Source organism: Poecile atricapillus, chromosome 3 (assembly GCF_030490865.1).
Source record: "Poecile atricapillus isolate bPoeAtr1 chromosome 3, bPoeAtr1.hap1, whole genome shotgun sequence".
NCBI classification, from domain to species: domain Eukaryota; kingdom Metazoa; phylum Chordata; class Aves; order Passeriformes; family Paridae; genus Poecile; species Poecile atricapillus.
Window position 1 is genome coordinate 34,206,656 of NC_081251.1, and position 72,089 is coordinate 34,278,744.

The 72,089-nt window shown below is 38.2% G+C and overlaps 1 protein-coding gene across 2 annotated transcripts; it reads right to left on the reverse strand.

The window, feature by feature from the left end:
• Positions 1–462: 462 nt before the first annotated feature.
• Positions 463–56,031, reverse strand: IBTK (inhibitor of Bruton tyrosine kinase). Of its 2 annotated transcripts, none has more exons than XM_058835261.1 (29): positions 55,832–56,031; positions 47,675–48,342; positions 44,311–44,407; positions 43,847–43,971; positions 42,873–42,983; positions 41,557–41,727; positions 40,336–40,453; positions 38,385–38,565; positions 37,060–37,183; positions 32,962–33,139; positions 32,104–32,278; positions 30,697–31,290; positions 29,261–29,347; positions 28,262–28,344; positions 28,122–28,159; positions 26,311–26,404; positions 25,824–25,925; positions 24,956–25,073; positions 23,286–23,346; positions 22,454–22,581; positions 20,867–20,979; positions 20,072–20,220; positions 19,711–19,874; positions 18,472–18,564; positions 17,199–17,354; positions 12,086–12,238; positions 5,492–5,560; positions 5,260–5,392; positions 463–1,849 (listed from the first exon to the last, which is right to left on the reverse strand). In XM_058835261.1, the coding sequence occupies exons 2-29, from the start codon at positions 47,996–47,998 to the stop codon at positions 1,724–1,726; spliced, it is 4,065 nt and encodes a 1,354-aa protein (XP_058691244.1). In that variant the 5' UTR covers positions 47,999–48,342; positions 55,832–56,031; the 3' UTR covers positions 463–1,723. The 2 variants fall into 2 exon arrangements, with proteins under 2 accessions (XP_058691244.1, XP_058691243.1); XM_058835260.1 differs by having other exon boundaries at positions 17,199–17,357.
• Positions 56,032–72,089: the final 16,058 nt, after the last annotated feature.

Here is a 72,089-nt window from a genome sequence, read left to right on the forward strand (position 1 = left end):
AAATCACAACTCGAAAGCAGTCAAGCTCCTTGGCATCATCAATCAATGATGGAAACATCAATCCTCTTAAAATTTCAGAATGAGATTTTCAATAGCATATCTTGGAAATAAAAGGAGAATTAGCAAATTTACAATAACTTAACATTTGATAACAAATTAGGTTCCCACCTGGAAAGGCCTGCTGCTTCTATAGTTATTTCTCACATTACATAAGCTTTCTTTTAAACCAGACAGTTTCAGCAGGTCCCAATAAAATAAAGCCCTTAATGCAAGTATTATCATTTTAGTGAATGAATTACCAGAAAAATTTAAAGCAGAATTAAACCTACATCTTTCCTTGCCTGTGTCGCTTTAACATGTCCACAGTTCTTGTTTCCAACACAAAAGGTATACTTACCAATTACTCTAGTTACCTAAATCATTGATTATATATAGACAGCACATAAAAGTATATTAACTTCATATAAATCAAGATTTTATGGTTTATTGTGGTTTTTTACAATTTTTGTGGGGGATTTTTTTGGTGTAGCTTGACCTGAAATCAATAAGACATATCTACATCACTTTTTTCAAGATTTTTTTATCACACAGTGATCAATTCTTTACATTCATTTTCTGTAGATCTCTCCATTCCAGTTTTCCAGAGTTCATGAGTACTGACATTGCTTAGAAGTACAAGTTCAAACACACCTATACAAACAAGAAAAACTAGACAAAATATTGCAGATAAGGCTACCTTTTTTCTTTTTTTTTCTTTTTTTTTTTTTTTATATATATCTATAAATTTGTTTCAACCAGGCACAGAGAACTTTGGAACACAATATTGAAAGCCATCTATAATAATCTTTGCAGCTAAAATGTTTGCAAATTTCCCAGTCAAGTACTCGCCCTTATAGCTTTAACAACATACACACAGATCTTTTATTTCCTCAGCACTTCAAGTGAATCATCCCCAAACACAGCAGTTCTAAAACTGTACCACGTTTAGCAGAATAAACTATAGATGGGCTGATTATGTGGCACCACATTCTCTTGAGCTGTGTGATTTACTTCAAGACAGCGCAGGCTGCTCCAAGGCTGGGCTCACTCACAGCAGTGACAAACATGCCCAGCTGAGCTGAGCACAGGCAATGGCTGGGCATGGAGGCACAGCCTGGGGCACAACAGGGAAACGTGCTGGCCACAGCAACCACAGAACCAGGACTTGCACAAGTAACTTAAGAAAAACTGCAAACTGTACTTCTACAGGAAGTTCAAGCACAAACTTTTCCCCAATATTCCAAATTTTCAAGAAAGGTTTGAAGGACACACCACCCCCCAAACTTTTAAGGTGTTTAATTCTGCACATTCAATTCCACATTTAATCACAAAATAAACACTTGCTTTTCACCTGTTAATTTAACAAAAAACCCTTACAATTTAAGATTAGCAAATACATTCCCAATCTACAGCCTCATGTAACATTACTAATTGTATGTGTCATTAAAGAAATGCTCTCAAAACATACATACAATAGATACTGTGGGTAAAGGAGACAGTGAACACATTATTTCATTCTCTCTAACAAATACCTAGTGATTATGGGCAGTGTTTTAATGCTGATGTTAGAAATTACATGATTTTTATTCTTCCAGTCCTGTTTTACTTGTAAGAAGAATTACAATTTCAAAAGTGCACATACAACTGTGAGAACTGTGGAAGGGAGGACTGTGAAAAGTACGAATTAGTGCTTGTTCCACATAGGTGCTGCTATAGGTCCCTGTGGAGCCCTTTCAACGGTCACAAATTCTTCAGGGTTGTCAAAAGCTTCGTAGTGGACTAATAAGTCTTGAATAGCACACTCCTCAATCTGGAAGGAAAAAAAGAGTATGTATGTCAATGTCAGGTCTACGTTTACACCATGGGCATGGTTATGAACTGGTTTTACTGGTCCTGAATGCATCAGACCTCCTAATCAGGAAGGACTAGTAGATGATGCATTCTTCAGACAACTTGAAGAAACCTCATGTTTTCAGGCCCTGCTCCTCATGGGAAACTTGAGGCACTTTGGTATCTGCTGGAAAGGCAAGAGAGCTGGACACAAACACTCTAAGACATCTCCCTACTGGTAAAAAATTCTTAACACAGATGATCAAGGGAGACATTCTGACAGATCTTATGCTTACAAAAAAAAACAACTGGTCAGGGATGTGAAAGCTGAGGGCAGCCTTGGCTGCAATGACAATGAGATGCTGGAGCTCAGGATCCTGAAAGTTGGGAACATGAGAAATAGCAAACAACTTGGGAGTTCTAAGAAGACTATGAAGGCATCTGCTTGGAGAAATTAACGAAATTTGGCCCCAGAAAGAAGAAAGGTCCAGGACAGCTGGATGATTTTAAAGATCACCTCCACCAAGCTCAAGAACAGACCATGGCAGTGGTCTTCTTCCTAGCCAAGTAAGAATGACAGGAGGACTGCACAGACAAAAAAAAAAGAGCTCCAGACAAAGCTTAAACAAAAAGCATACAAGATGTGGAAGCAGAGAAAAGTGACATAGAAGGAAAACGCATACACTGTGTGACCACACAGGAAAATAAATAAAAAAGTCAAAACACATCTGTGGTAGAATCTGGTAAGAAACATGAAAGGCAACAAAACAGGCCTCTACAGCAGCAATAAAAGACAACATGGATCCACTACTGAAGGAAAAAGACATGGAAAAGGCTGGAGGCCTTCATCTTGGTCTTAACTGTAAAGATCAACCTCCAGCAATGGCAGGCCCTGGAGATCAGAGCCAGCCAAAATGACTACAAGACCACTCTCTAAAAACACCTTTGAAAAATTATTGCAATAAGGGTTGATTCCTAAGAAGTAGAAGGAATCAAATGTCATTCCTACCTTCAGGAAGGGCAAGAGGATCTGAGTGACCACTAGGTGATCCCCGGGGAAGTGGTACAGCTGAGTTTGAGTGGACAAGCTTAAGAACAGATCTCAAAAATGCAACCTGAGACAGACTGAAAACTGGCTGAACTCGTGATCTCAAAGGGCTGTGACCAGTGGCACGAAGTCCAGCTGGAGGCCAGTCACTAGCACCAACACTGAGACTAGGGTCAGTACTGTTTAACATCTTCATCAATTTCTCACAGGAAGAGACACAGTGCACCCTCAGCCAAGTTAGGAGCAGTGTAGAACTGGAAGGAGGGGCTGATATACCAGATGGTTGTACTGCTGCTCAGAGAGACCCAGACAATGCTGGAAAAATGGGCTACAGGGAATCTCATGAAGTTCAAGAAAGGGAAACACAAAGCTCCTGGGAAGAAAAACCCCAGACCAGTACGCACTGGGAGTTGACAAGCTGGAAAGTGGCCTGTCATAAAAGGAGCTGGGGTCTTGGTGGACAATTTAGCCTTTTAGCCAGCAGTGCACTCATGTGGCAAAGAAAGGTGACAGCCTCCTGTACTCTATGAGGGACAGCACTGCCAGAAAAATGAGATAGATGACACTTGTCCTCTAACTCAGCACTGGTGAGACACACTTGAAGTGCTGGGTCCATTACTTGACCTTCCAGTACATGAGAAACATGGGTATAATGAATACTCCAGTGACATGGTAAAAACACGTAAGAGCCCAGCACATCTGACACCGAGGAGACGCTGAGCACACTCCACTTGTTTAGCCTGGATAAAAGCAGGTTTAGGATGATCTTACCAAAGTGTATAAATACCTGTGTTGGGGGTTGGGTTTCTTTCTTTTGTACTTATGGAATCTTTTCCCTTAAGTTGCTAGGAAACTAACTATTGGGTACTTATGGGTACTTGAGAAAAACAAGAGTGGCCAAATTCAGGAGTGGGGAGGAGGGGAGGGGAATACCTGGAGATTTGGACAGGCAAAAAGACAGGGGCTGGAGAGTGGAGAGCTGCTAGGCCTCTCACTCTGGGTTTTGGAGGAGGACAGGTAGGCTGCTCCTTGCTGCAAGGGGGATTCACTGTCACCGCTGGAGCCCAGTCCTGTACTGCTTCGTCCTTTGTGTAGGTGAGCCTTTAGTCGTAGGAGCAGGATTTGGACTGAGACCTCATTAACACCTGCCTCACAAAACGAGAGACCTATCCCTGTCTGCTCAGGTGCCCGGGATCTTGGGCTCACCCCTCTCTGCCCTGCTGGGAGCTGGACTGCCGCCATCCCATCCCCGTTGTTTCTTCGGCACCGCTCTGACTTCCGCTGCGCTGCGGCCCCACACCTCCTGCCTGCTGACATCCTGCAGTTCCAGCCACACCTCTGGAGCTTTTGATACACCTTGCTACCACCCCGGGATTTTTGCTCATTCCTGCCGGCCCAGCTTGCTGTTTTTGTAAGTCCTGCTGAGCACCGGGCCCAGCTGCCCCTCCGGGGTTTGTGAAGCGAAGCCTCTCTCTCCCATCCCTCCCCGCCTGGGCCGAGCCACCATCACCTCGCGTTCCCCGCGCCACAGCGCCCCCTGCGGCCGCGGGGAATCCCCGGCCCGCCCCGTCCCCCGGGAGCAGCAGCGCCCCTGCCGGCCGAGCCCGGAACTGCACCGAAGGCCTGAGAAGGCGTCACTGGGTCCTGTTCTGTTTGGTGTTAACGCCAGAGCTGTTGTTTGTCTGATTTATTATACATACTAGTAAAGAACCGTTGTTCCTACCCCCATATCTTTGCCTGAGAGCCCCTTAATTTCAAAATTATAATTATTTGGAGGGAGGGGGTTTACATTTTTCATTCCAAGAAAGCCTCCTGCCTTCCCTAGCAGACTAGGTCTTCCAAACCGAGGCAACCTGCTAGGAGACAATAAAGACAACTGACCCATGCTCTTCTCAGTGGTACCCAAAGACAGGAGAAAAGGCAATGGGCACAGACTGAAAAACAGAAAATTGTATTTAAAAATCTTTTTTGGTGTGAGAGTGGTCCCTGGAACAGGTTTTCTAGAGATACCATTAGTCTTCATCCTTGCAGATAATCAAACACTGACTGGCTTTGAGAAACCTGCTCTAAACTGACCCTACTCTGAGCAGGGGTTTGGAATTTCCAGAGGTTCCTTCCAAACTCAACCATTCTTTGATGCTGCAAATGCATTTATCATGGACTCAGCCACTTTGATTTTAATAGAGACCTACCTTATCAAACACCAGTGTGACATTATTATTAAATTGTATTTAATATCATTATGTAAATGACATGTACTAATAATTAATACTAATAACTGATCTCTGAAGAGCCATTAGAAGCTCATGTTACTTTAGAGCAGCAGTAACTTAACACTTTACCTGGATCAATGCCAAAGGTTTTTCTCTGCTCCTAATAAGAGCAGCTTCTTGCTGGAGCTCTTCCTCTATAATAGCTGAGAACATGACAGGTGCTATCACAGGAGAGCTGGCTGGTGATGCTGCTGACCAAGGACTGCAAAATACAAAAACCAAACGACATTATGAGGCAACATCAAGGTCAGCACAACATGCAGTAAAAAAGTTCCAGATCCTAAGCCACTATCAAACTTACTTATGACTTTCCAGCTGTGGAGAATCCAGAACATTATCTTCCAGACCTGGGTTACTTCTAGTGTTGCACCTGGAGAGAGGTAGGAAAGGAAAGTAGAAGTCAATGGTAGAACATTCTCCTACATCACATTGCGAAATACAAAACTGCAGTAGAAAATTACAACAAATGTGTAGGGTTTTTACACAGGAAAGGCATTAGGATGTAATACGGAATTTGTTTTTAAGTGTGATACTGTGACTGAAAAAGACACTGATTCTCATTTCCAACTGCCAGACCCCAATGGAATTTCATCTTGGGCATAAATTCTGACATTTCCTAACATTTGAGGATTTGAAAAAGAGTTTCATTTCTGGTTGTTTATTTAAAAAACAAACCAAAAAAAGGGGCTTTTTTTATTTTTTACATGTAAATTGATGCATTTATGCATTTAAGCTGAGCTATGCACTAACAGCACTACCTATAAAAGTTTGTAATTAACATGAAATAGAAAATAATAAAGATAAAAAGAAAAATATTCAAGATAAAAAATTAAACTGTCTGGCATTCAAATTAAGTGTTTCATGCCAGAGAGCCAGTGTTACAATGTCAGTAGAGTAAATTCTTTGAGTGTAAACCCAGAAATTATGGACTTTCAGTACATATCCTGTAACCACCTCCCACATTCACAGGAACAGCATAAAACTAAAATTAACAGACTAAAAAAAAAAAACAAACTTCAAATATTTACATAGTTCCCAACAGGAAGATATTTCATTCAGTTGCAAAATGTTAACCTCTCAACAAAAAGAAGTTGACATTTGTTACACTGTATTCATTAAGAGACAAGTATACTTGTCAGAAAAATCCTACATCCGTAGGGAGAGAGGGCCCTATTCTCATGATTTAATACCTATCTTTGACAGGATGGTTTTGCAATTTCCAGAACCTTAAAAAAGTGTTACAGCATACTGTGACATGCAGGCAAACATTTTTTGAATTATTCTATGGTACTGCAAACAACTCTAAGGGCGTTGCTGTTTCAATATATCACTCTCAATTTGCTTTAATGCTTTGGTAATCCTTTGTAAGCGACCACAAGCTCTTGGATAAAACAGAAGAAAATCTATAGAAAGTTAAGAGAATTCCAGTAAGAACCAAGTTCTCTGTCTGAAATATTTTCCCCAGAACACAATTCCAAGGATAACAAAAAACATTATTCCTATCACCGAGTTGTAAGGGCAATTCTCAAAAAATCTGAAATCTAACATCCATCATTAAAAACGGATTTAAATTAAGTGTGTAGAGCTTTTTGTCACAAAACAGAATTTTTCCCACAAAACAAACAATGCACATTGCCAGGTTATGCATCCCTGTACTCAGTCTGAAAAATATGGACTGATTCTTGATGTATGTGACTGATGAGATGGGTGGAAAATGTTCTGGAAATGGATTAGCTGTACAAAGTCCAACTGGAAACCAAGTACTAGTGGGGGTCCTCAGGGACTGATACACTGGAACCAATCCTGTTGAGCATGTTTGGTAGAACAGAAAAGAACAGAACAGACTCTCAGCAGGCCACTGGCTGTGGAGAGGTTGGGGACGGTGCACGTTCTGGATGCCAGGCTGCCTTTCAGAAGCCCTCAAGAGGCTGGAGAAATGGGAAACTGCGAACCCGTGAATTTCAAAGACAAGTGCAAAGTCCTGTATGTGAAAGAGAACAGCCCCAGGAGGCACTACAGGCTGGGACTGACTGGCTAGAAAGCAGCAGAGAGAAAGAAGAATCTGCAGAGTCCTGGCTGGCAACAAGTGGAAGATGCTAGCAGCCAGTGCCTCTGCAGCAGAGACGGCCAACTGTGTGCTGGGCTGTGCTAGCAATACTGCAGCAAGGCAGGCAGAGGAAGTGATCCCTCCCTTTTATGTTGCATTTCTTCGTCTACATAGAGTATCATTCTCAATTTGGGCTCCTCAATACAAGAAGGACCTTGTCATATTGGAACAAATCCAGGATTACGAAGAACGTTTTTGTGTGAACCCGAAAGGAAGGCAGCAAAGGCAAGATCCCATTGCTGTCTTCAACCACTTAACTGCAGGATAGAAAAATGATGAAGCAAGAATCTTCTCAGAAGTGACAGATTAGAGGCAACATATACAAAAGGCAAAACAGTAAATCCCAGATAGATAAAAGGAAAAATAAAAATACCATATGGAGATGATTATCCACTGAAACATGTTGCCCAAATAGTCTGGGGTATCTTCACACTTGGAAGCAGTCACAACTGAACCAGACCAGGTCCTGAGAAACATCTAGTTTTACTTAATTGAGCAGGAGGCTAAACTACAGAATCAAAATTATTCTGTGATTTCAAAGCAGGACACTATGTTTTAGCTGCATCCGGCTCTGGGGTCCTCAGTACAAAAAAATCATGGACCTTACTGCAGGTCCAGAAGAGGCCACCAAGATGATGAGAAGTATGGAGCACTTCTCCATCCAGGAAATAGCTGAGAGAATTGTGTTTGTTCAGCCTGCAAAAGAGCAGGCCTTTAAATCAGAGTGATTTAACTGCTGCCTTCCAACACGAAGGGACCCTACAAGAAAGGTGGAGAGGGACTTTTTACAAGCACATGTAATGACAGGACAAGGCTTCAAACTGAAAGAGTGCAGATTTAGATTAGATATCAGGAAGAACATTTTCACTGTGAAGGTGGTGAGGCACCGGAACAGGTTCCCCAGGGAAGCTGTGGATGCCCCATCCCTGCAAGTGCTCAAGGCCAGGCTGGATGGAGCTCTGAGTAATGTGGTTTAGTGAGAGATGTCCCTGGCAAGGGCATTGGAACTGGGTGATCTTTAAGGCCCCTTCTAATCCAAACCATTCTATGGTAAGTTACCTTCCAGCTTTTACTACACTTAAAAGATAACAACACTGAAAAGCAGAAAAGAACCAAAGAAGACAAGGAGACAAACGCAGCCTTCTGTGCTCTTATACCGATGTTCTCTCTCAATTTTATCTGTTTTTCCACCCGCTTTAATAATATTCACCTTCCAGCACATTTGACAATAACTTATCTGACAGCTACACTTTTCTTTCAATTACCAATCCAAAGAACTCACAGCACCACTATAAATTAACCCAACTCTTACACTTCAAAAACTTGATGGCTTCTATACAAACAAGCCAAAAAACCTAAACAACAACCAAAAAAGTCACCTCAGCAGGAATTTTCCAAAACTAGAATTAATAGTTCCAGCATCACAGCATACTCTAGCAATCAATTAAAAGATAAACCAATGGGGCTTGAAAATGTAGGAAGAAATCCAGGTATTTTGCAGCTCTTTGTACATACGTACATCTGTGTTTCTTGCTAACAAGACACTCAGCCCAGATACTAAATCAATTGCAGATATTTCAACATGCTAAATTAATTCCTCAGCTGGCATCAAAATGACTAGGAGGAATGGAATACACAGGAAATGTGAAGCTAGCATATACTGAAAAAATGGAAAAAAAGCCTCAATAATATAGAACTTGGAAATCTGGATGTCTTAGAAGTTAAGATGCAGACACATAAATGGTTCTGCATGGAAATAAACCAACCAAATATCATCAGTACTGAACCAACCTGATTAACTGTTGGCTGAACTTGCCATGACGCTTATGCAGCCACCAAAATGTCCCAGCCCTCAGCTCCCTAGTGCTTCTTGAGTATTTGTTCATGAGACGCCAGGTCAGGTTTGGTGCCTCCCTGATCTAATAACTGCTCACAGAAAAAGAACACAAAGCCTGGTCTCCAGCAGAACCTCCTGGGTTTTGCTATACCATTTGAATCATGTGCTACATATTAGCTCATTATTAGCCATGACAGAACTAGGCCATTCCCACACGAAGATGCAAATACTTGTTTCTACTAAGACTCTTCACTGCTCCCTGGAGTAACACAGCAAAGACAACTCAGGCTGCCACAACTAAATCATGTCAGGCCTATGTTTTTATCTTGGACTATGAGCTACACACGCACAGCTTAACTCCCAAGGCTGAGGTGCCCCTGGAAATAACACAGCCATACCCACGTACCCCAGCTGTTGGGATGATCTGCCTCTGGATTAAATGTAGTTCAAATCACTACAATTCATGACATCCTTTACCTAAAAAAAAAATTATGTACTGCAAAAATTGGAAGGTGACAGTACATAGAAGAATGCTTATGTCACCATCCAAAATACCCTCATCCAGAGATCTAATAAAAATGTCTGTTTCATTAGTGCACAGTTTATCCAAAGGAGAAAGACAAAGCAGGAACATTAAGTCATGCAAGTATCTTCAGTGTCCCATCACCAAGTCTGACATCTACAGGTGAGGACTGCTTATGCTCTACATTTACATAATTTCTTTCCCCTAAAAAGTAAGGGGTAAGGGTGTGGATAACTAATCTTCAGAGAAATAGCCCTTAAATGCCACAGGTAAAAATCAGAGACTACTGTGACAAAACTGTACCATCAAAAAAATCAAATTACCTCAAACTAGAGACTTCACTCCTAAGTTTCAAGATGGAGGAACTAGTCACCTAGGCTCTTTACACGTAATAGAAAGAAATAAGCATCTTCAGAGAAAACTAAAAACCACAAAACCTGAAATAGCTTTGGAGGTGCTTTGTTTTCGAAGTGATGATAGTCAATTTAGCTTCTACAAGTTTAATATATCATCTTCAGACATTTAATGTATTAGACCTGGATTCAGCTCAAATAGTCCGCTTAGACAGCATGCAGGATGGCCAGATTGCGTGGAAGAGACAGGCCAATGCAAAAGGAAAATAAATGACTTTGTCATTTAAAAAAGATTACAGAGCTGTTGTGACAAAGCTAATAATAACATCCAGTGCAAATTCTCTTATCAGCAGACCTTGGCATCTCCCATACAACGAAAAGTTTTATTATTGTGCTAGCAGCAAAATGAACAATTCCTGTTCTGAAGATCTGTGTTTCATGTTTCCATACCTCCACTCACCACAGTAACTTCAGCTATATCACTCTGTTCCTGAGGAATGCCTCCCCATCACACACACTCCAAATGCCTCCTATCTCACTCCTCAGACATTATCCCACACACAGTGTTCCTACATTTCTACTCTCATTTTATTCTTTATATAGCAGTAAAACATGTAATACTTCTGTCCTAGGGAAACACCAGTTTTTATACAAGCTGAAAAACCAAAAGTGAGGACAAGTAAAACTTTCTTTTCCCCACAGAGGAGTCAGTTATTGAAGGACAATGGAACAGGAGTTATAAGAACAGCCTGATAATGACACAGCTCCTTGTGCACCAATAACTCCGCAAACTTCTCCCTCAGTGCAGCTGTGTAAATTTGAGTCAGGCTGTTCTGAAGTTGTGTTGTAAGAAGAGCTGTGTGAAGGATTACAGAAGTTCCCCCTCTTTACTCAAGAGCTGTGTTTAGGCTCAGCCCCTCAGGCCTTCCTTGAACTATGCCTGCAGCTATGGCCAATCCCAGCTTTGCTGTTCCTCAGCCTGATTTGATTTGCAGGTTTGACGTCACCCTCACCTGATACCAATGCACCTGTCTGTGCTCACTGTGGCTCATCCTGGTTTCTGTCACAGAGCCTGCCCAGCTCACCTCTGTTTGGCACACTGGGACTCTGCCTTTGCCAGGGAAGGTACCAGTCAGCCAGTTGTGCTGTCACACTTGGATCACCCTACCACTGTGGGTCAGCTGGCCTGCAGTGCTTCCAGATAGTAGGTGGTAAAGACTAAGGTTTTCAGGCTCTCTGTTCTGTAAATATATTTGGAATGCCTACCATTCAAAGTTACTCATGATAGGGGGAAGAGATGCAGGTGAGTGGGCAGTTCAATCATACAGACCTTCAAGAATAAGGCTGAGATTGTTTCCTCAGCTTAGGCAGCTATTTTAACCCAGAACAGTGATTCTCCTGGAGGTAGCAAGAAGATGCATGACTAAAACGTTTCAACCAAAGAGCAATATTGTCTAATAACTAGAGATGTAATTCATACGTGCCTTATTTTTGTCCTTAGAACTGGGGCCCCATGGTAATTATAATACACAGACACAACCAGTGCATCAATGTTTCTGTAAGCCTGCTTAAACACTTAAACAATGAAGTCATCTTATAAGAAAAGTCAGATTAGGAAATACCAGAACTTTGTTTGAATAAATTGGTTTTATCCATTCAGTGGTTACACAGAAATACTCCTTAGCAAAATGTTTCATGAATGCCATATCTCAGTGCTCATGAATACCTAATTTCTACAGAGGTTAGAAAATACATGTTTATCATTTTATACACATATACATATGCAAACAAACATACACAGACGTATTTTGTTTGGAGCATGAAGCTTTTATATATATATATAGAACAGAAACACTTTGAACCTGAAACACAGTATTAGCAGTGGCATTAAATTGTTTAAGTCTTTAAATTTTCTATTATTAAGAGTATTTCATTCATAAAATCTTATTAACAGAATCATCAGAAGAATGCTTTTTTTAATTGACAATTTTATTATTTCATTTTTCAGCAGAATTTAACACGTTATTGTGCTTCTTGTATAATGGTTGACCAATTAGAAAAAAATGCATCCTTACCTTACAGTGTTTTGGACTGATGAATCCTCAGATCCTTTATATCCGCATCTTTTAATACCAGTACCAGGTGAATTATTCACACTCATACATTTTTCTTCTTCCAGCACAAGATCACGGAATGACTTTGGCAAGGCAGAATGTAATGAAGATGACCTATTTAAAAACAACAACGAAACAAAACCAATGCACTTCATACTTGCACTTTCCAAGACTCCACATTATTCCATGATTCAGATAGCAAAGAGGCCTTTCTACTTACTAAAATTACATTATTATTTAGGCTTTGTATACCATCATTATCCTGCTAGATCCTATTTGATAAAGAAGTCATTTTGGGTCATATAGATAAAGAATAGGAAATAAATATCTACGAGAAAAAAGGAAGTCAATAGTTTTGAAATTTTATTAGAATTAAAAAAAAAAACCAACCAAACCCTACCCCTCCACCTATTTCCTCCATCTCATCCTCTTATTAAGCAATTTTTTTTTCATAGATGGCGTGTATTAGACAAGCTGTACCTTTTCTAGATGTGCTAGTCCTTGAAAAGTATTTTCATAAATCACAGTGCTCAAGATACTGTCGATCTAGCACAGGCTGTTTGCCACCATGAAAGTCAAGTGTTGCTGATCTTTTCTTCCCAAGGTACTGAATGAGTTACTTGTACCTGCTGGAGGCTCTATAAATCACTTAATACACAATGAATTCCAATAAAACTGATAGCCTTCATTTTCTATTACTTGTCCAAGCATAAGTTACTGAATTAGAGCCTGCATATTATCTTTCAAAAATAAATCATTATGAAAATATAGCAATTTAGCATCTTAGATATTATGAACACTTTCCAAACACAAAGCCTTTTCGTTTACAGAATTCTAGGCAGTTACCACTAGTCCTTGTCTTATCTATCAAGACTTTGGAATTAATTCTTCATAAATTTGCTTACATTTAACTTTACTAAACATAGCAGTCCTACTTATTGCAAAATACACAAAATATATCCTGAAAGAGCAGCTCTACTCACTATGTACTCAAAGAAACAAGAGATTGCTTGTAAACACTAATGAAGTAAAACAAGTAAAAAAAAGAAATATAAAATGCCAGTTGTTTGTGCAACCACCATAAGAGCAGCACCTCAAGTCAAAGACTTTCAAACTACATCTAGGTGGGACACAATTTAAGGTAACAAATATGAAGGAATTTTAAAAGTGAAATGTTATATCTGAAATGTTACAACAAAAGCATCTGAACTCTATGTATGATGTCTAATGTTAGACCACCCTGGCTTAAGTTTGGTTTGGTTTATTTTTTTTTTTAAATTTAAATATTGGATAAGCAGCGCACAAGACATAAAAAGAAGAATGGAAATCTCCAGATACAGGAGCTCAGAGTCATTGTGCACATCCTCTATTCCTACCACCAGCTAACACACAGAAGGTCAGACAAGTGTTTGACCAGACCTCTCCCAAACCTATTATACTGAGTAGGCATATTGTCCATGGGATCTGCTGTCACAGAAGCTGCTCCTGCTAATAACACTTTAAGTAGCCTACTTTGATTCGATTTACCTATTTCCATGAAAATTCTGTACTGCAATCAGATCTACTTGCAAAAGATAGCCAAAAAGAAAACCGACAAACAACATCTCCCAAAAAATCAGCTGTATCATTCTCAGTTTGCTAACCTATCCAAAACAATTATTTGTGGCTTAAAATATTTGTCTGAAAAGTGGTACCAAATTTTCTTAACATGTAACAACTCTACATTTCATCTATTCCTGTCTGATACATTGTCATTTTTATGTAATTTGCAAAATTAAAAAAAAAATAATTTATACATTTTTTAAAAAAAGAGTGGAATATTACGAAGCTTCTCTAAGCTGTAACTGCAAACCATCAAAACATGGAGTTCCAAAACAGCTGTTGATGTTAAATATAAGCTGGAATACTGTCAAACCAACAATCTAGACATCAGGATACACAATTGTTAATTCTCAAGAGAGATTTCAAATTTCTTTGTGTCTCTGGTCTTGAAAAGCTGTAGACTCTCCTGAACTTAAAAAAATCCCAAAACAATTAAGCAACACTCCCACTCCCTTGATCAAAGTAGGTTTAGAGAACTAATAAAGTCAACATGCAGTTAACTTTAAACTTTTTTTCAAAGTATTATTAGAGTGGTATTTTATTTTTCCCTTCTAATTCTCACTTTTCTTCAAAGGAGGAAACATAGGTTCAGTTTTCCCAAAAACTATGAAATTTGAGGTTTCTCTTGGTGGAAAAGGCATAGTGTATGACAGACTTTCAGTCAACCAAAAAAAGCCAGAAGGTCCCACACCCTTCTGGCAAGTGTGCTTCTCTGCATTCAACATCCAAGTTGAATATCTGATTTCACTGGAGCACAAGTTCTATGGCTTTGACTATACTGCATGTGTGGAAAGCTCAATCAGCTGCCAAATGCACTTAATAGTCCACTGTGAATTTACAGACTAACTCTGCAAATATAATATTAGAGTAGATGAGTAACACAACCACTCTACCTTACACGCAAAAATAGTTTGAACAACTAGCAGGGGCAATCAAATAATTGATCGCTTGCCTAAAGCAGCTTGAAGTTTATTCAATAAATGTTTTCTTCCAGCAGTGAGGCCTAATTTTAAAAATTCATATAGCTCCCACTGGTTCTGTGCTTGAACTCTTGAGCTACCGGTATTTTCCAGATTGGCAGCCAGAGGAACGCAGGAGGAACGCGTGGAATCACACACAGTGACCACATGAGCATTAGATTGGATTCCATCCTCCTGAAATACACCCTAGCCTTTCCACCTAAGATGGTTTGTGTAACACAGTAGGCCCAGCTCTTTCCAAAAACTGTTTAATAAGAACCTTAAGAGCACAATATACTTTTTGGAGACATTTATCTAGGGATATTCAAAAATCAGTTTTTATTTGCTTTTTAAAAGCAAGGAGCAATTCAAAGGCAGTTTTCAGTTTAAATAACACCCAATAAGTAAAGAATTATCTATCAGAGAGTAGATGAATAGTATGAATAAGTCAAACTATTTGGGCAGGACCTGCCTTTCTTAAACCTATGCTAGACCTTACCAGCATGCTGTCCTGCACATGCCATGGTAAGGCACTAAGGATGATCTTCCCCATGAGCCTCCCTGGAGCTGAGGTCAGGCTGACAGGCCTGTAGTTCCCACATTCTCCTTCTGATCCTTCTTTAAATGGGTGTCATATTGAGTCACCTCCAGTCACCTGGGCTCTCTCAAGTTGACCAGGGCTGCTGGTAAATGATTTAAAGTGGCTCAGTGGTCACCTTCAGCAGCTCCCTCAATACCCTTGGGTTGGTCACATCCAGCCCCATGGACCTGTGTGTGTCTAAGAGGTGTAGCAAATCACTGAGCAGTTCCCCTTGGATTATGGGGGTTTCATTCCAGCCCATGAGGGTGGGTACCTGCAGAATGACTGATCTTACTGTTAAAGACTGAGACATCAGGTGCCTCAGGATTTCCTTTATACTTTGTCACTGCACCTGATAAAAGGATGGAGATTATACTACACCTTCATTTTATTTCTATAAAGAATTTTGTATTTATTTTTTAGAATTTTTATATTGCACTGTCCTTATGGAAAATTACAACATTAGTAATAAGATTACAAATAGTGAATGGAGTATTGTTTTTTTAATATAATAAACGATAGAACTCAGTGTTTGCTGTGCTTATCAAGATCTGATTCAACCATCAGTTTCTCCTAGCAAATTTTAAGCCTCAGAGTTATAACAGCCCTGTGACACCTCCATTAGCTAAGGCAAAAAATTAACCTGCAGCTTGACCTGCAGAATCACCTGTGTCATGCACGTAGCATGTTCTTCAAAGCATTTGAGAGAACCAGTTTTAAGGACACAAATTCATCCACTCACTAGGCATCAGAAAATGAATCTTGCAAACCTTGTTTCTCCTTTTGTCAAGGTCTCAATTACTGTTCAGAGACCAGGAAGAGCCTGAATCCTTAAGTGCAAACCAACTAACTCACTGTCTCCTCTTTAAAATAAAATGGTGGGCTTTGTCCAATATTATATCAGAATAAATTTAAGGGATTGGGGGAGTAAATGAGACCCTAAATTTTAGTATTAGGTGTACATGGATGAAAATCAATTGAGAAGATAGAAAGCTTAAGAGTGATTGTGATGGGCCTGCTAAAACCTTTGCTCCCACTGAGGTACAACCAAGTAAACTACAGAAAGTTCTTCTAGGGTAACAGTACAAAAGTAATCTAAAGTAAAAGTCTAGACCTTCCTGAACAGGAAAAACTGGAGAAATGGACACATTTACTTAAATGAACTTCAAACAAACTTGTACTTCATGCTTAGAGCATGCAAATAGGTATTTATCCTGCAATAATTAAACCCATTAAATTTACATAGTTTGAAACTTCTACATTTTTATTTATGCTTTTATCCAATACCAACAGTAAAAATGAGGAACAAAGCATGACTTTGGCTAGCACCTCATTACATTTATTATAAACTTAGTTCAGTGAACAGATGATAAACTATTTTCTGTATTCAATACTATGGTATTAACTCAAACCCTTAAATTGTATGTGATCAGCATTCAATGTCATTTTAAATCCCCTATGCATCTTCCACCATAACAACTTTTAGAAGCATCCAATATTCCCTCCAGCTCTGAGACACCTAGATAAAACTTTGTTATCCCAATTTGTGTCAAATTTGCTCTAGTCCAAAGTCATTCCAGACCTCCCCCCAGGAAGGGGGACATTTTTCTTTATGTTTTTGACAGAAAAAAAATATCACTCTTAATGGTTTTCAATAACCCCTTCCTAACTAAGTTTCAGAGCTTGTCCTCAATCTTCTTCTATGATTTGCTTGGACACCATCTGCAAATACAACATCGTACACAAGAGAGCACCAGATGGGATGCAGTCTTCTGACTCAGAGCAAAATTTCAAATAAACTGCAACCACTGCATTTCCCTACCCCCTTTGAATTTCTAGATTACTTCCAAATGTAGATACAAATAGTTCAGTCTGCCTATTCAATGTAATAACTCTGCAAAGAAAAATAATTGATATTTGATTTATAACATACCACGCATTCCCTAGTTTTGCAACTTTCGTGGGTGGAGGTGGTGCAGTTACTAGAGTGGTAGGCTCTGGGCTGCTAGCTACTGATCCATTATCTTTTGCTGCCAGGGCAATCATTTTCCTTTGCTTCTGGGAAAGCTTGATTCCATGAGACACCATTCTGCTGTGAAAGGACATTGCAAAGAAAGAAGATGTAAAGATCAGTGTCCTGTGAGATGGCTCACCTTTCATCCTGCAAATTAAACTGAGAAATAACTCATTTCCTAAACAAAAATTACTTTGCTTAGAGTGCCAAAAGGCAAGGTGGGGCAAGACCTCAGATGGCTGGGAAGCAAAACGAAAAAAAAGGGTCAATTAGTATCAAGAGTGACAGAAAGAAAAGCATCATAGAAGTATTCTTCACATAGATGCTCATAAAAGAAAACATGCAGACTAGGAATCAAGTCACCACAAAAGGACTACAACCAGATGAAGACTATTTTTTAATATTGTGATTTTTTAGAGACTGTCAAGCTTAGCTCCCTTAAACCAAAAATATTCATATATTAAAAAAAATTATTTAACAGCATAGAGCCATTTTTTCTGTCTGTAATGATTTCCCTTTCTAAGCTATTTGGATGCTTCAGTCTTGGCTGTTTTGTTTGCAGCTTCTGAGTCTATCTAGCAAGCAAGCCTTTACAAGGCCACTGTCCTAACTACTTTAAAAGAAAGCCACATCTCAAAGGTCATGAGTCACCGCCTGTTCTCTTCCATATGTTGCCACTTAAACAACAATAGGTTTAATACACTGCCTTGTAAAAAAGCACATTTATCTTCCTGTGTCTTTTGGGATGCTTCTACAAGAAGAATTGTAGAAGCACTTGCTTCTGTCTAAAGAATCATCAACATCAAGACATGGTTTCTGGGAGAGGTCAGAGAATGCAAGACAAGAAATGAACTTCTCAAATCTAGAACTTATGCACAAGTAATCTCCAAAATCCTAGGGACAAGAATTCATTCTTTTTGGTCAGAAACTTAAAGGCTCAGCAGGACAGGCCACTTATTTAAGATACTAGCTCACTTGCTCTTTTGCAGTAGTTGACAAGACTAGAGGAAAATAAAGGGATACATTTGGTATGCTCAAAGAAAAACAACATAATGAAGTAAACAAAGCTGTTCAAAACCAAATAGGACAACTTCTCTCCTGCTTTTTTTAAACTGAATGGCCTAAACCACTAAGTAAATTCATAACAACCTAGCCTATCACACTTTTTTATAGATTTTGGTTTTTTACCAACCTTGAATTTGCCTTTGGCATGGTTCCACATTTCTGCATACTTTCTTCAATTTCCATTATGGTTCTTAGATCCATAGCAGGAGGGCTGGCAGGGCTAAATGAAAAATAAAAAGTTACCTTACAAGGCACTGATTTTTACTTACATTCCACAGTTCTAGCCTTCACTGAAATCCTCTAAATCATACATAGGATTGGTAACTGGTTGTATAATTTATGTCTGTTTCCTCAATTATGGCAAACCTCAAATAAAATGTTTTTGACAAAACTTTTATAAATATATACATTTTTAAGAGCAAACTATAAAAATACTTTCAAGACTCATTATACTATGAAACAAAAAGATGTGAACTATGATTACTTCAAAAAAATTAGATCCCTAAAAAAATTAGATACCTTAAACTATGATTACTTCAAAAAAATTAGATAGCTAAATAAGGATACTTATTTAGTAGTAAAATGTTCATGCTAAGTTATAGAGAGGCACTGCTCACAGCTCTGTCCCAAAGGCTGAATTAGACCTCTCTTTGAAGTACAGGATTAAAATTATTTCACATGATAAACAAAACAGTTTTTATAGTCAGACTGCTACACAACAGGTATCGATCTCTTTTTCATACATGACTGAATTACAAACTTCCACAGAAATGAGCATGAATTAAATTCAAAGCTTTACAAAAAACTATAAATTAAAATATGTGTACTTAAAGCCATCTGTAAACTAATCTGCATTATAACTCAATTCAAGGACAGGCTTTGAAATAAAACATAAGCTGCACTTCCTCCATCTCTCCTTACAGATAGAAAAGTAATACTCATTTTTTTTTATTATTGTACCAGTTAAACCTGTGGTCTTTATTTTTACATCCCATTTAAGTCTAAAGGCCTAAAAAATCTCTAAGTACAGTGGAGCTTCTAAAGGCTTCAAGCATGCTATGATTCTACAAAAAACTCTCAAGTATTTTACAGAGTATTAACCAAGGAGGTGTTATAAAAACAGGTAATAGAAGCATAGACTGGAGGCAATTAAAAAAAAAAAATATATATTGCATAATTTTTCTCAATGAAAATGTACTCCTTTTATTAAATTACCAAAATTTTGAGTTTTAAATTACCAAAATTTTGAGTTCACATCTCAAGTAATGCAGAACCATTTGGAAGAGCAGACAGCTTTTTAGTCTGAATAGAACATTATTAGCTTTCCCTACTAAGTGTAAAACAGTGACTGTAAGTATTACTGCACCTGAAACTGGCTGCTACCCAATTGGGAGAGCTTGCAGAGTTGTGTCTGGCACTGGGAATGGACTGTGGAACAGACTGTGTCAATGCTGATGCCCCCTTGTATGACTTCATCTCCTTGTTAGGGTGAGAGGGTTTCACACCCTGACCGCATACTTTGTCCTTCATCTAAAAATCAGGCAGAAAATTGCTGAATAAACACTACAAATACTAAATTTTATTTTCTTAATCAAATAAACAATAATTCCACAAAGTTGTCTACTCCATTGTAAGCACAATAGCATCACAGAAAGACTCTAAAATACAAATTCTGCTTTTGATGGGCTAGATAAACACAAAAAAAAATCGGTAAGAGGAAATCTAACCTCAGTCCTCTCTGGATGAAATACTTTTGTGAAGTCAGGGGACTGCAAGTCTCTGGGACTACCCACTCCTGCGTAACTACCTTCGGAGTCAGATGTTAAGAGTTCTGGAAGTGATTCTACTGAGTTAGCTTTATCCAGTTTTACTGAACCTAGAAATAAGAAAAGATAGTAGAACTATTAAATCATGAACTATTAATATAATAGAACATATATTAGATATATATTCCATATAATAAAATATAAATTATTAACATTAGCAATGATTAACAAACAAAAAAAATTATTCACTCCATATGATGAATATAAAACAAGCAAGTTTACCTAGTCCAGAATACTAGCCAGTGCTAAGTATAAGCAAATTTTTGGCTAGCCTAAGTATTTTTTCAGAATAACATTACTCCAAGTTTTTTCTTTGTCTCACATAAACAAATAACAACAACACTTTTCTTTTGAATTCTTCTACCATCTTTTCAATAAAAGTGGCTAATTTATTATGTTTCAGAAATAAAATCCCACAACGCATTAACAGAAATGTTCCACATACTAAAACCACGTGAGAAAATGTGCATTATCTTTATCTGATTAAATAAACGCTTTTATCTGAACTTTGAGCACAAACTTCATATGAAAAACACCCTTTCAAAAAATCCTTAATCTTAAGAATTCACTATTGAAATTCAACTATAGAAAAGAAATAATCTTTCTAAGATTTCCTTCTTGAAATACAGAAATTGCATTGCATATTACACCTTATGTTCTGTTTTTATACCTGAAAGGAATCTCTTTCCCACTGACCTGTAGAGGCTGGACTCTGAATAATATCTGATAGATTATATCCTCCAGAGCTGTCAGACCGTTTTCGTGGCTTCTTTTTTGCCTTAGTTTTTGCTTTTTTGAAAAGGGCTTCCCTAATAGGAAAAAAAACAAACAAAAAAACCACAAAATGCATTAAACCAAAGAAACTGAGCTTCAGAACTGCCCACATCATTGTTGTGTTTTTCAGCCAGCAGCAGCAGTTGTACTTCAAGCAGTAGTACCTGATCTCAGCAGCTGGCACTAGCTGCTTACTTTTGCTCTGCTTATGCACTGGCACAACCATTTAATAAACGTTTTTTGGGGAAAAAAAGAATCCAGGAGGAAAAGAAAAAACTCTTTCCAATCTAGATCTAGCCTCTGGACTATTATACTGCACACAGACTTCTGCTGAGACAGTGGAAGGTACAGCTGCTGCACAGGCTGGCACTGCCACCTAGGTCAGATTAAACCTGCTACACATCACAGCAACTGACATAAAGCAAATTACAGACAACTCTCCACTCTTTTCTCTCTTGCCTTCTCCTAAATTACCGAAGTTCAATAAACACCACTGTTCGTCTCATTTTTCCCCACCATAAACACTGCTATCATGATAATACTAATTTTACAATAAAGCAGATACAGGGTGATGTTACCTAAATGTCATGTGTTCCTATATATGCTATTAGGAAGAGTGAAATCAAATAAAAGGCATCCTTCATTTTCAGAAAACTACTCGATATTCAGAATTATATTAATTGCAACTACAGTGCACTATTTCAAAGCTTCTTTAAACAGCTTTTTGTTAACTAACTATTTAACTACTTAATCATTCCTGCAGTACAACCTTACAGTACTTGGGGTGTCTATTTTTTAATCTTTGGACTACCCAATTCCCTAGAATTGGGAATTCCTTACCACTCGGCCTTGAAAAACACTGAAAGGCTAGAGTATAAAATAGCCTCTCAACTTCCTTGATCTACTAGTTCTTAGCTGCACTATCAGGTAAGTTCATTTAGTGGAAACTAGTTCATTTAGCACAGTTTTTCCTGACACAAGTGCTCAGTACACAATACTGCAGGTGAGTTTTCTTTGCACGCTGACATTGTATCCCACTATTTGGAAGCCTGTTACTAAGCCATCCTATCATACTACAAAGCTCTGTATTTCACTTGACAATTCTGTTAATATCAAGAAATTTAGATTACCACAATTTTTCAAGCAGATCTATAGAGCATTCAAGTCTGTATTTTCTCTTGATTTCTCCTAATTCAGTGAAGTACAATGAACTGCACAGCTGGTCTCACACATATACAGATACTCACATCACATGCACAACCCCCAGACATCGCTGTGAATGCTCATTTTGCAACCTTTACTCACATGCTACTTATAAATTGAAAGTGCTGTGCTGTGGTTTTGCAACATTTTAAAGGACTTAAGAAAACTGAGAACAGTATTTGAAATCTCCATTTTTAATATTTCAATTCTGAATTTAAATGCAGTCAGGCACCAACATAATTGGGGATTAATACCATAATAAACAGTTCATCTAGTTAAAAATATTGATGAAAAACAGATACTTACTGAGAATTTTGTTCTGTATTCATTTCTTCCCTTAAAAAGACAAAGTTCTCTCCATCTTCAGGCTCAAAAGAACTTATGTCAGGTCCATCTGGATATGGAGTAATTACTCTCCTGACCATAGCTGGAATCTGTAGTTGTAAAAGCCATTACATTAAGTTTCACTTAAGTTGTATGCTAGCCAATTTATATAAGAAGACCAAAACCGATCGTCATTTAAAAACACTTTCACAGATCAGATAATTAATTACATAGCAAGCTTCTAAACTTAATTTGTATCTTTAAGCAAAATTGGAGAAACATCTTAAGTGATAGACTCAAAATGCCTGTTTCATCTATTGTTAACTTCTGGAGAAAAATGCTTCAAGATTTTGCAAACATTTATCTTTTACCCTTACAGGATACTGGATCATAATGTGTCTTGGCTTTCACCATTGCATTACAGTTCAATTTTCCCATTATTGTTCTTACTGATTTTAACATCTATACGATCACCCTGAACTTTTCAGCTTTCTTCTCCTTTCTTCTAAGTAAGGGACGCTGTTTTCCCTATGTTTTGCTTACATTGTTCCATGCAACATTTGTTAATTACAGAACATTAATATGTTTAATGTGAATAACTAATAAATTTAAAAGACACAACACTGTTGCAACAGTAGCTAGTGAATAATGAAATATGAACTCCTTGAGAGTGATAATAACAGCAGACAATTTTATCTTTTGAGTCAGATCTTCCACTTCAGCCTGATGCCTACAGACTCTGCAGGTATGTATTTATCATTCATCTATTCTCAGTTTACACATAATCAGCTTACAGTCAACTTGTACAACTTACCATTTTCCTGTAATAAATAGAAAGATCCTTCACAACTTCATCACTTAAGACATCCAGAGTCCTAAAAAAAAAAAATTATCTTTATTCATTTTAACCGCTCATAAAAAAATCACATCAATGGAAAATCAAATTAACATTTTAGATTAATCTCAAGTACAGGTATTATCACCTATTCCTGGTGGTTAGAGTCTAAAGGAAGACACTGAACACAAAATAAAAACGAATCAATACCTTTGTATTGGGGCAAGGTTAAATACACAACCTTCCCACCTACCTTTACCTAAGGTGACAGCCAAAACAGATCTATATACAAGAAGTGGTCATTGTTTTAGCTATTTCTGCATACACTCTTCCTGACATGTATCCAAACACTCCAAACCTATGTAAATTCTCCATAAAACTAACACAACTCAGACGTTTATGCCAAAAAATAATATTACAGCAACAAACTTGATTCAAAAGGACTGTCTTGTTCATGTAGGCAGTTGTACTTGCAAAAAGCTATCAGGACTTAGTTCTGTCTCAGGTTTCTCAAATTAAAAGTCTTTCTACCCAATACTATCATTTTCAGATTTTCATTAAAATGCAGATACGGTCTTAATCATAGTAAGAAAACCACATGCTCTTTCTAGGCTTAAGATGGAACAAATCTGAATTCCAAGTAATATTTAAGGCAATGTTACTAGTTTTTCACTCTTCTCTCCAAAATCAAAGGTCAGAATGTTTATATTTTATAAAGAGGTGAAGAGGGAAATTACTAATATGAATGAACTTCTGTATCTGGGATGCAAGTGAAGCCACTGTGTGATGTGGCAATGAAATGCTGGCATTCTGAACTGTTTCAGATCTCTAGGAACTTCTACAAGTTAAAAGAAGCCTGACTAAAAGAACAGAGAAGACTAACAGTAGAGATTTTTTTTTTTTGGCTGAGTTTTTTTAGTGTTTTTTTTAAGATTTTGCTAGAAAATAACTTCAATCAGTGCTGGTGAGGTTTGCTCTGAGAAGATAATATGTACTTAGGAAGCAACTTGAAGGCCTGTCCAAAAGCATCAAGAGAAGGAAGGCCAGAGCACACCCACAGCTTCTCTGAACTTTAGAAGAACCACTGTGGAAAACAAGGATAATAAATTAATTTATTCAGCTCTTACTGCAGACATTAAAGCAAAAAGACTACCAGATGGCAGTCCCATCCTTTTTGGAAAATGAAGCAGCTATATAATACACCTACTTAAAATAAATCAAATATGTATTGTAACAACCATGTTTAAAAAAAACCCACCCAAACAATTCTAAAAGAAACAAAAAATCCCCACAATAATTCCCATCTCCCCAGAAAACAACCTCCAAATGGACAGAAAAGCCCCACAGCAGTTCGATGCACCTTCAAAAACACTTTTACTACCTCAAAAAAGACTAGACCTAATGTTAAAGCCGACTGAATTCAAGAGAGACTTTTCATGCCACATATGAGCAACATATGAGTTTGTACTATAGAACTGATACAGTCTGTACAGAGCTTCTCTCTCCCTAACTGGCAAAAATGAGCCTACCTTTAAACTAGCAGCATTCAGCTGCATTTTAACATTCAACTGTCCATATTCCAATCCTTTTACCTTTTTGGGATATTTAAATTTTACAACTAAAACATAAACATGTGCATTCCTGCTTACCTTGCTTCAAGCAAAGCTGCCATATTGAGGCCTATGAACTGCAAGCAGGACAATTTTAGCTGCTCAGCATTATACATTGCTGAGAACTCCAACAGCTCAGCAGCATTCTTTAAGGTAACTGCAGAAACAAAACAAATTAATTAGATAGTTGGCCGTAGTATCAAGCATCCATTTTAAGACTTATTGTGCAACATTATCTAGTTATTGAAACCTATCATATACTACCCATTCCTAGAAAAAATGCTAATACTCAAAGGGCCACAAACTCTATTGAGCTCCATGTAACTTTGTAGCAGCTGGTATACAAGGGCTGCTTCAAAGAACTAAAAAGCCCCACCTATAAGGAGATCATCTTCAAAATATTGAAACCCAGCAGTCCCAAACAAAAAGAAAAAAGAAAGTTAAAAATAGGAAGTTTACAGCTAATAGTAAGTATACAGCATAAACAGTTGTTAAACAACCAAATGTTCCAATTTAGTACAGAGAAAGAAAAAATAAAGAGAGTGAAAGAGAGAGAGGGAACACTAAACACAAGGACAGAAACAGAGTTCATTTTATCATATTTTAAAGAAAAAATTTCACTTCAATGAAATGAAGGTTTTATTGGGGTTTGGAGGCAGTTAGCTTTTTTCTTTTTTTTTTACTTTTTTTTATTAAAGAGCATGAAACGAAGATGATGCATAAGGAATGGAAGATTATGCTAACCTAAAATATTGCTTCAACTAAAGAAGCAATTATTAGCAGACATGCAATGAACATCAAAATATAATAACCTGAAAGGAAGATACACAAATTCTGTGCTGCAAAAGGCAATAACATCTAAAAATACAATTTTTTATTCTCCAACCCATTATGTGGATGGACTCACGTTTTTCTGCAAGGGCTACTTCACAGATTTCTTTGAGTCTGGATATAAGAAGCTGGTCTGCTACCACAAGAACATTACATATGAATTCCACATTTTGAGAATCTGGAAAACAAAGCATCATGTAAACACTGGGGCAAATCAAAAGCAACTATAAAACATAGAGCTTCAATGAGATTTTGCCAAAGCACAAATATAATGGCTTTGCAAATTCTGATGGGGTTTTCACAGCACAATGAATAGCTTAGAAGAGCACCAACAGTCCACTTTTTGAAGCAACAGCAGAGAAAAGGAAAACTGCACTTTAACAAACAAAAGAAAAGGTAAAACAAGGCCTGGGGTACTGCTATCCCCTCAAACTCTAAAGAAAGAATCAAGAATTTTGATTTTTTTTTTAATATAACTCCAACACAGGCATATTCATTTTTGAACTTCTGTTTTAAAATTACAAAAATTGCAAGAGTTACAGTTGAAAATGTATTAATGGCACCTTTTACGGCAAGAGCTTCATCTGTATACAAGTAATCCACAATTATCTGTAGGATGTCAGAATGGATGGGCATTTCCAGAGCTGAACAGGTAGCCTAAAAGGCAGAAATATTTAAAGGAAAAAAAAAAAAAAAAAAAAAGAAGAAATAGAAAGAGAAGCTGACTACTAGGAATAAAATACAAAATCAAGTCAGTAACTGTATTAAGAATATAACTCAGATCGAGGGTCACGTTTTTGAAGGTAAACAATCACTTAAGCATTTGTATAAAATCTGTCCAAATTTTTCAGTCAAGAATTACTTGTAGCAAAGCAATTAAAATCTATTCAAACTTCTGAATAAATACCCATGAAACAGTTTCAAGTTTGATCACTTTGATCATCTACTCTTACAATCCTACAATTGCCTAAAAGTTGAACTTCAGGAAGCCTCCATGCAAGTACTGAACTATTTTCCTGTCAAGGTCAAAAGATTTAATGAAATCACAAGTTCCAAAATAACAATAATACTGAAGTAGTCACCACTGTTAATGCCTCTGAAAATAAGGTCCTCATCAAGTCCTCCATGTGAAAAGCCATCCTAACGAGTAAAGTAAAGCTTTCATAAGAGCAAACATTTGCCACTAAACCATGTAACTGTCACCCATTTGTGTTTATCCAATATCACTGCTTAACAACTTTGGCTTACTTCAGGTGGTACTCAAGTAAAGCTTCAAACTAAAATACTTACTCTGCCTTAGAACATGCTACTGAAATATTTTCCTTCTAAAGTTTAAAAAACCCTTACAGACATTAAGATTTTTATATAACATCTACAGCCCTTGCTTCACAAAATATTTACTTATTAATTTAGGTTGATTTAGATTTACTTACAAAATAATAGGCAACTTATGAACTACACACTACTGATGCACAAAACCATGACACAAATGGACACTCAACACTTAAAAAAAACCCAAACCTTAAATCAATCATTTGTCTCACGGTGTTTCAAGTATGTTTTCTCACGGATGACTTAGGAAAAGGCAGCACAGTAATCTGGAGAAAAGGTGAAGTTCTGTTTCACAGAAGAACAGAACTGCCAGTACTTCACCAGGCTCTTAATGTATTGCTGGAAACTAAGAAATTTGAGAAACCCCTGTGCACTGCTTTAGTTTTCAGTCTCAGAAAAATGCTTCTCCACCTAGACCATTCCTATCTTTCCATAAACATTATCAATGGTGCTCAGGTAGTTAAACAGAGGTATTTAGTGAAATACCAATGTTCAGGAACAACCAGGCTATTGACACACAGCTGGCAAATAGGAACCAAGACAAATTAAAGATCTACACCTTTTGAAACAGCAGTTGCTGACTAAACAGAATAGTCCCTGATGTTCTCTATGTCATTTAACAGTAGAAGTCAGGTGGAGTTCTATACACTGACCCTTGATCCTGTTCTCTCTTGCACTCAGTACATACGACATATTCCAAACTGCATACCATGTAAATTGTATCCCATAAGAACAGTCCAGTCAGTGTTTTTATAAATGCATGAACTAGTTCAATCTAAACCCTTAAAACAAAAGCAGTAATTTTATTCAATATACAGTATTATGTTTATTACTCTCATTTAATACACAATCTCAATAGTACAAATTCAGAGTAAACAAAAATGTGGCTTCTGGGTTTTTTTTTTCTTGCAAACAGAAATATAGAATCCAACCCTTCCATTTCCCTAGTATTTAGGATATGTTATTATAGGAAAAACTGAAAAGCTGTCACTTATTTGATGCAAAAAAACCATACCATCACACATGATTTTGGCAAACTTACCTCAATCCATGAGCTGTTTAACATGCTGTGAAAATAATCTGTAAAGAAAGGCATTTCAGTTCAAGATACAATAAAATGTCACTTAAAAAAGACAATATAACTTATGTTATATAAATATATATAAAAATACACACACATACCAAGTCTTGCACAAAGTACACACTTATGACACGGGAATTCCTTTCCATCTAAAGATTTCAGGGTCACATCGCAGAGGTATGAACTAGAAGATATTTAATAGCATCAGAGCTGTGACTATTCAGAAGAGCTACAAGTTGTAAACTCTACAAATAAATGCTAACTTTAGCAAGTTAGGATTTATCCTTTGAAATGTAACACACCTGGTCTTTAAAAATAGCACAGAATATGAACCCAAAAGAACAGGCACAATACTTTCCAGGGAGAATTTTTTTTTGTCCAAAGTTAAGCTTTAAAAATTCCATCTGAAATATTTCCTTCAGAACACAGTCAATTACTGTTACAGAAATGCTATGACTAATTAAATTAATTATGGCTAATTTTAGTCAATTTTAAATGGTCTATGCCAAGTTACCTATTTCTTCAGTATCAGGTGGTACCATGGGCCTTGACGATACATTTTAAGAATGAACCTGAATTCTGTTAAAAGGCTACTTTCATGCAATGTTGCTTTTCGTATATAAATAGATTGTTCAGGACTCCAGGTATAAATACTCGATCACATCAGTGGAATTAAAAAACAAACATCACTCTTCTAAAAGCAATTAGAAAACATACTATACATGTGCTTATTTCCAATCCATGTAGTCTTATTGTCACAGAAAGCAGATTTACAGAAGTCAAATTGCTTTTGAATGGATTACCCCTAATATTTCTCCTGACATTAGCATTCTACAACACAGTTAATCCACAGAACATAAAGGTACAGTAAAAAGAAACAAAAATATATCACACATAACCTAATCCAAATGACTAATTTACAGATCAGTCTATAACCATCTGTGAAGACCTTCTGAGTTACTATGATAAGGACAATTGCAGAAGTTAAAACGGACACCAGAAGTTAAAACGGATCAACCTTAGCCCATACTTAACAGGTAAAGAGATGACATAAGAGGAAGATGGTGGGAGTAGGAGAAACTCGATTTTAAAAAAATTACCATTTCTTCTGATTTAACTTTGGTTTGTTCCCATTCTTCTTGTTGACAACATTAATTTTTCCATTTTCTAATCTGACTCCATCCAGCCTGAAAATCATTAACATTAGTAATAAGCAATACAATTAGTATACAGTTCAAACCACTAAGAACAGTTTCACAAAGTAACAGTACTTCAGTGGGCTCATATCGTGAATATAAAAATGAATCATCATACAAAAATAGAAAGGGCTTTTGATACTTGAAAAGTCTTCAAGGCAGATGTAAAATTAACAGACATTCTTTCCACATCTATGTGATGGACCTTAGATGATACCTATACAGTATAGTTAAGGCCAAAGTTTAATACTATAGGGTCAAAAATCTAGAAGCTCATTATCGCTACCAGTCAGTAAACTAAGCAAAGACAGTGGCTGGGAAGAGATGCAAGTTTCAGCACAGGCTTTTTTTAGCATCCTAATGAATCAAGGAGGCTTGTGAAGCGGATGGTGAAGACATAGGAGTGCTACTGGTGAATTACAAAGTAATACACCTTTAAAGGCAAAGTACCACGGGAAAGTCACTCAGGAACTGTTTTAGAAGCAGCTTCATATCTTGGCTATGCATGCAAGACATACAATAAAAAAAACTAGCCTGAAAAAGTTCATCCCCCTCTTTTGAAAGGATAAATGCAGAAAGAAAACCCCAAACTAACTAATGCAGTTCTACAGAGACGTTTGATCCCAACTGCATTTGTTTCATTATGTACCATAAAAATTACATCAGTTAAACAAGAATTTAACTTTGTTTTGTGCTGCTTTATAATAAACACGTTTGCTGTCTGTGAAAAAACTGTTAGACTATAGACCACAGTATAAAAATTATACAGTCCCAAACTCAATTAGATCAGCTGTCTCTAACATAACAAGTATTGATGTTTTATGACAGTCTTTCTGGAAAGACAGATGATTTATAGCAGATAGCAAATCCCACAGAGCTCATGCCTTAGAGGATACTGTCATGGTTTAACTTGTCTGGCTAAAGACCACATAGTCACTCACTCACTCACTCTGCCCTCACCACCCACCAGTGGAATGGGGGAGAGAACTGGGGAAAAAATAGTAAAATTCGTGGGTTGAGACAGACAGTTTTAATAGGGCAGAAAAAGAATGGAAAATAATAATAATGCTAACAGAATGAGCAGATACAAAAGTGTAATCTACAAGTGATGCCCAAACAGTGATGGAATACTTACTACCCTCCAACCTGAAACTCCAGTATGTACTGGAAATAGGCCCAGGCAGTCTCCAAGTAGCATCCCCTTATCATCTCCCTCTAGCTTCTATTCTAAATTCAGGGTCTTAATTTCCACTACTGTCATATCAACTTAAGTTAGATCAGCTTACATGAAAAAACTCCATGGAGAGCTCATCAAAATATATGCATTTCCTTTCACCTACCTTCCACTTAAATTGCTGAGCCCAAACTTCTTTGCTGCACTTTGCAACATTTTAATGAGGTTAGCTTCATCACCAGCTTTGCCTTTTTTAGATTTGCTCTTCTGTTTTTCATTTATAACTTTCACTTGATTATTTCTATAAATCTCAAATGCAGACCTTCCACTGACATTTTCATCAAAACTCATTTTGCTCAGATTAGAAATTAAAGTATCTTGATATTCGTCTGATTTTTCTTTATAGCAGATTTTTGGCTTATAACCATGAGTCAGAAGATCACAAGTATCTGTGTATATGAACTGCAGAAGGTATGCAAACAGATCTGGATGGACCTTCTCAATTACATAGAGATCACATCCAACAGCATCTTCATCTTTACGGTAGATGTCTGGAGTGTCTAGTTGGCTGTCACTGGAAACAAAGAGCTTCTTGAAGAAGTCGGAGCGTACGGCCAAGATATATTTGTGCACAGGGTACATTCTTGTGCCAATCTGAAAAGTCACATCATGGATGCTGTCCATTTCATCTGTTTCATCTAACAGTTTGCCAAAATCCATTCCAAAACTTGACAGTGACACACTTGGAATTTCATAGAGACTAGAACAAAATTAAATCCATAATCAAACACTATTTACAACCTTCATCACATTTTACATAGTATGTTTAATGAAGAGGATAACGATGTTTCCATTTAATTTCTTTGGTTTTTTCCTACATTGCTGCACTGCTCAATATTTCTTGTCCTGTTCTTTACAAAAATAACTAATATAGTATTTAGGCAATTAAACTACATAAGTAAGACCTGTCTAGCTTCAGTATATCAAATATAGTATTTTGTCTTTATACTGTACCAGTATTATCAGAACTATCTTATCCTCATCTCATTTTTCCAACATAAAAACACAGAAATGCTTGCTGTATTTCATCTTACAAACTAAAGCAATAAGGAGAAAAAGCTTATGCTTAGCTATTTATCACAAATGCTGGAAACTATTACAAGAGCATAAGAAACATGGCACAGGATTCTATTTATTTATTTTACTTTATACATTTCTTTCCAATCAAAGAAAAATTCACTTGTCACTTTTATTTAAAAGCTGATTATTCATGATTCACTGAAGACGTGAATTTCTACAGTATTTAGAACTCAGAGTGTGTTAGGAAATACATGGCAAATGCTTGCCTTAAACACTTCAGATAAAACATCAATACTGTCTATTATTATGCAAATACATAAGCTGAGGCCTTTGGATAACTTCAACATAATTACTAACAAAGTTCTATTCTCTAGCAGTATGGGTAACTGTATTTACTGTGACTTATGTATGAGGCAAAAAACAGTATGGAAAAGAATTATTCAATCACAATCAGACAAAAAAAAAGGAAAAATTACAGCTGTTGTAAATATACCTGGTTTTAGGATCTGACTGTAATACAGCAAAATTGCAGCCGCTAGGATCAGTGGCAATACTGACAGCCCGGTGGACAAAAGTCAGCTTTTGAAGCCGAATTCTTTCATACACACTGGTTGTATCATGTTCACAAGACACATCACATGAAGGATGCTGAAGGTTTGATACAAGTTCTGTTAAAAAAAAAAAAGTGAATACACACACAGAAAGATCCTGCAAATTAAAATACAATAAAAAGGCAAGACTATGACTTCTATATGCCCATTGATGTAGTAACTGGATAAGGCTAAACCATGCTGAAGATTTCAGTTTGCTTATTTACAGAATATATAGGAGAAGAGCTGACAGTTTCACTTAAAATCTTGTCCTGTACGACACAAGTATGTTCCTTACTGAAATAAAAAAAACATCAGGACCTACTTTCAGCAATATAAGCCAAGTTAATACAGTGGAAGTTGCTCTGGATCCTGAATTGTGCCCAGATAATAACCTGGGAAACAGGTTTCAAAGGCTTAGCAGTGCAAGCAAGTATATGCTCCTTCTTTTGCTCAATACCAATTCTATTAGGACTCATCATCTAATATGTGACAAGATCATTATATTAGACCATTGTGCTACTATTATTCTTCGGAAGTACTTTTCATCCCAGAAACTTCAACCTAAAGGTTAACTGAAGGCTGCAAGTAAATCTTAGTATCACTGAGGAAAGAGTACAGTAGCAGCCAATTGCAAAAACTGTCAACCACAAAGGAAAGAACAAAATCACAACATAATACTGTTAGAGGCTGTAAAGATTCAATTAAACTTTTTTACTGATTTGAAAGTACTTAAAAACCCCTAAGAAATCACAGCTAACCTTTCTTTTCTGAATTTCTTTTCCCTTCTTCCAGCCACTTCCCTGTAAAGGCTTCACCATCATGTGTGACAAACATTATTTCGTTCCCATTCAATGCAACATCAGACATGAAGACTTGCCGGCCATACACCCAACGACACTGCTTCATGGAGTTGTTAGATGACTTCCAACAAAACACCTATAACATCAATTTTTTAAAGAAATGGAAAATCTTCATATCATTTAAAAGCAGTTACATATTGCACACTACTTTTTTAAAACACAAGAACATGCCATCTCAAAATTGCACATAAAAGGAGAAACACATTCTTCAAAATTATAGGATAAAGTGTTATGAGCATCTATTAGAGAGAATCCACAAGTAAAACAGGGAAAATCTATCATGATATCAAGATCCATTTGTTCATGAAGAGCATTTGAAAAGCTTCTCCAAACACTCAAATATCTTCACAGCAGTCATCTATTAGACAGGTTTTACTGACATCTCAACAAGGAGAGTAGAAGGTATCAAGCGAAGAAACAAGTTTTATCTAGCTCTTAATTTACAGATTTGTCCAACTGTTTATAAATCGGACAAAATTCAAGGCTAGCACGCTGGAGATTTAAACCATTTCCTGTTAATTGTTTGACAAAAATCTCAAATTGCTCTGTACCAGTCAAGGCTTGGAATGGAGATCATGACCAAACACAAACTTCAAAACCCTCGGGAATATGAAGTGCTGCATGCACAGCAAGACCCCAACAAGGTACACTGTACATGTCTGAAAGACAGCCCCAAGCAAGGGAAAGCCCAACTATGGCATTAGCAGTACTAAAGTCAGGCCTTCATTTTCTCCCACTGAAAGACCTCCACAGGTCTGTTAGCATCTACGTAAGGAGGGGACAGAAGCACTTGAGTAACCTATGTCGCTTCCCCTGCCTTGAGCCCCATGAATCACTGAATGGTTGAAATTGGGAAGGGGTCTCTGGAGGTTGTCTAGTCCAACCCTCTGCTCAAGTAGGACCACCCAGAGCCAGCTGCCCAGGAACACGTCCAGACAGCTTTTGTTTCCAAGGATAGTGATTTCACAACCCTAACTGGCAACATGTGGCAGTGCTGAACCACCCTCAGTGCTTCCCGATACTCAGAGAGAGCCTTCTCTGCTTGTACCCACTGCCTCTGGTACTGGCTCTGGGCACCATTGGAAATATCCTGGCTCTATCTTCTTTACATCTTCTACTCAAGCATGTATATACCAGATTCCCTTTGTGACTTTTATTTTCTAGGCTAAACAGTACTCCCTTAAAGAAAGTGCAATCAAGACCAAGAAGCAGTGATTCAGGAAATACAAGTGTTAAGATCCCATCCCTCTCCTTACTCTATAATTTATAATGCCTGAAAGCAGTAAAGAACCCAGTACTTGTATTCAACATGGAAAGATATGAAATGTACATGGATATTGTTCCTCTGATGCAGGAAGATCAAGCAGTTTCTTACTGCTAAAGCAGTGACCCAAAGATGTTGAAGGGGCACTACCAATACTACAGATGCTAGAGGCTACACCTCAAACGATCAAATACTGAACTGGGAGTTTATAATTTCTGAGACAACTAATAACCTAATGAAAAGATAAGAGCATCTCAAAACATAATTCAGCCAAATGCAAGGAAATAAAAGGAAATAACCACATTGCTCTTTATTTTGATATACAAGCTCCATTTTTAACATTCTTTAAGGCATTTCAGTAGGAAAAGCTTCTTTGTAAATACCACTAGATGGCAGTGAAGGTTGAGCTCTCTCAGTGAGCAGAACAAGAGATTTTGTAGGGTCCTGTAAACTAGTACTTAAAAAAGAATAAGGGAAGAAAACAATAAATTCCCCATGGCATTCCAATTCTAAGGAAACAGAGCGTCTACACTTAAATACTAAATGATTCATCTGGTTTAGGTGCAACATTTTGAAAATAAAAGGGACATTCCATCTACAAAATAGCCATGTTTCAGCAAAGGTTCTAAAAGTTCAAGTCCAAAGACTACTAAGAGGTGTAAAGGTGCCTGGGGTAAGTGGGATGAAGAAATGGAAAGAAAAATAAAACACCAACAAAAAGAGCCTAAACCACATACACTATATAACCACTAATGTGTATGTAAAAACCGAGTTTACACCTTCTCTGAAAAGCCATTAGAAGTCCATATACTTTAAAAATAAACTACTGTACATTACTTTTGTTATCTTCTCTTGGTCCTAATTAAACATTAAAAAAATCACCAGCAGCTCTACAGAAACAAATTGACTGGGGAACAATAAAGAGGGCTTTTTCAGATATATTAATGGCAATAGGCAGTCTAAGAGTAACATCAGCCCATTACAGAGTGAGGATGGTCACCTCACAAACAGGGGCACAGAAAAGGCACAAGTGTTTAACACATACTTTGCCTCTGTCTTCAACAAGGGGGTCTCAGTGCCCCAAGCTGGAGGACCATGACTGTGAGAATGATCAACTCACAGTCAACCCCAAAACTGTGTGTGATTTACTGCTCCAGCTGGATCCCTACAAAGCTATGGAGCCTGGTGGGATTCATCCAAAAATCCTTAAAGTGCTAGCTGATGCAATCCCAAAGCTTCTCTTGATGATTTCTAAGCAGTCTTGGAAATCCAGGGAGGTCCCAGCTACTGATGAATATTGTCCCAGTCTTTAAGAAGGACAAGAAAGAGAACCCCACACACTACAGTCCTGACAAGACTTCAGTGCCTGGTAAAATTGTGGAGAAGATTATTCTGGGAGGTGTTGAAAAACACCTGAAAGACAGTCATTGGTCACAGCCAGCATGGCTTCATGACGGCAAAGTCCTGTTTATCAAACCTGATTTCCTTTGATGACAAGATAACTCACCTAGCTGACCAAGGGAAGCCAGCTGACATAATCTTTTTGGATTTCAGCACAGCTTTTGACACTGTTTCTCACAGGATCCTTCTGGACAAAATGTCCAGCACACAGCTGGATAAAGACATCATGGGATGGGTGAGCAACTGGCCCACGAGTTGGACAAAAGGCTTATAATAAATGGGGTGACATCAGACTGTCACTACTGGGGCTGTTCCACAAGGCTCCTCAGAGCTCTTCAACATCTTTATAAATGACTTGGAGGCAGGACTGGAAGAGATACTGAGCAAGTTCACAGATGATACAAAACTGGGAGGAACTGCTAACTCCCTCCAGGGCAGGGAGGCCCTGAGGAGAGACCCTGACAAATGAAATGCTGGACAAGTTCAACAAGGGACAGAGGAACAGGCCTGCACCTGGAACAGGCCAACCCTGAATGTATGGACAGACTGGGGAATGAGATGCTGGAAAGCAGCACCTGGGGGTCCTGGTCAATGGCACACTGAATATGAACCAGCAGTGCCCTGGAGCCAGGAGGGCCAACCCTGTCCTGGGGGGCATCAGGCCCAGCAAGGCCAGCCGGGCAAGGGAGGGGATTGTCCTGCTCTGCTCCGCTCTGGGGCAGCCTCACCTCCAGTGCTGGGGGCACTTTTGGGTGCCACAGTGTAAGAAATACATTAAACTATTAGATAGTGTCCAAAGATGGGGATAAAGATGGTGAAGGGCCTTGAGGGGAAGCTGCATGAGGAGCAGCTGAGGGCACTTGGTCTGTTCAGCCTGGAGGAGGCTGAGGGGAGACCTCACTGCAGTTACAGCTTCCTCGTGAGGGGAAGAGGAGGGGCAGGCACTGAGCTCTTCTCTCTGGTGACAGTGACAGGACCAAGGGAATGGCATGAAGTTGTGTCAGGAGAGGTTTACAGCAAAATGATTTTCCACCCAGAGAGTGGCGGGAGACTGGAACAGGTTCCCCAGGGAGGGGGTCACAGCACCAACCACGACAGAGTTCAAGAAGCATTTGGATAATGCCCTCAGGCACCTGGTGTGACTCTTGGGGATGGTGCTGTGCAGGGCCAGGAGCTGGACTTACTGATCCTTGTGGGTCCCTTCCAACTCAGCATATTCTATGATTCTGTGAAATTGGTTATTTTCTATGCATGATTTTTTCCTGTCTCATTTTTGAAGTCTGATTAATCACTATGCAGCTTGCTGTGTAATTATAATTATGGCAACTTACTCTTCCAGCTTCATCCAGTGCCAGAATGCAAGTCTTTTGACCCCCATTTTCTTTAAGATGCTGGGTATCTACTTTATATTCCAAATATCCCCCACTGACAAGGACTTTTTTAAGGTTCAGCTGTCTGAAAGAACAAAAAAAGGTTAAATTAGTATTTCCCTATTGTGTACTTCATGTTGGTTCTTAGACATTTACCTTTTTCATTTAGAAAAGCAGTAAAAAAATAAAGTTGAGGCAGAGACACTGAAAAATTACTTATGTTTACTTTCATCCTACTGGTACTACTAACGTAACTGCTAATACTACAGCAGACTATAACTTTTGCTTATTTTTAAGTATATCACGTATATCTAGAAGCTCTTCACAAAATTCCATGAGTGAAAATCAGTAGATGATGTAGCTTTGATTTCATCATTACAAAACTTTATTCAACTATTCATCTATCCTGTCCCAGCAGGTAATTTCTCAGGAGTTTGCTAGGTCTTGTTTTTTAGCTGATCAAAATAATACTTGTTATCTTTTCTCAGCTGCTTAGTATAAAGCACAGGACACGCCATTAAGTTCCTACAAGTGTCAACACCTTCCCTTACAGCCATGCAGAAATGAAGTATAAGGTAATCATTACGCTATAATATGTCAATAAATACTGATAGAATTTGAAGTGAAGCCGAAAAACTAAGGTGGAGTTATCTGGGAAAAATCAAATCTAAAAAAATCTATTCTAATCTGTCATCGCAACTAAGTAAAAGAGAACAGGATTAAATGTTTTCCTAATTTCATGAGTCAAGAATCCAGCTTGTTCAACAGGTTTCACATCCTGGTTTTAGCATTCAGACCAGATGATTTTACACCATCTTCCTTGCAACCTAAATTACTCTTTATAACATTAATTAGGAAATCCAGACCCCAAATTACCGATTCAAAATCACAACAACACAAATAAGCAGAACAGCAGATCTTCAATATCTCTAACAAGATGTACTTATACAAATTCATGGTAATAGAGGAAGAAAAAATAGCAGTTCCAATGTTTTTAGATTTACAGTACTAAGTATTTCTTCATAATGTGCTTTTTTAAGCATCTTTGGTAAACATGAAGTTTACCTTAGCCTCTTGTAAAAAAAAGAAAAAAAACAAAAAATAAATGAACAAACAAAAACGATAGTCCTAGTTCATATGAAAGAACTAAAAATGAAGAAAACACAGGGCACCACTGTATTTTCTGTACTCTATGCACAAAAATCTTTAAAACAGCTTGGAGGTATACAACTACAGTGAAATCTCCCTTATTGTTCTTCATGACAAATTAGAAAAGCAACACATACTTTGAGGCTATCTTTTTGCACTGATAGTCTGCAAGTAAATAAATATCTCCTCTTTCAGAAACACATACTGTAGCGCCATCACTTGCAGAGACCAGGGACAGAGAGATGTCTTTATGGTGTAGAGCAGAGACTTGGCGAGGTGCAGTTACACATTTTTCTCCATTAGGATCCAGCAGATAACCTACAAAATACAACACCCCCAAAAAAATTATTTGCCATTCCACACACTGTGCACTTAAAGGATACTTTATGATGCTACTTTGAAGAATCTTTAAATTCCAAAAAATCTTTTAGGTAGTTGAATAATTTCTCTTCAATATATTTAGACAGATGAGACCCACCACACCTTCTTGTTAGTTCACCAGAAACACCCGAAAACCAAGACCTGATACATAAAAAAAAAAGTAAGGCATATTCAACAGGGAAGCTATTCAATGTGGTGGTACTGTTTTCATTCTAAAAAAAGAATATTTATTTAATCATCTGAAAATTTAAGGCAGTAGAAATACCATAACGGTGGCATAAACTACAGATTATTTTGGATATTGGAAACCAAAGAAATAAGCTTGTCAAAAAAATTACTGTAACTGCAGGTAAGCATGAAGGCAGCAGTTACATGAAACAGAAAAGGTTGGAGCTGTAATGCAAGATCTCTGAAAACATTAAAAAAATTTAAGAAGGCCTTTGCTGCTCTGTTGCAACAACAAACCTAACATCAGGAATCTCATACATGGCATAATCCTGTTTTGTGCGCAGGGCATTTATGCCTTCACCACAGAGCAGAGCAGGGTACAGAACACATACTGAGAAACAAGCAGCAGAGCTGCCTCTACAGCTGGAAGCAACCCTGCCACAGGACAATATAGGGCTATGCTCAAACATCTTATGGGGGAAAGGTTTACCACCACAGGTCTACCATGGTGCCCAGCTGACACAGCTAATATCATTTAGGATTCGATTACTGTCTCTCTATGGTACTGCACTAAGCCACATGCTAGCCAGAATAATCCCAACAACACAAGAAACCACAAAAAAAAAAGCTTGTATGATGGCTGCATATAAAAAAAAAGGCAAAAACAAACAAGATATTCATTAGTAAGATATTTCTCTCAGAAAGACAATTTTTTTTCACATACCTTTGACACCTTAACATAGAAACACAAAAAGACCTGCAACCTGAGGCCAGAGCTGATGCAGATTAACTCTTAAGTACCAGAGATAGATAACAGATTTGTTTGGACATAGACCCAAAACTGCAAAAATGCAAATCCAAACCAATATAGCAATACCTGTTTATTAAAAAAGATAAAAGCAAATAAAATGCCCCATTCATGCAACATATCAAGTTCACTAGCTGGTAATATGTTTTTATAAGGTTCTTTCTTGACTTCAGAATAAGAGTTAACTGAAGATTCTGGTAATGGTATTGCTGAAAAAAATAAAGAAATTGGCAAGTCCTTCACTTTAAAAAGTTAGTATGGAAAAAGTTATCAGTAGCATGTTTACAGTGCTTGATGAAAGAAGGACATAGGCAGGAGAGCTGAAGGCTAGTTCATAATTTATTAAAGGCAGTGCCAGACAGATTGCTAGAAGGAGACAAGCATGCCTTGGAGTCATTTCCAACACAAACAGCAACGTTCCCTCAAAGTCTCCAGCAGCAGGACCACACAAGATACATGGAAGGTAAGAGTTACAGAGTTCAAATGAGAACTAAATCTGACTAGCTCCTATCATCTCAAAATGTGAAAGTAACTGGTAGGAATGAAAAATACTCTTCGAAAGAAGGATGAAGGGATGATACCATCAGAAAAAAAAAAAAAAAAAAGAGAGAGAGACAAAGAGAGAGAAAAAAGCTTCACCCAGGCTTCTGTTCTTAGAAGCAGATGACAGGTTAAGCATGAACAACATCTTTCAATGGCTGGGTTTTACTTTCAGAACACTTCTACCTTACCTAGTTGGCCGCCATTCAACCCCATGGTATACACTGCTTCCTTAGTCCATAGAACAGTATGGAATCTGCCTGCAGCCACTCCAATCACCATTCTACCTTTCAGGTTTTTTGCCTGAACCTAAGCACAAATCCAAAGTACATCTTAATATTAAATAACAACAGGTAAATTTCACATGTACAAACTTCTGACATAATTTAACTCATAAAGTCATTAAGAACAAAGCACTACTATCAATCCACATACAGTCTAATAAATCAGGTTATTTCAGAAGTTTGTCAAGTGGGCCACTATTGCATTAATAACGAAAAGAACTGAACTTTTGCATTATCTAATCAGAACTGGAATCAAGTCTCCTTAGGCTGTCTTGACACACTAAGATGTTGAACAAGACTGAACAGGACGTGTATAGCACAGCCACAGAAGACTCAGGTGCTGCAAAATGTCAACTAGAAGTTTAAATTTGCAAGTCCTAATGGCCTAAACACACTGCAGAACACTAATTCCACACTTTATATTTAACTTGACCTTTCCAGATTAAGATGATAAAATCAAAGCAAATACTGTGGACATAGAGCTATCATTATACTACTGAAAAACACATGGTATCCCAAAACACTATCCCATTGCATTTTGGTCAATCATTCTTTTTTACTTTCACAACACTGATAGTGCCATGTTTTTCTACTTCAGATGAAGTTAGAGCTTCTTTACTTACAAAAAAAATTAAATTTTGAGATAAGGCACAGAAATATAGTTAAGTTGCTGATGCCCGTACCCCCTCTTCCCTGTCACTACTCTTCCCAAAGCACTGACTTCAGTGCTTCCAGCAATGGACATAACAGTCAAACCCTGAGTGCCATCCAATGATTCAAAAGGAGATACGAGCATGATTCTCAAGCAATACACACCTATTAATATTTCAGCTACAGAACAATTTGGGGAAGAGGAAAGAAAAGGGTTTTGGCAGTTGCACCCTGTATCATAATTCACACTACAAATTTTGGTAATTGTTCAGGCTACAAACTAAGACATTTATCAGAATACAATTAAGATCTGAAATGTCTGATAACACAGAATCAAGATTTATCTGAACTCACATTAAACTTCGCTGTTCTGAAATGTTTAGGAGTTATTTTTATAATCTTCCTATTTTATTTTATGTTAAGAAAAAACAAAACAACTCCACCAAACAATTAAGCTTTGACTGATGTTACTTTTACCTGTCTAGGAACACTGCAATTAGAAGGAGGAGGAAGAATACCCAATTGATGGAAAGTATTCAAACCAAAAGTGTAAACATATCCATCTTCTGTTAGAACAACAGTGTGATCCTTAGCTGCTGCTATCTGGGAGCACTGATGACCAGTTAAGCCTTCCACAAGTCTTGGAACCTGAATCAGGAGAAAAAAAGTTGATATAAAAGCATACCGGTTTGTTATTAACCAGTGGCCACCTATGAAACTAAAGTTACACCAACAAGAAGTCACAACCAAATATTGAAATAAAAATAAAATGCATTTGAACACACAACACACTCATTAACATAACAACCACATCCAGTGCAGTAAGATGAATTACTTTAATTTGAAATGCTACCAGGGAAATGTCCTTTGCTATCAGGGTAGATGAATTTTAAACCACCTGTTCTGGAATCATATTGGAAACATTTTCAGGACAGCTGAACAAATATTAACTATTGCATTCTATTTTAAATACCACAAACACTAAAGCTATCTCCCTCCTACACAGGATAATCCTAATGAAATTTCACAGAATAAGGAAGCAGTTCTGTATCTTTGAATCTTCATGCACTCTAACATGACTTTTCCTTTATTCAACTATATAACATCACAATTTTAAAAAGTAGTTTGAAAAAAAATCCTAACAGAATTACTTTCTTTAAAAAAAAAATTAATTAGAGCTCCAGTCTCCACTACAGCATTCAGCAACAGAATATCAACTTCTACCAGCTATTTGATATTAAAATATTTTTTAAATTACTGTACTGCAAGATAAATGTACACTATGAGGTAGGATAAGATGCTTAAGTCTAAGAATTGCATTGTCATCATATCTTAGTCTTCTTAAATTTTAGTTTTGTGCATTGCAACAATGTACTATTCAAATGAAATGACCAGTGACTTTTCACTTGAGTTGCATAAAAAGCAACCCTACCATCCCTCTTCCTGCCACTACACCTTCACATTACTGTACTGCTGTTTCTCTGCCAAAAAATATTTGCTTCCACTTATCTAGCATCAGCTGGCCTTTAAATCAACTGAACCAGAATACAAATTTGACCGCAGCATCTAGCTATGAAGTTAAGCTATAATTAAATGCACATTACTCTCTGCCACCTCACTGTTAGCACTGAAGAAATTTTTCCGTTACTTGGTGAGAAGCAAGGGGTTTGGTTTAAAATGAACGGCAAACTCATTTTGAAAGTACACTGATAGAAACTAATTCCCTTTTCAGACTTGTTAGAAATAAAAGAAACATCATACTAGACTATAAGAAATAACACAAGACAGTATACCAAGCATGTTTGTTCATCACCATGACCCAAGCGCCCTCCTTGTCCATGTCCACATGTATACACTTGGCCTTTGTGGGAAAGGAACACAGAGTGGAATTTGCAGAGTACCACCTGAAACAAGAGCAAAAAATGGATGGGGAAGAGGCAACACAGGACAAGTTAATTTTCCTGTAATCTGAAAACACCTGCCATAAGTACTTTGTGAAGAAGTTCTGCTTTAATAAAGATATGTTCATGAAAATACAAGATACTGGTATTAAATCATAGGATACTTAAAAGGATACTTGCTTTGAACACATTATGCACTGCCTTAACCTACTTTAAGAGATCAACAGTTTCAGTTTATTAAAATAAGATCAAGCATGGCCCCATAGGCTAACAGAAACTCCAAAGATTGAATTTTAAGGTCCATGATGCTGCTTCAGAAATGCCAAAGAAAACACGTTAAGACTGCAGCACAGACTGTCTGCCCTGAATGTTTGCTCAAGTTGTACTTTAACTTTCAAATATTCTCCAGCTGAAGTCACAAGAAATTATTAGAGACAAAGGTACTGCTACATGTAATGCGCTTAACAGTGTATGCTGCTTTGAACACAATATGAATTTTAATTCAACATGTACCAAGTATATTCGTCATTCCACTTCAGTTCAGTATTGGAGTTGAACCAGAAGTCGGCAGCTCAAAACAATTACAGAAGTATCAAGATTCTAAATGTATTTAATGATATACAAGCCATATATCCAAAGTAAATCGCATAAAACCCCCTCTTCTCCCCACCAAAACAGAGACCCACAATTTCAGTAATGGTGATTGGGGTCGCAGGGAGGTAAGGAGGTGGGCAGAGAGGAGAAGGCACCAAGAACTGCTTTTTCCATAGAAATCTTCAACACTTGGTAACTCCTTTAACTGGTTACTTTTTCCCCCTTACACATCCCTCACTAAGAAATGTGCCTATGTAATACTTTAAGAATACCTGTTTAATATACACGCCATTCCGAGGAAAAAGGTCCACCAATTCAGGATGATGTCTACCCTGCTGACCACCATGACCCAAAGTAAAATTTATATTGTTTCCCCAGGTGTAGACTTCTGTGGGATCTGTGTAATGAAAAAGATCCTCTTAGAAGCTTGTCATTTACCAGTGTTGTGCACATTCACTTCAAAAAACAACAGCTGCTATTTCTATCTAAAAATTGAAGAGGAATTGTTTTTTACCTAAAACTGAACTTTAAAAACATTTAACATTATAAGAAGTAAGGTGCCACGACAAATATTCCAACAATATTGTACAGATGATCAATATAAGCATCAGGCATGTAACAATTTATGAAGTCCTAATTAAAAACAGAAAATATTGCATACACTGGTACATGCCATTAATATATTGTTGAAACAGATCTCATTGCAAAATATAAATTAAACTATTTTATTTCTTACCGGTTTTCTTAAACACCACATGGATAGGCCTATCTTTCATCACAAGATCCAGGGCTGATAAGCCTTCTTTATCCTGAACATACAGACTAACGCCATGCTGAAAGAGGAGATGAGAAGAACTGAAGTTAATTTTAACTGCACGGCTTCAAGTAAACCAGGTAAATCTCTAAGAAACAAAACACATCTTCAATTGAAGTGTAATACTGATAAAAAAACAACTTCAGATTCAAGTAAACTGTAAGCAAATCTAAAAAAAAAACCAAAAACATTGCAAATCTGTTCTGCCATGTATACATCTTGTTGATATATTAACATGGATTTTATTGTCTCAACACAGACTGTGCAATAAACTGTAACCAGCAAAACACAAAAGAAACAGATGTGAAAATAAAGCACTGACATCTAAGAATAGCAAGCATTCACCAGAAATTAATTTACCATCTTCAAAGGATGCATTTTCTTAAACTGGCATTCTACAGAATCAGTTCTGACAAGCTAGACAAGTGACAAAAGAAACCCAAACTACTATTACTTTGAAAACAAGCAAGGAACAGAGTTTCACAGTTGCTGAGAAAAAGCAAGGTCACAAACAGCCAGGAAAGAGAGCACTAGAGAATGTTCAGAAGCAGAAAGCATGAACAGGTCATTCTTTTAGAACTTAGATACAGACCATCTCTGAAAATACCATTTTCTCAATACAACAGAGTGCTGCTACAGCAGCACTGATTTTAGGAAGGATGTCTAGTGCGATCAATCACCTTCCAAAATGGAAGAACTCCAGATGTCCTCAAATAGAACCTAATGGCCAACACGGCTGTACCTGTGTACCTGAGGTCATAGCTAATACAAAGGAAACCTTGAAAAACCTCACACGTAACAGGAACACATTAGATACAATTTCATTTAGAAAAATGTTCCCTAGAAGAACAACAGCATACATTCTCCAAACTAAAAAGACAACCCTAGTGCAACAGGGCAATGATTAGTTTACCATATGACAGAAAAGACTGATCTATTTTTATGACTTAGATAGCTGGATATTCTTCATTTTGGAAATTGTTTAAAATATTCACAAGCAGACAGAGGCTGCAAGGATATTCACATGGTCTGAATTTGTGAAAACAAACTCCTATGGCTGAGTGGCAAATCTTGTAGTTAGATACAGTCTGCAAATAAGCCAAGACTGCCTCCAGCCCGCAGCAGAAGTCATTCATCCACACTAGTTTAGGAACCCAGGGGCTGATTCAGGAGCTAGTACTGTTTAACATCTTGACTAACAACCTGGATGATAGGCTAGAGTGCTGCTCCCTCAGCAAAGGTGATGATACAAGACCAGGAGGAGTGGCTGATAAGTCAGAGGGCTGTGCTGACATTCAAAGGGACTTTGACAGGCTGAACCAACAGGCTGAGAGGAGCCACACAAAGTTCAACAAAGGGAAATGAAAATCCTGGCCCTGGGGAGGAACAACCTGGTAAACTGGTACAGCTGGAGGCTGAATGACTAGAAAGCACCATAGTAGAAAAGGACTTAGGCTTCTTTTAGACCACAGATGACCACAAGCCAGCAAGCTCAGAGTTAAGAATGGTGAAAGCATCCAAAGCTGCAGGTGGGAGTGTTGCCAGCAAGCATTACTCAGCACTGGCAAGCCACAGCTGGAGTGCTGAGTTCAGGTCTGGACTCCCAGACAGAGAAGGACATACAGGAGCAAGTTCAGCAAAAGACCATGAAAGTAATGAGGCATCTGACATTCAAAGCGAAGCTGAGAGAGCTGGGATGCTTAGCCTAGAGAAGGTTTGGGATGGGGGAAGGGGACAGCATGTTTTATCATACAGAATAAATACCTGACTGGAGGTGAGGAGTAGGAATCACAGTGATACCTAGTGGCAATGGGCACAAACTAACATATAAGAAATCCTGTTTAAATCTAAAACACATTTTAATTGCACTGATTGTAAAACACTGGAACAGAGATGTCTGATGCTCTGCTCAAAATCCAACTGGACACAGTCCTGAGCAACCTGCTCTAGCTGACCTAGCCTGAGCTTGGGGGCTAGACTAGACAACCTTCAGAGACCTCTTTCTATCTCAGCTATTTCATAATTCTATTCTATAATCAGTTCCTGTTGTTGCTATAATACCTTAAGAATATATCATTTTATAACACAGTACAGTAGACAGACTGCAGTTAAGGAACTGGAAGAGAGAGCACCCTCCACAAGTTGTTTTGTTCTGCTTCTTAGAAGGATATCAGCAGATATGACTAGCAAAAAAAAATCTCATTCACCTATGTAAATGACAGAAAAGTAAAAGACATTGGGGAAAACCTGTACAGGCCTCCTGTAAGCAAATATCAAAGATACAGACAGGCACTAGAGGATTGAATACTTTTTCATATATCATGTACAGTTTCTAGTTTTCTAGAGAACTGAATCATAAGTACAGTGGTTATAAAAACATCTACTTTTTTCAAGTTTAATGAAAGCTTCCCATTCTGTAAGGGGACAGCACACGAAATAAATATTTTACAGTTATCAGACCTTTAAGAATAAGAAACTACCAGTCCACCATCTTTCTGTTTGAAGTCTTGTAGAAAGCAGAGAGTTATGTCTACAAATGACTAGTCACTGAAATTTTAAAAGATTGCATTCAAAATGGAAAATTCTCTGCCTTAAAATGTTTGTTTTTAAACAACAGTGAACCGCAAATATTTCATTTTCTCACACGGTTAAAGAGACCCTGAACATCTCAAACAAACACCTCTTCCCTTTGCTCTACTTGTGAAAGGAGGAACAGAAGGAAGATCAATCAAAATATATACAACTTGCTAAGTGGATGGGAAGAAACAGCAATTGCAAGAAAGAAACAGGGGAGACTGAGCAAAAGCCCTGGTTTAAAATACTAATGAAATAGAGATTCACTTAACAGAATACTCCATATCTTGAATTTTTTATCTCTTAAATATAACACTAATTTCTAATTATAACTCCATTTAATTTTCCCTTATTTTGTGTTCTCTAACATCAATTGATATAATTACTGCAGGGTCTATTTTCAGAGTATCTTTAGTCTGATCGCTCTCTTATTTTTAAGCTCCTGAGCCCGATATCATCCACACAAACAAGTCTTCAAGGAAGCCCACAATTAATCAGGGATCCTTACTCAGTGCTGATTCTGCATGGGCAAAGGCAGACATCTGTATGAACAGAGACAACTTTCAAGTAAATCAATGCACTGGAATCTGAACACAGTATTAAGACAAGCTTCAAGAGGCTTTCAGTAAAGTTTAAAAACACACTTTTACATAAGCAATACAACTCTAAAAATTTTAGATGCCAAGGAATACTACAGTTGCAAATGACTCACCTTCAGTAATGACAAAACACAATCAATGTATCCATAAAATATACTTCTGTGCAAAGCTGTCCATCCAGACTCTTTGTCTTTTGCCAAGAGATCCACTCCTTTGGTCTCAGCCAACCACTCCAGCACACCTTTTTTGCCACAAGACGAAGCAAGATGTATAACGTTTCTACCAAAGGCATCTTTGATAGTTGCAGCATTGTAGCAGTAAGAAGAGAGAAAGGCCTTGATCTGGCCTTCACTTCCTCTGGTGACTACAGAAATAACATCCAAAGCATGCTGTAGAGATCGACACTTTGAAGTGCACTCTGGCATATAAGAATTCATCTTCACTTCTAAAGCTGCTCTTCTCCTTAAGGGGAACAGCCCTTAAGTGTATCAAGGCACTCCAACTCAGGACACAACACAGTGCCTTAGAAAAATTGTAATTCCAAGGATGTAAATCCAAGTTTATTGAGCTGCCATTAGAAATCTTTGTACTGTTATGTTTGGCACTTGATCCAAATAAATATTTATAAATATATATTTTTAGAAGTCTTATTTCACCATCTTCTATAACAAATATTCTTGTCCATAGAAAATTCCAAAAGTGAACTACCTCTAGAGTGCAGAGGGGGATTCCCCCTCCACACTACCTTATTCTTCTAAAACTCCATAATTGCAAGGGAGACCTGAAAGAGAACAAACCAGAACAGATTAGTTAACAAAAACCCTTTTCCCCTGCAACTGTACAGATTTAAGTGCATATCAAACTATCAAGTACAGGACAAGACAATGTGACAAGGGCTGACTGACCTGCCTCATGCCATCTGAGCTAATATGCAAACATTTAGTCAGCTTAAAAAAGCATTACTCCCTTCCCCACCCCAGCCTCCAAAGGCACCTCCTACCTTTCTTTGATTTAAATTGTTTAGGCTACAAAGCAAACTAGATCCAAAAAACTTTGCTTTCCCAGCCTCAGGGTCCTCAGCATCCTAACTATTTAGTGTCTAATTGTATCATTACTTTGTGATCAGAAAGCAACAACTGAACTAAAAGACTGCATGAGGGGGGAAGCCATTCACCAAAAATTCCCCTCAGCTGCTGAGTAGGCCATGGCTAACAGAGGCATTGTTACTAACACGGTAGAAGGAAGGAGGGACCACCACTCTCCGCAGCTACTGCAATAAAAGGATTATGTCCCACTTTCTCTTCCCTGGCCTGAATGCCCACCCATGTCCCTACTAATACTAATCTGCAGAATCAATAGGAAGGCTCCTCTCCACCACTCCCAGAGCTGCTCACAAAGGCGGGATGGAGGATGACATCAAAGCAAATAAAAGCAGCTTGGACAAGAGACACAAATTCAGACTCTCAGCACTCATGCAAGGTTAAGGTCTAAATCTCCTGAAACAGGCAAGAAGAAATGAAAGTCTAAGTTGGAAGGGGTAACGGAGAAAGAAGAAGGAAAAGGAAGCAAAAATAAGAATTCTTCATGAAAATATATTCACAGTCGGGGGCATACAGCACTTCTGCTTAGCTGTGCATATTTATCTTTAGCATATACATCTTTCTCTGGCATCCCTTTTCTCAAAAGTTAAGGAGGCCTAACAGAAGCACTCACCTAGCCTATGAAATGTGTGCAGTTATAATCAGAAGTGTCACAAGAAGTGCAGACTGCAGTATAAAAATCACCACAAACCCAGAAAACAGAAAAAGTGAACTACATACATCACTACATGCATCACTAATTTAGTGTGAACTATTAAGACCCCCCAAAAATCACACTTCAGTCTTCCAGATAAAAGTTTCAAACTGAGTGTAACAGTATTGAGTTCATGTTCTTGTTCACTGTGCAAAATGCAATTTAAAGTTTTTCTACCCACAAGTAAATAGTGCAAGAGAAGCTGAACAATGACATCCTGAAAGCTAAAGAAATAAAACTAAAAAGGTTAACAAACCCTCAGAGTGGGGAACGGGAGAGAAGGTGGGAATAAGACAAGTACACACACAAAAAAAACCACAACAAAACAAACACAAGTCCCCCATCCTACTCAGCTTAGCAGTCATTACAAATGTTCACATCCTACTCCTTGACCCCAACTTCATCAAAAAGGTTGAGCTTAGCTTCCATTGCTTTTCAGCCACTGAATGCATAACCATATTTTCTTTATATCTTTATTTGCAAAGAGACATCAGAAAAATATGACTTTGTTTGGAAAAGGGAAATCTAGTCCTCCTCCTGTTTTAAGAATCAAGATTTCCACAAAGCTTCAAGCAATCAATTTAGAGCAAATATTAGTAATGGAATCTAAACATTCAAGAAAAAAAAAACTCCAGTCCAGAGTATTTATTTAAATCTCTTGTAACAAAGCCTTCAACAATTACTTTTCCATCTCATTCAGAAGGGTTACAATACTCAGAATGCAAACCTACAGACTGGAAGTTGTTCAGTGTATACCTTCAAAACAAGTTCAAAGAGCAGGCAAATGAAGAAGAAAAAAAAATAAATTTTTTTATTCACTTCAACTTAGTCCCTCATCCCAAACCAGGGGTAGCACTCAGAAATCCTTCCAAGACTAGAACTGACCACAACTGTTCAGCTTAGATTTGTCACAGCAAGCTCCAGTTCACTCTACAGGGCATTTTCCAAACAACATACAAACTTCTGCAGTAACACGAGAAATTTATCATATATGTGTGTGGACTTTCGTCCTCTGACATTCTCATGCTTCAGACAATAAAGAGAAGTAAATCACTGTAACAGGTTTGGAAAAAAGCTCTGATTTCAAGAACATAGCTTGACTTGTTGCTCCAATGAATCAAAGTGTAATAGGTAACTATTAGCACACTCAGACCGCCAGCAGATCAAACACCCTTCTAAAACTAATAATTAAAAACAAAACAAAACACTCCCCAAAAACTAAAACAAAACAAAAAACCTACAAAAAACCCCAAACATTTTGCGATCTACAGGAAAAATTTAACACATTTCACCAATATGACACTAGGCAATAGAATTATGTTGTGGAAGAAGTAAAAATTTTACGCATGCCTTGTAAAACACATCATAAATACAGTTCATTGTTTAAACACTATCAGTGCTACACAGGAAAATAAAGGTAAAGATAAAAAGAACATTAAGAAAAATCACTCAGGGGAGACATAAAATTAGGTTGGCTAATATGTTAACATGGTATGAAATGGTACCACCGCCCAAGAAAGCAGTCCTGCTGTCTGTCCCCTGTGCTACACCTTCCTTTGTGCAGATCCACACCTATCTAAGGCACTGAAATGCATGAAAAAATGATCCAGAAGAAAACAAATCCTGAGACTTGTGCCATTACAAGAAAAGAACAGAGAAGCCAGACAAAAAATTACTGAAGGCTTCTGAGCTCCAACCTATCAAATACCAAAATAATGCGAATAACAAATCAAACATTAAAAAAATAAAAAGTCTGCTCGTAAACAGAAATACAAGCCTGCCTATCACACACTAACTCCATCATGGTGACATTTACTGCAGCTATGTGAAACCCGACTCTACTGAATTATTTCTTCATAAGTCATTCTAAACCAGCCTTTACTATAAACATTACAAAGCTAGATACTATATTAGTAGATTGATAAATATACCCTGAGCTCAAGACGGAAGGCTGTAGATCAAGTTTTCACCGCCCCACAACTAAGGCTGTCACACTGGCAATAAACACTGCCACATTATAACAATATCTGAAAAAGGGTGATAATCAGAACTGACTGTTACACAAAGGAAGTCCTACCAGAAATCTTACAACTTTCAGATTACGGATTGATGCTCAGGTCTGTGTGAAAACCTTTCTGCTGCCAAATGCTTACTTCTAGTATATGGAGTCCCTCATGAACAGTGAGCACCTAAAGCAAGCATAGAACAGGAAGCACCAGCATTTTTTAAACTTTGAATCAAGATGACCTAGAACACTGTACGCTTTTGATTATTGAAGATATTTCTGTAGGCTTCTCAGCACAAATCACATCCATATTATAATGCCAGTGTCTTCCTAATGCTAAAGCTAAATAAGTAACATTTTTATGATACAGTAGGTATTATTTGCAATTGAAATTATTTTAAAGAATTGATTCCCAGTTAACATTATAGAAAAGAGTCACAAAAAATGAAGGAATTAGAGCAGTGCTCAGAGTACCCCAAAGACATTTTATTTCAGCAGCAAGTGGGTTTCTAACCCTCAGAGACATGAGCTATTTATTATACATGTACATGGCCCAGGAAAATTTAAAAGACTGAAACCAATTTGGAAGCAATTCTTTAGTAGCAAGAAAGTGTTTGTGGTACCTTGCCTTCTTCAAGTGGGTAGGTAGAGCTGTCTCACTCAGCTCTCCCCCTCAGAGAAGGCAAAGCACCACTGCACCAGAGCTGTCAGACATCCTCCAAGAAGGAGTGTGTCAGATGTATCATCTGACCCTATGGAGGCAGAACTCCTACAACTGAAAAAGCAGCTCTCTACCTACTGCAGATGTCTGAAAAATCTGTTTCTCTGAAGAAGCCACTACAAAAATCAAAGCTGTCACACCTCTCCTGAGTATGAAGTGCACAAAGATTCTACAAATACCTTTGTGACTAAGGATGATGGTGATAGATTTCACTTCCTGCAAACAGCAGACATGAAATCTCAAAATGTGGGAAATGCAAACAGAGTTGGCAGCCTCCCACTATGAAGTTCCAGAAACCTCTCTGTGTATTCACTATCAATGTATTCCAAATTTTCTCTTTTTCCAGAAAGCATTTCCACAGAGGTTTTGGTGCCCTTGGCTCAGAGGTACAAGGAAACAACAACCAACCCTTGCCTCGTGGTTAGCAGTGTCGACATTAAATGTCAGTTTCCAGCATCCAGTCTGATTTGATTCTGTAACTCCCACCTGTCTTATACTCAAGTATTAGAGCTACCAAAATCTGACTGACATGGATGTGGGTACTGGTACCAAGCCAGTGGCTGGCAGCTGCTGTTGTGCCTTTTTTCATTTAATACAGGCAATGGTCTTACACGGAAGTGAAAGAGAAAACAGAAGAGATTCAGCTACTCAGAATTCAGTGCCACTCAAAGACAGATTGCTGGACTTGCGTCTTCAATGTGCACTGCATTAAAGTAACTCAATTGTCAAATGAGTCACATAGCCCTGAAACCCATCCTTTAATAAAAGCATATTTCTCAAGACCTTAGAATTGGCATAACTTCATTCCATTCACTGCTTTTCTCTCAGAGTTTAATAACTTATTTTTAAGTGCTACTAATTTTACGAAATATCAGTCACAACTAAAATGCACATGGTGAAAAATTACCTAGCTCCCCTAATTTGACTCTCCTAAAAAAGAAGTAACTAATGTTTTTTATTTTTCATATAAAAGAAGCCTAGTGCTTTCCTTGTCAACCTTGACATCCTCCCTTTAAAAAAGAATAAGTAAAAATAATATAGCTTTTCTGAAGGTACTAAATTCATTTTCTTTTCCTTTTGATAGTAAGTTGCTAAGTGAAGTGAGAAATGACTGGCAACGCCACACATTTCAGGAAGGTTAAGTCCACCCTTATAAGGGCATTGCAGTATCTTAAATATTTCCAGTGTGGAATGGAAAGGGGTTCTTTTTTAAACAAGCATGCTGACATTTCTCCTCTTTGGTCCATTTGCATTTGTTTCATAACATCACAAAAGATCTGTAACCATAACAGTATGGAAACCCTGAAAATATTTATACCCAAAGCAAGCTTCACTACACAGACTACTTGATTAGAAAGCTAATAAAAAAAGGCTTACAGAAATTAAGCCATGGGAATTTGCTATCATGTTACCATTTTTCCAGTACTTTCTATTGATTATATTCTTACCTAAAGATGACTTTCACTAATGCATACTAAAGTAACAGTTTAGAATCTACCAAAAGTGACGAGAAAATTGAGGCTAGGTAGTAATGTAACAGGCTTAGCACTGGCACTAAGCAAGACATCCTCAAGGAAACACAGATGAATTCCTAGATATACAAAGCAAGCACACCTTTCGGGTACAGGTAGTACATTCTCCTTTAAAGAACAGTTAGACTATTAATTTCTGCTCGGATTACACATCCACAGATAGTTTAACCTGTCCAGAAATTCCTTTTACATTTGTTGAATGGGCAAAAATCTACACTTTCCAACCCCTTGAACACAAAATGTATTTTGCGGGGAGAAAAGCGATTGAACGTACAAGGAAAAAACAGGCAAATTTAAGTTATGCAGTAATTAAAAGTGGTTTAGCAGCCTGAAATTCCCACAGAGAGACCTTTACAAAAGCAACTTCTTCTTGACTATATAACAGGAGCATTGAGACACAAAAACAAGGGTTCTGTTCTCCTCAATTCACAAAATATCAGACAGAGTCCTGCTTCTAGTTCAGATAGCAAGTTTCAAGAGAAGCAAGTAAGTAGAGAAAAACTTGGAAAGAATCACTGGATATCACAATGTTTATGGAACAATTTGCTGAGTACAAGCAAATTGGATCTCTTTTCTCCTTCAGCTGTGACTTCAGCAGACCACCCAGAGCCTTTGAATAAGGTGTCTGTTACACAAAGAAGAAAAATCAAAAGTCCAGTCCATTTTACTCTTGACAGAGGGTAAAGTAGTCATTCATTCAAATTTCATAAAATACTCAGATTATATGTCAGGAAGGATTTTCAAATGACAAATTGAATGCATGTGAGGCTCTCAAAACTGGCTAGACAACAAGCAAACTGCTCAAGTTACAAATAAATGTGACCTGTCCAGAAGTAAAGCTATAATGGAAAACCAACTTGCTTTGAAACACACCAAATTCCACCTTGCCCACTATGTCCCTTGGGCCACGGCACATCCAGGCTACTTTTTTACTTCACTTACTGGGATAGGGCCTCCATGCCACCACTGGGCAAGGTAGACCCCAGCACAAGCAACCTTTAGAGGCTCTCTCCAGATTTTCTGTAACTTCCTCTTTCACAGCGACAACAGCATAAACATTATCAGAACGAGACCTTCAGTGATCCAACAACCCTAATTCAGTTGCTCCTAGCTGAGCTAAGCAGTACTGCCAATTAAAAGCTGACACATCTGTCAGAAAAAAGACCAAACTACCATTGGTAGCTAAATTCGGCTACAAACGTCAGAGCACATCTCTCAGTTGAGAACCATTGTACATAAACAGTAAACTATGAAGTACTGCGCTGGGCTTATCTAGAAATACTCAGGACTGCTTATGTTTAATAACTTAATAATATTTTAAAAAATTGAAACAAAGCGGTATAGACAAAAGTACAATGAGTGCAGCTACAGTCACTTCCACAATTCATCAAGCTCTTGCTACAGGCTTTATTGAAACAGATATTGCTGAAGGGAAGTTAAACACAACAAACCACAAGTGTGCACTAGAATTTCACCACACTTCAAATTATATCCGATAAATCCATCAAGGACTTTTCCATTTTGGGAAAAAGTGACGTTTTTGAAATAACTGTGAAGTTCTGGTACAGTTTTATTGCAGACTACCCACACCAGATGTTGGTAGGCGATTATGTTTTTTGTAAACCACAAACTGTGACCAGTTTCCACGAAGACAGACAACTACACTAACCACGTAACCAAGAAAAGAGTTGTGCTTCGCCTGGGAAAACCGCATGGAAGTATCCTTTTAAGATAACTTCGAAACCTCGCCTCTTCAGCGCTCACTGTGCTGGTCTAATCCAGCAGCACCGCGAGCTGCTACCAAAAACAGACAAATATCTCCAAGAAGGCGAGAAACACGACAGGCGTTCCCTGAATCCACAGCTAAGGAAACCTGGCAAGAGGCTCCTGCCAGTGTCAGGGTGAGGGAAGTTCTGAAGTGCTTCAGGGAGCCAGAGAGAGGCCAGGGCAGGCAGAGAGGCAAGGGGCCATCCTGACTCCCACTACACGCGTCCACGTAGTCGAGGAGCGATACAAGAGACTTATTGACACAAGCGGCAGAGCCACGAAGCCGGTCACCTCCCATCCTACGTGGCCGGCTGCCCTTTACCCTCCCTGGCTGCCCTGCCCGGAGCTCTCCCCATTCCTTCAGCCGCCCACCGCCGCCGTCCCGACCCCTCCGACAAGGGGATCGTCCCCCGAGCGGCTCCCCCGCCGGACGCACCGGCCCGCCCCTCACCAGTCGCTAGATGAATGGACTCGGGCGGGCAGGGCGGGACGCGCGCTGGGCAGCGCGGGGGCTCATCCTCAGTGACTCCGGGGCAAGGCCAGGCTAAGGGTGCACAGCTGCTACCGCGACAGCTCCGCCGGCGACAGCGACGGTGACAGACGGGGCCCTCGGCTCACAGCAGGGCGCAGCGACAGCGACCGCCGCACCCACGAACAAGCGAAACGCCGATTGGCCGCGACACAACCGCACCTCGCGCACTGATTGGCTGCGGCTGCCGCCTCGGCCCCGCCCCTCGCGGCCGAGCCCGGATTGACTGACGGGCGAGGTCAGGGGGACGAGGGGGCGGGGTCAGGGGCGGGGCGGCCGTGGCGGTGCAGGGGTTAAAGGAAGATGGCGCCGTGGGTGTGGGTTGGAGGTTATCGCTTCTTGTCTTGGGCAAGGGAAGGGCTGGAGTTACCGGGACAGCAGGGAAGGGGGGACAGTTGAGGGGCCTCTTTCTGGCAGTCTTTGTGGGAGAAGCACTGTGTCGTGCTGCGAAGGAGGGGATGGGTTTCTGGCAAGGGAACGTCTCCCTGCTGGAGGGCTCAAAGGCAAATAGTTAAATAGCCAGCTTATGGGTTCCCAAAGTAATGGAGAGAAAGTGTGGAGAAGGCTGTGCCGATTCAGTTAAACACAGCAGTTTCTCTCTCTGTGACAGAGCAAGTGATCTAGTATATCAGATACAGCTTGATTTTTTTTGTGAGGCTCGGGGCAGTCTCGTAAGCAAACCTGGTGTGTGCACAAGGATTTGCACTCCTGCTCTGGTAACTACAGCGGGTCACTCCAGGAGGGCTCAGTTCTTTTTGGTGGATGTCTTGGATGATGCAATAGGTGGCACAGATTACAAATTAATCTGGAACAGGATTAGGGTGTGCTGTTTAAGGGCAGGAAGCTGGACCCAAGACAAGTGGTACCCAACGTGAAGTACAGAGTAAAACATATTTAAAGCACACATCACATTTAAAAAAAAAGAAATTTATGTACTTCTTCCAAGAAATAAATTAATGATGTATTGATGTTAATGTAATGGCCAGAGTTCCTATCTGTTTTTTAAAGCGACAGTATTATCCCATGTAGTGTGAGCATTATGACCTTAAAACAACCTAGCTCTCTTTAAAACCACAAAACAGTTGAAAAAAAAGTTATGCATGTTCTTCAGCAGCAGCTCAGTTTGGGAAAGATTGAGTATTAGTTGTATTTAGGTGAATCTCAAGCATTTTTACCCCTGCCATCTGACTCAGTTAATGTGATGTATACAATTTGCTCTCTGATTTTTCTCTGTATAAACATTTTGTTTGCCAGCAGTCATTCACTACTGTAACTAAACCTGCAAGCTACGTGAAATTTTCCCAGTGATAGCTTCTTAGTGCTTCAGTCACAAATGAAGGTCACCAGTTGGAGGTGGCCTTGCTCCAAGTCTGCTGCCAGCTGGCCTAAGAACAGAGATGACCATCTGGGGAGATAAGGAGGTCCAAACACAGCTGAAGTCAGTTGTAAGCAACGCTTTGTTGCATAATAGCAAATTCAAGTGAATAGCCTGGACAGATTTTGGAGCAGCAAAGACCATGGTGGAAAGATGAAGAGGCTTAAAGTAGAATAACATCTAAGATTCTATATGAAAAAGATAATTTCTGGAAGCTGGACTGCCTCTCAGGTCTTTCATAATAAATGCTACTGTAAAGAATAGAAAACTGCAGCAAGGGACACAGAAAAGTGGGAAAGTAACAGAGTCATGGATAGGAACTGATAGAGTCCAAGTCAGACAAAACCTTGACAGACTAACCAAAGATTTTTAGCAATGGTTTTCTATGCAAGAGACTATTTCTATGCAAGGACTTTTAACATATTCATGGAAAAATAAGATATGTACTGCTTTGCCTTTTATTTATTGTTTAGGTTTTTCTAATTGACCCCAGTTTACAACAGTAATAAAAGTTCCTGCTATCTTGTACTGCCTCTGCAAAAGCAGCAGCAAACTAATGATGTGAACACCATTCACAGAACCAGGATGCTACAGCTTGATTTGCAGATCTATATTGACGTGTTAAAGTAAAATTGTAAAACAAAAGTAGCTCAAAGAGGGTAACTTGAGCCTCTGTGTAAATTACTTGTTTTAGTTTGGATTTTTCTACTGTGGAAAATTACAACACTGTTGCATAAAAATATACCATTTTAAGTCTTTTGGAAAAAAATTACAAGATGTGGAGATGAAAAGCCAGCAACAAGTCACTGAAGAGTATATTTAATTCAGTAGTCCAACAGCCAGATTTGTAAATTCCCAACACGCGTAGCATGTGTCTGTCAATAAAGAACTGTTCATCTGGCTTTTTTCAGTCTGTGATGAAAAGATCTGAATTATCAGAAATAAACATGTAATTATAGGAAAAAAATATGTCTCTAACTGCTGTTGTTACTTTTTATAGAAGCTGTAGACTTAAATCCATAAAAAAGAAAGGAAGAGTGACGCTTAAAAAGGAAGACCAGTATACTTAGCCATCTTCAGAATTTGAGGAGGAACATCAATTTTGAGCAACTTAACTAGCCTACAGAGTGTATTTTTGTCTTAATATGCTTTTCAATTCATTGACTGTTGAAGAGTTACAGATTGTGTTCTAAATGTGTGTACTCATTTAAGGTTAGGGGAGATAAATCTAGGCTATAGGGAGGACATTACCCCATTAGGCTGCTTTCTGGTGACCTATTAATCTTATCCATCCATCCAGTGTAGTCTGCACCAGTCTTAGGCTACTGGAGGAATTAGAGGAGAAGATATGTGACATTAAGGAAATAACTTTGTGCTTTATTCTATCTGAAATTGATCCTGAATGTTGAAAAAAAAAAAAAAAGGTGATTATTTTTTTAGTCAGTAGTCAAAAAGTTCAGTCTATATATCAAAAATGAAAATAATTAATTTTTTTTCTTTTCAGCTATACTAAATGTCAAGTGACAGATTTCTGCTTTCACGTATCTATTTATGTGCCTTATCTGGCCTAATTATTACCAGTGCCCTCTGGAGCCTTGAGTAATAACTGTTATTGGAAGCAGTAATACTCTGCTGAACAAAAAATTAATCAGCTTCAGGCTTAACCTCTGCTACTAAAAAAGTTTCTCATGATCCTTCTCTTCAATGAATTTGGAAAAAAAAAAAGGGTTATGAAATGCTAGAAAAATTTTATTATAGAACTAATAAAGCAAAATTCAGTGTAACACCTCTTAAAAGGGAAAGCTTACCAAAAAAAGTGTCTCCAAATTTATTAAAACTATGTGCATCTGGCTTTAATAAAGCTTATCCTCTTACTCAGACAGGATCGTTAAATTCTTAATATATAACAATCTGAGAAAAGCATAGAGAAGTCCAAGGATCATACAGCTTGGAAATGACAGTGGTGATGGATATGAGCTTCCCAGTCTGATCAATCTACTTGTGAGCTCCCCCATGAAGTAGGAAATAGAGATGTGGTGAGCATCCAGGAGCATTCTCTCAGCAAACTGTGGCTCTAGCAAAGCAGGTTCTTCATCTTGCACGATTGGGAACACTTCCGTGGAGCTGTGCCATGTCAGAAACTCCAATATCTCCTCTTTAGCTTGTGAGATCTCCAGCTTGTCTAATTAGACCTTGGGAGCCTCTCTGATGCCCAAGGTAGATTTTCTGTTACTGTAGTAGTCCAGATACACAGAAAGGATGGTTTGTTATCAGTGATATGAGGTCTATATAGTGACAATGTCATTGTCTCACATTTGTTCAGAATTCCCATATGGTTAAATATGTTTTGTAAAATCCTGTGATAAATGGCCTAACATATATGAAACAAAAATTATATTGGCATACCATAGGTACTAAAAGAACTTTTGTGGGACCTGGTAAAGGGACAGTTACTAGAGTGTAATTTTCAATAAAATCAGAGACTGCATAACATGTAAAGTTATTGTAGTATTATCTGTTGTGATGTGAAATATTTTATAGAAGAGCATGATTTTAAACAAATTGTTGTGGGTCTTTTTTCTTTTTTCATTATTCTGGGGGAAGTTTATTGTACAAGTGCAGCAAAAAATTCAATTTGTGGCCTGTCTTTCCTGCATCACCCTTATCTTCCTGAATAGAAGGAGCAAGGCTGTAGATTATTTCAGAGCATCAAACTTCTGTGGAGAGGAGAGATGGATGAAAAGACGAGAATCAAGGACATTCTCCTGGGCTTCATACAGACTTTCCAGTGCAAATCTCAGAGTCTACAGCCATGGCAAATAACACTGCTGGTCTTTGGCAGTCTCATAGAGAGGCAAGAGGAAAGATCATGGTGGCTAAGAGAGGAAGAGGATCTGTTTGTATCTTCTGAACCTGTGTGAACAGAGAGAAGGTGCCTTTCTTTCCTTATTCCAATGACAGGAAAAAGAGATTTTTTTAAAAAAACACTTTTGTAAAGACTAGGTAAATGTCCTGTTTATGGTACAGCTGATTTTTTTTTTTTTTCTGTCCATTTCATGCCCAGATGCAGCTATATTGGTAGTGTCCCTGAACAAGACATCTGACACCCACTGTGGCGCTGAGCCTCAGGTATAGTGGCCGTGCTGGCAGTGTGATGCTGCTGTGCTCAGGCTGGGTGACAGAGGGCAGAGGCTTGGGTCAGGACATGCCTCCCAGCATTGGGCACAGCAGGAGACAGCCTGTCTCTCTCTCAGTGTGCCAGTGTGATCTCTGCAGGAGCTCATGGGCCAGATGAAGTGATGCCTGGAGACTGAAATTGGATGTGGCACTTGGTGCCGTGGTTTACTTGAGGTGTTAGGGCATGGGTTGGACTCAGTGATCTTGAAGATCTCTTCCAACCTAGTGATTCTAGGCACAGATTTAGAATTGTGTGTGAATTGTCTTGCTCCAGCTGCATGACCAGGGATGCCAGGAGCAGCTGGAAGCGCCACTTGTGTCCATTCCTGTGGCAACTCACTGCTGTTGTGGAAGGTGTTGGTTCCCAGTAGCACTGCATTAAATAGTATGTTGACAAAAATAGCATGGGATTCCCTTCCATCACCTCCAGACAGGTCTCCTCTGGCCTTACCTTACTTCATAAAATTCTCTCTTGCTATCAGAGTGTTTGATAGATAAAAAAATTCTCAAGAGAATAAAATCTCCAGCACTACCACAGACATACCTTTGCACTTACCTTGCAGTGCCATCTACAGTCGAAAAAGTCTTGTAACACTCAGATGACACCACAGTGTTGTTCAGTTAGCAGGCAATTCTGCAACAAAAACTGGCACCGCAGTTTTCATTGCAAGTTGAGCTTGTGGAGTGCAGGCCTGGAACTCGAGGCATTTCTCTTGACCTAGTTTCAGCTGTGCTAGTGGCTTTCTAAATATTGCATCAGGCAGTGGGAAGAATATCCATCCTTCCTCACTCCCACCATGGTCTGTCTCTATGTACAATCTAAATAAGCACCTCTACTGGGACTACTGAAAACAGGAACTTAACTTTTATGTTTTAAATTCTCCTTTGTATGAAGCTGTTTGTGACCACTCTCTCCCCAGCTGAACAGAATCAGAATGACCTGGGTTGGAAGAAACCATAAAGGTAATCTCAGTCCAATCTTCTGTCATGGGCAGGGACACTTCCATGAGGCCAGATTGCTCAGAGCCCCATCCAACCTAGCCTTGAACACTTCCAAGGATGGGACATCCCCAGCTTCTCTGGGCAACCTGTTCCAGGGCTTCTTCACATTCCCATAAATTATTTCTTCCTATTGTCTAATCTACTCTGAGGTTGAGGCCATTCCCTCTTGTTCTTTTAAATAGTGTCTCTCCTCCTTTCTTTCAGGCTTCCTTTAGGTCCTGGAGGGAAACAGAAGTTGGAATGCAGATGAGATTCTCTAAAGTGGGTTGAAACCCATGAATGAAAGGCTGCATAAGAAACAGTAAATATTTCAATACCTAAAATTTGGGATTCAGCTTTGTTTTAGTGTATAATAAAAGTGCAAATGAAGATGCAAGTAAAACTATAAAAGGGTGATTAGAGCCTCGTTTTTCCACAATTTTTAAAACATGTAGAAGCATAGAATAGTTTGGGTTGGAGGAGACCTTAAACATCATCTCACTGCAGCCCCTTGCTGTATACAGGGACACCTTCCACAAGACCAGGTCAACTCTTATCCAGCCTGGCCTTGACCAAACACTTCCAGAAATGAGGCATTCACAGCTTTTCAGAGTGACCTGTTCCAGTGCATCACCACCTTCACAGTGAAACGTTTCTTCCTAATACCTAATCTAAACCTATTATCTTTCAGTTTGAAACCATTAGACTTTGTCCTATCACTCCCTGATAATCTCTGATAATTTCCATCTTTATGGAGGCTCATAGGCCTCTTTACGTTCTGCAAGGCTACTTATAAGGTCTTCTTGGAGCTTTTTCTTCTCCAGACTGAACAGTCCAAACTCTCTCAGCTTGTGTTCACAGGAGAGGTGCCCCAGGCCTCTGACTGTCTTCATGGCCCTCCTCTGGACTCACTCCAAGAGGTCCAACCTATGCCAAATTGCAGGGGAGAAAAAACACAAAAAGTGAAAAAGTTAATTTTTGTTCTCACAGAGAAGCTATCATTTAGGCCCACTGTAAGTAGATTGTACATACATACATAATATTTCAGACAGAATATATCCGAAAACATGGAATTTTTTTCTAATCAACACCTTTAAGGAATTTTTTGATTAATAGTTTTCAACATTAAGTCTAGCAACTTTGATATAACTGTTTGGGTTTCTGCTAAGGATTCTAATAGCAGAAGTTAAGCAGCCGCATTTCTATTAACTGTCGTTGTAATGAGCATAAATGGAAATTGTAATTTCTATTATTTGTTCAAGTTTCCCAAAGGGGATGCACAAGACTTGATGGATTTCATACACCATGCTGATTTATAAGTTTTAATAAAGTAATCCCAAGTTTGATGTAATTGTTTCTGATTAGCTTTTAGTTTTGTTTATTTCCAGGTATGAACTAGATTTCTGTCTCCTCTTCTAGCATGGATTATGCAGTGTGAACATCCAGTACAACACTGAAGGTTCAAAGGGTTGTTTTAGTAGTACTGTAGCCCAAAGGATCATTAATGTCTGTGAGACAGCATGGATTGAACAATACTACAAAAAACCGCTCAACTCTCTCCTGTTTTCCTTCCCAAATGGACTGTAAATTCAACTACCTGGCTCCGTGCCCTGGGACTAAGACCTCCAAAAATGGGAGTCCAAGTAATATAATTGTGGAGTATCTCACTGCACTCATAGTTGTATCTCGTTTTTGTAAAAGTTTGCTCTCAAGAGTCAAGCCAGCTCCTATCCTTACATTAATACAAAATACTAAATGCTAATCTCTTCAGTGCTGGGCAACTGTGGATTACATATAGATAACATCCCTATAGATGTCTTCCAATAGGATATGTCTGCTGGGACATTCTTCTGCAGTTTCCCAGCACAAATTCATAGACCTTATGCTCATGTAGTTTGACTTGCTGTGTCAGACTAGCTTAAATACTTTCTCAGAAGATACCAATCTCCCTTTATGGTTTCATTACAGGCAATCTTTTCAGATGTGCCAAGGGCAAACCTTTCTTAGCAACTGAACTGAAGGCATGGACCTCTTCCCCCAGAACATCATCTCCCGTGCAAACTGGTAGATGTATTCCTCATCTATTCTGGATGGAAGAAGCCTTCAAGTCGCCCTCAGGGAGACCTCCCAAGGTACAAATCCGTGGACCAAACATTAATCTGTGTGAAGAAGAGGTTGCGGCTCTCTCAAGGGCATCGCACGTATTGCGCCACTAGATGCCACTGTCGAGACACGTTTGGTCTTTGATCCCACTTATCCAAAAACAAATTAAAAGAGTGGCAAGATATATTTCTAAGTAGTGTTTTGGATAGCCTTATTCTTAAAACGTGAGGGGAAAATACAGTCTAAGAAACTAAAATTTCTAGCGAATATGATATACTTTCCTGAAGCAGAGCTAGGGAAACATCTTTTGACTACTGCAAGTAAATGAGTTCATGTTGTATTTAACTGTTTAAATAGTTATGGTATGATTTAGAGACAGAATGAAATTCTGTCAGCTACTTGCAAACCTATTCAAACACTACATAATCAAAACTAGGGAGAGAAGTTGGCATGTGAAGTGTCTATTTCATTTGGCCACGAAAAATTGCTAGTTCTTCCCAAGTTTTGCTAGTCCTCTTATCTGGGGATATATATGCTTTCCTCACTGAGCTGAGAAACTTCTATTCTTTCTCATATGAAAGACAGCTAATAACCAACAGCCAGGAGAAAAAGAAAAGCACTGATAAGCTAGAGCATTCTTTCACCTTCTTTTTCTGATAATGGAGAAAATAAGAAGTTTCCCTTTCTCCTGAAGGGTAATAGAACACTGGATAAATCCAGCTATTTGATTTGGACTAAAGCAAACTTGCAATCCTATTGCTAGATATTGGAAACAGAAGTTATCCCTTAATTATGTGCACTTCTCCTGACCCAGAATGTTTTCACATGGTCCCACATTTACTTGATTTTGTAGTTACCTGAAAAGCTATCCTTGTACTAAATATTGTTCAGCTCCTGCCCAAGGTACTTGCAGGCAGCAGGACCATTTCCAGCCTTGGATAGGCTAGCAAAACAGGGAGGCTGACCTGAAGCATCAGCTGAGAAAGAGTGACACTGCAGTAATTCTGATGCTGTTTTGATCAAACACAGAACTGTTTTAATATTTGACATCATTTGGAAGTGAAATAAAAAGACTTGTGCTTAGAATCTATAAGTGGTAATTCAGTGAGTATTCAGTACTTTGAAAAATGAATTAAAACCTTTAGTATTTGAAATTCAAAATTATGTTAAAAATGCAAAAACATTCATTCATTCATTCATTCATTCATTCATTCATTCATTCATTCATTCATTCATTTGTCATTTTTAAAAGTAATTTTTACCATGCATACATCTTCCCTAGCTGTTCCTGCTTAAGAGTTTGGTCAGCAGCAAATTGCTTGCAGAACATGTGGCTGCTACTTCTTGAAAAACAGCCTTATCAGCTTGCTGCTTTCTGCTTTCAAATTATTTTTTTTTAACAGAATAAACTTTTCAGGGCAGATTATGTAGAGGATTGGATTAAGTTCTTACTAAGCCAGTAAGTATCTTCTCAGATCAGTGAAGATATTGTTGTCCCACATCACTGATCTACACTGAAGCGATGTGGATTTCAAAAGTACTCTTTTTAATCCAAATCAGACCAGATCTTGTTTTCAGCAGAGCCTCACAGACCTGCTTGAGCTTGACAGAACAACTGCAGCACAGACATGGCAATAAATCTGTAGGACAGAGGACAGGATGTAGAGGCAGGAATCTTGTGGGCCAGCTATGCAAAAAGAAATAAAACGTGGAACACACCACAGTCTGTTACACAGCTCATAGCACAATTCTAACATCTTATCAGCAATAACACTGGAATAATAGCATAATACTGCCCAGACTGCAAATGCATGGTTTAGCAGGGGTATGTAACATGTCCAAGGTTAGTGGGAAAATACTTCAAAATCACTGTGACAGCTAGGAAACACCAGGTTGGCTCACCATACTAGTTCTGTTTCAGCCCTTCACATAATGAGAGTGTAAATGGAATAGGGACCAACAAGAGTACAGACTGCTTGTCCTGCACAATAGTACATGAAAAGATTATGTAAAAAAAAAAAAAAAAAAGTCACAGATTAATTTTTTTTTTTTTTATTTTAAAAGGAAGAAGGACTGGAGGCAACTCTCAGCTATAGCTCCTGGGTATCAGCTCACCCTCCAATTACATAGTTAAGAAAACCCCAGGGGCCTGCCCTGCTGGCTGGCTGTGGTGATGGGATACCTGGCTGCAAGACCTTGCAAGCCCCGGGGGAGACCTTGCCATTGCAGCCCCCCTGCCCCACTGCACCCTGACATTTCCTTTATCTTGAGGAAACTGCTCATTTCTCTCCAAACATACCCATTTGTATTTCAGGTATTCTTCTTTCAGCTCTATTTTTATACAAAATATTAGAAAGAAAGAAAGAAAGAAAGAAACAAAGACAATTTTTCATGCCAAAGCTCATTAAGCAGACTTGGTTCAGCTCCCAAGCAAAAAGAAAAGGCGAAAAAGCAATGAAGGAGACTATTTTCCCCTATAATTCAATAGCATCTTTAAAGAGCCAACCTGTGAAAAATTATTTTTGTCTGTCTTTTAGTTGCCTTAGTAAAGAGTTCACAGCAATGTCTCTGTCTTATGTCTTGACTCAGCTATATGGCAGCATGACAAAATCTTTATGATGTTCTTACCAATGCAGTCACATTTTATACTAAGTGGCATTATGCTATTCTTTCACCTAAACACAGAAAAACAAGGCTGGGGAAAAGATACTCCTAGGTGGTGTTCTGAGGTAAAAGACCCATTAAGAAACTTTTAAGTGACTGGTGTTGCACAGCTGTGAAAGGGATGAGACACAAAACACAATTTCTGTAATAAACAGGCCCAAATAGGTGGATTTAATGATATCATGTAGTCAATGTGATGATTCACTGGTTACTCTGTAAGGACATGGCTGTTGCAAGCCCTCCTCAGGGTCCTTTTCTTTCTGCAGCCTGCTTTTATATGACTTAAAGCTTTGTATTCAGTCTTTTTCAGCCTGAAAGATTGCAGCCAGATTTTTCTCAATTCTGTCCAACAAAGAGCTCTGTATTACCAGTACAGGCACTACTCTTGCATAGCAACATTTGCTGTCTTGCTCATAGCTGAACACCAAAGCCAGCATAGCTTTATGCAAAGGACAAGCTGAAGGGGAAGAAAAATACAGAAAACTTCTTCTATAAAAGCAGCTTCTGAAAACTAAGAAGCTTAATTTGCCTACTGTAGTCTTTTAAGGAGTTTCTCCCTTTAACAGCGAGTAAACCAACCTCTGATCGGGAACTCAGCTGCTCATTGCATAAAAATGGCATATGTTGCTGAACCTTCAGATGCCTCAGCACCTACAGATATTTTAAACTCATAAGCACTCACAAAAAGTTGTGTCCAGATGGCATAAGACTTAAACATAGTTTCTCTTTCTCCTTGGGACTTGATTATCTCCTGCCTTGCTCTTTAAATTGCTTTCACTCTTTGTATCTTCTAATTTATGTCTCTGTAAAGCACTGTCATTTTGGTAAGGCTGAACTATACACACACCTGTAAGTGGCTGCATAGGATATAAAGTAGCAGAAGATTAGGTCTGTGGTTCCAATCTGTCCTGCAGAAAGAAAAAACAATCTAGAAATGAAAGGACAATAGGAATTACCAGCTGCTAGGACAAAAGATAAACAAAACCATTATTCTCCCATCAGTCAAGAAAGCAGAAAAAAACTTCCAGTGTGACCTCATGCACTTCAACTCAGATTGCTTTTCTCAGATCCTAAAATGTAGCTATCTATGTAATGAAAGAAAGTCCATTAGAATGTTTTAAGGAATTGTTTCCTGAAAGCATATAAACAAATGTTATTCTGTTACCTTCAACAGAGTGGTCAGTCACTCTAGCAAACAGCAGTAATTCTTTCTATTGCACACTTATCTGGTACAGCAAGTACAGAAATGCCTATAATAATATAGCTGAAGTGCTAGGCATTTGCCTCATGCACATGAAAAACTGGTAGGGAGATAATTTCCTCTCTTACTGCAAGAGAGAATGCTACCAGTGCATCTCTCATGCTGTGAGTACTGAAAATGTTAATGCCTCTCAATGAGGAAACCAGGCTATCAACAGCTGCCTGTTGTGCCCCTTGCACAAGGAGAGAGGAAAGCACTCCTTTGTCTCCTGGGGCACATGACAGCCTCCTCATAAAACTACAGCTGCTGGAAAAAGTTCAGGTATGTGACTCTGTAATGTATCTAATTGGTCTTTTTTTACCAGATCTGTAGTGCTGTACATGCAGCAATAGACTTTTATAGTTTTTGTGCATAGTTCAGACTTACATATATGCAGCTTGTAAAATAATCATATATACCAGTGCTAGTCAGACTTTCTACATGCTGCTAAGCAAATGGGTCTGACTCAAAGCCTCAAAGCACTACAGACATGACCTCTTGCACAAGCCATTTTACCTCAGAATACTTTTTTGTCTCCCATTAGATCTATCCTCCTTGCCAAATGATATGAAGTTTTTATTTCTCTAAAGCAAGATAAGCACATAAATCCCAATTCTCCTTACAAAGGATTTAAATAAAATTTAAAAAAAAAAAAGGGGGGGGGGGGAGGGAAGCCTGCACGAATTTGTAACAGTCAGCTTGTTCAAAATATAAGTTTTGAAGCTGTCCTGTGAGAATTTTTCTTTAAAAAAAAAAAAAGCTGATTCAGTTGAGTTCACAAATCTGATGTTTACTGTGAAATATTAACACTAAATAGATCTGCTACACTGTCTAGAGGCTGCTCTTTATGGTGTGTTAAAGAAAAGCATTGGACATTTCTGGGATGCTCTACACAATTATCACAGAAGCTTTTTAACAGCTGCAAGGCTACTTTGTCCAGAAGGAGAGAATCAGAGGGCCATGGAAATTGTAGATACATTTTGGACACCAAAGTACCAAAAAGGAACATCATCATCATTAATAAAATAGTGTGATCTAAGAGAAGCAATCTAGTGAATAACTTTAACCAGGACCCCAGAAAAGTCCAGAAATGGAAGTGAAAGACTAGTAAGAAAGATGAATGTGTTAAAAGAATTCAGCACTAGCTCTACTTGAATGGAATCAGTGCCTTCCAGAGGAAAAACGCAGGATGGTTTCTTCAAAAAAAGCAGTACCTGTAATCCTTTTTTATTCATTATCTGTTTTCATAAATTAAAATTATCTCAAGGTGTTGAGAAATAAGCACTGCATTATCCCAAGGATCTATATTTTTGTTACACTTACACTGAATTACAGGTAAGTAGAAATATTTCAGTTGATACAAATGCTAGCACAGGGCTGATTTTCTCTCTGTCTCTGTATAGAGAGTATCCAGTTTGGAGTGCAGCTCCCTTCCTGGCACTCGACTAGGAACAGGAATGTAACATATGGAGCTGTTAGTAAAATCAGCATTGAAATTTAGTCAAGCAGCTTTTGTAATTTTAAATTCGTTCTGACCCAGCAGAGTTATTCCCTTTCTATAATTAAGTTTATTGTCACTGTAATAGGAACCGTACCTGAGGTTGGAGAAATGTTACTTTAACAAAAATGAACATGATAAAAACTGCCTCATCAAAAATGGAAAATACTCAAAGATGTTAATTTTCAAAAAGAAACAGTAAAGAAGTCTTCCAAGCTGTTGAAAAATAATGTTTTTACCTATTATCACATTATTGTGATTTTACAAAGATTTACTATCTCATAAGCAAAATAATATATTCCATAATGCACTTAGCATTGCACCCAAAATAATTCCTGCCCATTGCAACAAAGGCAGACTCTTACTTCAGTTCCATGTAATGCATCTCTGGGATTCTTAGGCTGCCAGGTGTTTTATATAGCATTCTTATGGAAAAAGAAAAAAGAAAAATTGTACCTTGTTCCTATAAAAAATAGAAGGTCTCATCATATTAACACAGTCAAAGCAATCTCATGTGCAAAAAAAATGAAAATAGCTACAGCAGGTTGATAAGGAGCAACCAGTATAGGAAACAAAAGAAGCCAACATAAGTGATGAATTTTGAATTTCGAATAAAATGAAAAGTTCTGGTTAACTTAAAATGTACAGAGTGTGAATGCTTCATTGATTGCCAGTGCTATCTGACAGCGTGTGCAACAGCCCAACATAACTTATCGACACGAAAATACATGTGCATATTACACATCATGACCAGTTTCAGGTGGGCAAACGTCACTGCCAGAGAGGAAATGGTTAGTAAATAAAAAAAAAAAAGGAATCTCTGTAATGGCTGAGGTTACAGCCTAAGAAAGCCACATACAAAGGCTTTCTCCTACAAATCTCTTCCCCACAGGATGGAGTTATATACATGGGCCAGTGCTCATTTACAAAGAGGCAGCATAGATCCATCAGAAAGTGGTTTTGTACTAATCCAAAAATATAAACGAGCCTGAATGTATAAATATAAGAGAGGTTAGATTTCCAAAATGTTTTATTATTGCAGGTAAACAAGACAACCACAGAGATACAGAAAATCAGTTGTAGGCTTAACAAACTAAAAATACTTCTATCAAAATTCACTTGGCATCTCAGCTTTAAAAAGTCCTAGCCTTTAGCAAATCTAATTTAAATGAAAAAAAAGAAAAATTATGTGTTCAAATCTAGTCCAAGCTTTGACGTAAGGTTATTTTTTTTAATTAATTGAATGAAAAATTAGTTATCTTCCCCATGCAACTAAAGACCTCTGTTACATACAATTAACACATGCCTTGACAAATTTAGCTCTCTTTTATTTTGAAGCTCAACATTTGACCTTTTTACACACTCAGTACTGCTTTCTACAAATTAACTTTATTTTTAGATTAAGTAATTACAGCACTTTTTTTTTTCTCCCAAGAAGAAGCTACCATCGAAAGGTAATTATGGGATACATTCTCCCCCCCATTCATGTTTCACTATTAAAGGCATTGCCTGAACAATAAATCTTCTTTAAGATTGCATATGTCAAGGTAAGACTTGAGATTTAATGAGCATAAATATAATTTTTTCCTTATAAACTGAGTAGAAAAATTTAGTCAATAACAAAAGTTGCTAATTGTATTTTTTTCCTTATTCCCAAGGGAGATATTTTGATACAATATCTAGAACCTTCATTTTTGAGTAGTGCTGTTCTACTTATCAGGAGTCTGCAAACAGTATATATTTACCTTGTAGAAACTCCAACTGTGAATATTGAGAACAAGAATGTCTCTGTAACAAAGAAATAATTACAAGCCCTACAAAGTGCCCAGACTTGAGAATTTAGTTACTTACAATGAATGAAATACCTGGAACCACTAGGTTAGCATTTGCTAAAGCGTTTTTTTTTCTGAATGAAACAATTCATAGTCACACAGAATCTGAATTCACGTGCTGATGGATTATTCATTAGCCTATTATCAATTAACCTGAAGAAAACAAAGGACTTAAACTGGGGAAGAAATGAGTTAAAATTCTTTTGAGAAACCTGAAAAATATTTGAGATAATAGAATGATTGTTCTAGCCTTCACACTTAGTACTGCCAGTGTAAATGACAAGAATAAAACCTGAGATTTGTCCTATCTGAATTGGGAAAAAAAATTTAATTCTGAGCCTATAACATAAGTAATTTTGTAATAAGATGAAAATATTTCTAGGGAGTTTCTACTTACATTAAAAATATCTCCAGAGTGTCACATTACCTATGGCTTTCAAAACTTTACATCATCTGTCTCATACACATCTTGGCTAAACTGCTCGTCCTAGACTTTTGTGACAGCTTTTCAAATATGTTTTCCCTCTCTACTTACACAGGCTCATTTTCTACACCAGGCAACACTTTTTTAAAATAACCACACACCATCCAGATTAAATATATAATAAGCAATATTCCATCACTGTATAGTTGCTTTTCCATTGGGTGGCTCCACTGGATTCAAGGTATGCTAAAATACTATTTCCTGAAGAAAGAGTAAGAATACAGGATTTTGAAACAGATCTAGCCACCAGTAGATATCCTAGCAGCATTAAATGAAATCTTGTCTGAGGCCAGTCTTTTTTCTCTTGTATTTTTCCAGCAATTGACATTCCTTTTGCTCTCATGTGGCTCTGAACTGTGTCTTGGCAACATGAGATTGGCAAAGTGAAGGCATTTTTCAAGCTGATACTAAGTGATGGACAAAATGCCAACTGACTAGAGATTTAGCTGTCGTGGCATGTAGAAAATCTACCGCTATTATATGTAAGCAATAAATTATGATCCTCTGAACACTTTTTGAGTTTCCATCAAGAACACAGTGAAGAACAAATGAATTTATCCTGCCCTTTTTCGGTTCCCCTATCACCTTTCCTGGCTCTGTTTCCTGGATTGCAGCAGTTCTGCAGAGGTACACGAGTTAGCAGTTCGTCTAAGCATGTCAGAAAGAACATGTTGACTGAAAGGAATAAATAAAATACTGAAAGTATTAAAAAGGGAGAAAGCTACTTTTCCGTCACTGTAGAATGGTAAATTTAAAAAAAAGAAAAAAAAAAAGGTTTTACTTGCAGCCTCGAAAATGCCAAGGTATTATGCAGCTCCCATTCATT

Coding starts and splice junctions, on each gene's coding strand:
- IBTK (XM_058835260.1), bottom strand. CDS start 47,998: ATGAATTCTTATATGCCAGAGTGCACTTCAAAGTGTCGATCTCTACAG. Junction 32,279..32,961: donor AAGAAATTCAGAAAAGAAAG/GTTAGCTGTGAT, acceptor TTTTTTTAACAG/AACTTGTATCAAACCTTCAG. Junction 23,347..24,955: donor GCAGCTTTGCTTGAAGCAAG/GTAAGCAGGAAT, acceptor TTTTTTTTTTAG/GACTCTGGATGTCTTAAGTG.